Consider the following 72,089-nt stretch of genomic DNA (forward strand, 5'->3'; position numbering starts at 1 on the left):
TATAACTCGAATATAAGAACTTTGTGACTGACTGATTGCAGCGGTGGGAGCCGGCATGACGTGAGTGTAGTTAGCTGCACTTGACCAGGCTGTGAACTGTCATTATACTGTGTAAGGGCCTTAGTTCCAAGTCTCTTCAAAGTGAAATTAAGGAACAGGACTGCGATTGTCTAGTGGCTGTCCCCGACCACTCGTTCATGAAACTGCAATCACAAAGCTATTTTAACTAAAGTATAGTGGTCTAAAATGAATAACGATATGAAAAGTTTGTATTTACCCACAACAGTTTAAGCTCATAGCAATAGCTCAAGGTGACGAGAGGACCCTACCAAAGACTACCTCTTAATCGGTTTCTGGTGGCGTTTCACACACTAGCGATTTCATTTTAGGGATGCGGCGACTGCCTAGGCCTTGGGAGGGGATCCACCCTTCCAATTAAACGATAGTATTTTACAGGTGCTCTTTTCTTGGAGTCATTAGTCTTCTGACAGGTTGACACAACCCACCACCGTACTAACACATGTCCCGCCAGCTTGTCGCTGCCCCTTCTTAATATTTTCCACACATTTCTTTCCTCGCCGATTCTGCGGTGAACCTCCTCACTTCTTATTCATCAATCAAATTTTCGTTTTATAGCACCACATTTCACACGCTAAAATTCTCATTTTTCCACATTCTCCACAATCCATGATCAATTTCCATTCAACGTTGAGCTCCTAACGTAAATCACGTTTCTCCCTCAAATAAATGGCGATGTTTGGTACTAGTAAGCTTCTTTCATTCTTATTCCTCCTTCTGGATTCTCATAAATACTGTATATTACTCGTATTTTCCTATAACTATGAATGCGTCACGATTTTCCTTAAGTCTTTCTTCTATTACCAGTTGTGTCAAATCTGCCTCCCGATGCCTTCACCTTTCCTAAAGCCAAATTAACACATTTTGATTTTTCTTTTTCATTCTTCTGTACATTATTCTTGCCAGTAACTTGGATGCATAAGCAGTTAAGCTGATTGTGCGGTAAGCATATGCCTTTGTTATCTTGACACTTTTCCGAAAGTCTTATGGTACGTCTTCAGACTTACAGACTTATAAATTCTGCAAACCATCTTGAATAGTCGTCTGGTTGCGACGTTCCTGAATATACTGAAAATGAAGAGCAAATGAATCAGAGACAAAAATTCCTAGCTTTGAATTAATAGGAGCAACGAAAAACCGTGCTTGTGGAGTGACAATATGTGTACGATCGACAATCAAGAATGCACATCTATCCTCTGTATCTGATCTCAAGAATATGCACGAAGTTACAGTAAAAATAGCAAAACTAACAGTGTAACATACACAAACCTCCAGCTAACTCCTGGCCTCCACAGGTCATCCCGATATCACAACACACCGCCATATACCTCGGAGATTTTAACATCCACCATTTCCAACGGAAGTATAAGGAAAGTGATGGAAATGGTGGAGCCGTTGTAAATTGAGCAAAAGACAATAGCTTATATTTAGTATTTTATGCAAAGGATAAAGAAACATTCCTATCAGCAGCTTGGAGACTGGAGTATAATCCCAGCATATTCTTTGTAACAACTAATGACAATAAATTACCTCTCCGAAGTTTGCGGTTCATATTACAAGACTCCCAACACAGTCCAATTTTAATTGAAATAGGGACAAATATCGCACTAGTTTCATCCTTTCCAGTACCTAGATGCAACTTCAGAAAAGCAAACTGGGATGTATTCGGTAAAATCCTGGACAAATGTCTTGGTTGGATTCTCCCAAAAGCAAAACACTATGGGAGGCTTGTTGGAGTAGCAGTGAAGGCAGTCCCTATGGGCTACCGGAATCAATATATTCTACTAAGAAACAATATGATAAATTTCTAAAAAGCGAGGACCTGTAAATAGCGGATAACCTAATTCATAACCTCAAACCAGCCAGATGTGTTAGGTGGACAGAGGTTGTTGAGTCCCTCAGTTTTCAAACATCAAGTAAAAATAGCTTAGTTATTACTGAGGAAGATGGATGGAAACAAAATTAAAGTAAGTAACAACACTCATCCATCAGCCAATAGGATTGCTTTTCACTGTACACATCAAGAGCACCAAGGGATAAAACTCATACAAGATGCATCAGACGCAAACCTACATTGCTCAAAAAGAACACTATTGAACAATCTGACTTCTCAAGAGCTTTGTCTGTACCTGAAATTTCTGCTGTTCTTAAAACTCTAAAACCTGGACAGACATTGGCAAGCGACGGAATCCACCCAGAATTTCTTCTGCATAGTGGGAGCTACCCAAAAAATGGCTGGCGGATTTCTTCTCTGATATTATGATATCTGGTTCAGTCGCACAAAAAATGAAGCAATCAAAAATCATAGCAATACTTAAGCCCAGCAGGTCACCAGACCAGGCGAAGAACTAACGCCCAATTGCACTATTGAGCACCATTTATAAGTTCCTTAAAAGAATTCTATACAATTTGAATAGTTTAGTAATCTTTCAGAACCTCCATATTGAGCAAGCTGGCTTTTGACCAAGACATTTATTGTAACTACAGAGATACAGAGAAAGGAACTAGCTGTCCAAAAGTACTGAATAAGGACTTACCACAGGGATCCGTCCTTGCTCCTGTCTTGTTTAATTTGTGATATATATCCCTCCAGCACAGTCCAGAAAGTTTGGCTGTGCCGATGACTAGGCAATAAATATCTAACATAAAACTTTTGAAACAACTGAAGAAATCCTAACTTCTGATCGAGACGTCGTAAGTTATTATTTCCGTAAATGGAGGTTACAACCAAACTCAAGCAAAAGACAAGTTTCATGTTTTGATATGTCCAATAGATTGGCACACAGAGCCCTCAAGACTGTTTTGAAACAGACCAACTTCGTCATAATATGCGTCCAAAATATCTTTGGATCACGTTAGATAGGATACTTTCTTCTAAGGAGCACTTGACACGAACGTTTGCTAAGCTCAAAATCAGAAACATCATTCTCCATAAATTCTGGGGCTGTCGTTGGGGATCGTCGGCAGATACTCTCCGGGTATCACCACTCGGTTTGGTATACTCAGCAGCAGAGTACCGTCCGCCTGTCTGGTTTAATCCACACATAAAAAAGGTAGACGTACAATTTAACAAGGCCACCGCATTGTTAGTTGGTCAAAACGATCTACTCCCACATACTGGCTACCTGTTGTAATCTTACCCTCCCACACATCACTATTATATTTCTGTGTTATTTGCAAAAGTTTCGAAAGCTTCGAGAGGTGTAAGATATGATGATGATGATGATGATGAAGTCCCATGCTCCTTGACAGAGCGTAGGGGAACGATGCGGGAGACCCACTCCGCCGTACTAGGCAAGGTCCTAGTGGAGGTAGTTTGCCATTGCCTTCCTTCGACCGTAATGGGGATGAATGATGATGATGAAGACACAATAACACCCAGTCATCTCGAGGCAAGTGAAAACCCCTGACCCAGACATACAAAAGAAAAACTTTTTACTTGTCATCATTTTCTCTTGTTGTGGTTGTTGGCTGCAGTTCTCGCGTCTAGGGCTACATTCTTGAGACATTTTGATTTTGTAGGTTCCTGTTGATCTGAATAATGTTGTTTTACTCTTGAATTTTATTCTTTGCCACATTTTCAATATCACGCCATCTTTACAATTTCCACTTAATGTTCCAAATTACATTGTTAGTGTCAATCATACAAATACGCCTGTCTCCATCAGAGGTATACCCACTACTTTCTATTTTCTGCGGTATTCACAATATTCCAAAGAGCTTACAAAGCAAAAGAGTTTACAAACTTTCTTGACAAAAGAAGAATTTTTATTAAGTTATATCATTATTTTATAAATGAGTCCAGAAATAAATTTAATAATTTGTGTTAAATTGTCCAATTAATAATATGAATGTTAATTTCAAATGTTTCTAAAAGAACAATAATTTTAACTGTTAGTACATATCGATTGTAACTCGTTAATTTCGTATTATACCTTTTAGCCTGAAATATAATACATCGTATACAAAATCATATTAAATTAATTTAGTTAAACAGCTGATATAATGTTCACCTATGCTAGTTATTTGGTATCGACTATTTCTATTTAAAAATGGTAATGTTAGAGGAGGGTGTTCTATTACACTATCTTGACCCACATTCCACCTCCTGATATCACACAGAAGAGCGCGCTACTGAGTGAATATCAGAAGATTACTGATAACACCGACCTACCAATAATGGCCCTCGTATTCCCTGAGGAGCGAAAAAAGACTGAGATCAAGATACGTCACTGTCATCACAGCTAGGACACTCATGGTGATTGAATTCAATACCATCGACGACTGGAACTCTACTGGCAACAAAACTATTCCCCACAATGCCTGAACTGCCTTGCATCCAGAAGAAATCCGCTGCATTCGACCAGCCTCGGCAATTTGGACTACCTTGAACCGCATCCGAACAGGTTATGGACGATGTTCAGACACTATCTACAAGTGGGGCAAATCTTCATCACCATCGTGTGACTGTGGTGCGGAACGACAGACAGTTGCTCATGTTGTATCGACATGTCCGGCACGTGCCTACAAGGGTCCTTTAGAAGATATAAAATACGTAAAAGACCTTGATATCCATATATAGCTGTTGTTTTGATTAATTTGATGTTGCAGAGCTGTGCTTAAATGTTGATATAGTAGTTCTGTAATATTTGTATACTTATTCCCATATGATAAATAAATCCCGCAGATTTTAATAATCCCAAAGGAAAGTTTTCTATGCCTTCCGCCTTATTTGACCGCAAGTCTTCCAAAGCACTTTTAAACTCTGACTATAATTTTGGATGTCTTTCATATCACCTCCCATTCCTTCCCACATCATCATTTACTCTCTCCCTTTGTAAAAGTCTCTAATACTCTATTTTCACCTATCCGCTCTCTCCTCTTCATTTAGCACTGGAATTCCTCTCGCGCTCTTGATGTCGTAGCCTTTGCTTTTTAATTTCATCGAACTTTGTTTTGACTTTTCCTTCCAATGACCATTTTCTCTGCTACCATTTCGCCTGGGTTTCCCTGTAGGTTCTATTTATTTGGTTTCTGAAGGATTGATATGGCTGTATACCTGTCTTTCCCTGATCATTTTTGTACTTCCTTCCTTCGTTAATCTTTTACGTATTTCTTCCTTTACCAAGGTTTCTTCACAATTACCTTCCTCATACGTATTTTTCTGTTTCCGTCTCCTGTGAGTGCCCTATCTACAAATGACATGACCATGCTAGGTCGTAGCAACTGACGTAGCTGAAGGCTATGCTAAACTGTCGTCTCGGCAAATGAGAGCGTATGTAGTCAGTGAACCATCGCTAGCAAAGTCGGCTGTACAACTGGAGCGAGTGCTAGGGAGTCTTTCTAGACTAGACCTGCAGTGTGGCGGCGCTCGGTCGGCAATCACTGATAGTGGCGACACGCGGGTCCGAGGTATACTAACGGACCGCGGCCGATTTAAAGGCTACCACCTAGCAAGTGTGGTGCCTGGCGGTGACACCACAGTTTATGTACGCCGTTAGACGAAGTTTCAACATCCGAACCCTCCACAATGAGAAGCAACGTTTAGATGGCAGCTACGCCCAACGTCTACCATTATTTGTTGGGTATATTGGTTTTCTTCTTTATGATTCCCTCTAGTACCATGTAAAATAATCCTTGATATTTAAACACATAGTCTATAGTTCTGAACTCTAAGGCTTCCTCTTGTACCCTCGAAATTATTTGCTGGTTTCTATGCACACGTTCCATCATCCTGCTCAAATGGTTCAAATTGCTCTGAGCACTACGCGACTTAACTTTTGTGGTCATCAGTCACCTAGAACCTTGAACTAATTAAACCTAACTAACCTAAGGACATCACACACATCCATGCCCGACGCAGGATTCGAACCTGCGACCGTAGCGGTCGCTCGGTTCCAGACTGTAGCGCCTAGAACCGCACGGCCACTGCGGCCGGCTCATCCTGCTTTCTTAGGTTTTCTCTAATACCAGATTTTATTCATTGGTGTCTAAGAATATATTCTACCATACTGCCAACAATGGCTCCCTCTAGTACCACGGAAGCTACTATTTGGTATCTAAGCATATATTGTATAATGCTACCCACAAAGGATTCCTTAAGTACCAAGGAAGTTACTTGTTAGTTTATAAGAACCTGTTCGTTCATGCTGCCCCCTAAGGCTTTCCCTAAAACCATGGAAGTTATTCGTTGGTACCAATGCACAAGTTCAATTAGCCTGCCAGCTACAGATCCCTCTACTACCCATGGGATATATTCCGTCTATAGCTCCTGTAAGTAGGCTGTTTAGGTTTTCTTATTGGTAACGCCACGTAGCGCTCTGTATGAAAATCACTGGCTGTGCTGTGTGCAGTCTGTGGCTAGTTTGCATTGTTGTCTGCCATTGTAGTGTTGGGCAGCGGTAGCTGGATGTGAACAGCGCGTAGCGTTGCGCAGTTGGAGGTGAGCCGCCAGCAGTGGTGGATGTGGGTAGAGAGATGGCAGAGTTTTGAAATTTGTAATACTGGATAGCATGAACTGCTATATACAGTACATTATGACTTTTGAACACTGTTGAGGTAAATACATTGTTTGTTCTCTGTTAAAATCTTTCATTTGCTAACTATGCCTGTGGTGTCACCGCCAGACACCACACTTGCTAGGTGGTAGCTTTTAAATCGGCCGCGGTCCGCTAGTATACTTCGGACCCGCGTGTCGCCACTGTCCGTGATTGCAGACCGAGCGCCGCTACACGGCAGGTCTAGAGAGACGTACTAGCACTCGTCCCAGTTGCACAGCCGACGTTGCTAGCCATGGTTCACTGAGAATTACGCTCTCATTTGCCGAGACGATAGTTAGCATAGCCTTCAGCTACATTGGCTACGACCTAGCAAGGCGCCATTACCAGTATAGATATTGAGATTCTATTAATGTATCATCAAGAGCGATGTTCTACAAATGTGGATTAAAGTTAAGTATTCCAGAAGCTACGTACTTTTCTTTATAGCATTCATTACGTATCCTGTTTCAGACCTCACGCCAGCCTGCGTGAGTTTAAGCGCGTGCCTTTCGGCTCCCTCTCATTGTGTCTAGGCTGTCTTGTCTAGACACAACAATTCCTATCAGTAGTTAGTGCTTTCCGTAGTTTGAATCTTTTATTTAGCTGGCAATAGTGGCGCTCGCTGCATTCCAGTAGTTCGAGTAACCAAGATTTTTGTGAGGTAAGTGATTTGTGAAACGTATAAGTTAATGTCAGTCAGGGCCATTCTTTTGTAGGGATTTCTGAAAGCCAGTTTGCGTTGCGCTAAAAATATTGTGTATCAGTTTAAGCACAGTCATGTATAATTGTTCTAAGGGGAAGTTTCACTCCCTCTAGTACCGTGGAAGCTTTTCGCTGGTACCGAAGCACATATTCTATCATCCTGCCCTCTAAGCTTTCCTCCAACATCATTGTAGTTGTTGCCTGGTGTCTAAGTGCATGTTCAGTCATCTTATGATCCAAGGTTCACTCCAGTTTCTGGTGTCCAAGCACATGTCCTATCATCCTGCTCCCTAAATTTTCCTCTAGTATCATAAAAGTTACTCGACGTTGTCTAAGTAGATGTTCTGTTATCCTGCCATCTATGGCTTCCTCTAGTACCATGGAAGTTATTCCCTGGTGCCAAAGCACATGTCAACCATCCTGCCACCTACAGCTCCCGCTATAGTGCGATCCAGGAACGGTGAAAGTTTATGCAGGTCGACAAACGGAGGGGCATTCTATAGCTGCCGATTCGAAGCGACAGTTGTCGTATGCGCATGAACATGCTTTGCATTTGATGTAAGCGTGTATCCTGCGAGCTACGTCTCTCACTTTGTTGTGCAGAATTTTTCGCTTAAAGTCATCAGTCATGACGGCTAATAATAAATGAAATAAAATTTCACTAGATAACTTGCTAGGATCCCGTTCAGTGCCCGCATTGGGCACAGCCCTCAGAACACTAACGAACGCTCATTGGCTGTCGGAGAATGCTTGAGGCAGTGCACCGAACGAGCCTAAATTCGACCGCCACCTTTGTCACTCCAACTATAGTATGTATTCCCTGGTGTCAAAACATATTTCTATCATCCTTTCCTCAAGGCTTCTTCCAGTACCACGGAAGTTATTCGCTGGTGTCTAAGCACATGTTCTATCCTCTACTACAATGGAAGTTATTCAATGCCTCTAAGCAGATATTCTGTTATCCTGAAATCTATGGCTCCCTCTAGTATTCCCTTGTATCAAAGCACATGATCTGTCATCCTGCCTTAAAGGCTTTCTCTATTACTGAAACTACCTCTTTGTTTTCATTCAACACTGACCTACAGAATTTTCCCTGACAAAGACAACTCAAACTTAACCCATTCATTTATTACCCACAATATACAAGCCCAACACACTCTGACTGCTATACATTGACAACATGACTTCCAATAATTAACACAAAAGAATAGCCCTGAATTGCAAGAAATCCTAACAATAATACAAATCCAAAAAATATAAAATTAAAGAAATATGAAACTGTTGTGGCGTATCAAGACAGCCACGCCACTCGGAAGTAGCCGAAATGCACGCGTTACACACGCCGGCTGGCGTGATGTCTGAAACAGGATACGTAATGAATGCTATAAAGAAATGTACGTAGCTTCTTTAATACTTAACTTTAATCCATCATTTGTATACAGCATTCTTGATGATACAAGTGAGACTCTCTCCAGAAATGGTTAATGGCGCCTTGCTAGGTCGTAGCCATGGACTTAGCTGAAGGCTATTCTAACTGTCTCTCGGCAAATGAGAGAAAGGCTTCGTCAGTGTAGTCGCTAACAACGTCGTCGTACAACTGGGGCGAGTGCTAGTACGTCTCTCTAGACCTGCCGTGTGGTGGCGCTCGGTCTGCAATTACTGACAGTGGCGACACGCGGGTCCGACATGTACTAATGGACCGCGGCCGATTTAAAGCTACCACCTAGCAAGTGTGGTGTCTGGCGGTGACACCACAGAAACTACATTCAACTGTTAATTGCCTATACTCATTTCAGTCACGGATCCCAACAGTGCAAACCGCATTCTTTTTCATAAGTCACTTACCTCACAGAAAATCTTCACAAAACAAACTACAGCAATTACAGCAAGTAACAACTATAGCCAGCTGAATGAAAAGATTCTAACTACTACAGATTCTACGCACTAGGAGGTATATGGTTAGCTAAAGAATGATTTTGTTGAAGAGCAAACAATGTATTTCGAAACTTTTACCTTAATCATGTGATATCCAGTTCCAAAAAATTATATAGTAGGCAAAAATTCCACTGTCCAAGCATTATCAACCAAACACCCACCATCATACATTTCCTTGCGTATTTTCTTATAAACACATCATTTCATATCACTTTACAATGCATTTCGCACCAACACAGTCTACACTAAGAATATCACATCCATACACTTCCCTATCCACTCGCTAACTGCTAGTCCGTCCAACCACAGAATCTCTTGCCGAGGGTGCAGAGTGTTGTCAGCGATATTAGCACAGTCTATAGCGCTGCCAACATACAAACAGGCCAATTACAGTACCATGGAAGTTATTCGCTGGTACCTCAGCACATGTTCTATCATTGTGTCCTCTAAAGTTTCCTCTAGTGCCTCAAAAGTATTTTGTTGGTGTATAAGCACATGTTCTATCATCCTACCAGTACCCCCTAGTACATGGAAGGTTTTTCCTGGTGTCAAAGCACATGATCTGTCATCCTGCCCTCAAGGCTTTCTCTGGTTTCATGGACGTTACTCGTAGGTATCAAAACACTTGATCTATTGTTCTGACCTCAAGACTTCCTCTAGTACAGTGGTAGTCTAACTGCGGCCCACGGGCTGCTTGTGGTCCGATTCTAGCATTCATGTGGCAGATTGTTCTTAGCCGAATTTTATAATAAGATGCATCTAGCAAAAGACAGGAGAATCCAAAAATGTCAGCTAAAGTTAAGAGCTTCTTAAAAGGATAGTTTTCCTGCTCAGTAACAAACAAAACTTTTAACACAGACAGTAATATTTTAATTGACGTTGGTGAATTCTGCCATGAGTTAAGTAAAGCTGGCCACTGACCTCCAGGGTAGACGGATAAGTAGCGCGGCCACTGTAAGGTTAGAGGATGTGAGATGTGAATCAGTACTGACAGCTCACGGGAGTCCGCAAGAAGTACCGATTAGCCACTATGGTACAAGTCTTGACAAAGAAGTAAGATGGATTCGTGAATGAGCATTGTAGAGAAAGTTACCTCCGAAATTAGTAGTTTTCTAGCAAGGAACTTTTAAAATAATTAAGGCTTTTGTAATACAATGTGGAGAGTGGAGGAAAACTGGCTTTTAAATCATTTATGAAACTTTTAGGGTTGTGTCTCATATTCAATAGTGTATTTAAGTACAACTACACATGCTATTATTAAACAAAGTAGTTCTTATGTACATATAGTAATACGAACAACATTTTATCATGCAACTAAAGTGTCATTCTTGTTAGATCACTAAGTCTGTTGGTGATCTGAAAGAGAGAACAGTAGTCACGAAGTGTTCCGAATGGTGTCGACTTTTAACGATCTGTACTTTGGGGCCAGCGGCCCACTTATGCGCCCTTACTGTAGTTCGTCTTTTGTGGAGCTCATGATATACGAATTTATGTAGGGTACCAATCAATAATAATACATATGCGGCCCGAAGGGCCAACCAACAACGTCAGTAATGGCTCTAGAGGAAAAAAGTTTAACGAACACTACTCTAGTACCATGGAAGTTATTCGCTGGTGTCCAAACAGATGTTCTAGCATTGTGTACAATTCCATCTGATACCATGGATGTTATTTGTTAGTGTCTTAGCTCCTGCGCTCAAGCATATGATCCTGACGCAAGGCTTTCTGTAGTACCATGGGAGTTATTGCCTGGTGTGTAGGACCATGTTCAATTATCCTGTCATCTATGGGTCACTCTAGTACCATGAAACTTGTACTCAGGTTTCTAAACATATATCACGTCAATCTGATCTATATTATTGTTTGTGTTTTCCACGTATTACTTTCGTAGTGCAGCCTGCTGTGGCCGAGGGGTACTAGGTACTTCAGTCCAGAACCGCGCTGCTGCTACGGTCGCAGGTTCGAATCCTGCTTCGGGCATGGATGTGCGTGATGTCCTTAGGTTAGTTAGGTTTAAGTAGTTCTAAGTCTAAGGGACTGATGACCTCAGGTGTTAAGTCCCATAGTGCTTAGAGCCATTTGAACCAACTTTCGTAGCAGAGGATCTCTTGACTTGTTATCAGTTACGTCGATTTTCAGCATCCTTCTACAACAACACATCTCAACTGCTTCGATTCCTTTCCAGTTTCCACAATGCATGTTTCACTTCTGGACATTCTCAGAAATTGTTTTCAAATTAACGTTTATGTTTTATATGCCTCTGCTAATCTGCTCCTAATATCCTCCTTGCTTCGCTTGTCACATGTCATTTTGCTATCACAGTAACAGAGTTCCTTCACTTCATCTGCTACGTGGCTCCCAAATTTGCTGTTAATTTCACCACCAATCGCTTTTCTCTTTCTCCTTACTAATTTCGTCTTTTTTTTTATTCTATGCTGTCTTAGACCGCTAATTACAGTTAAGAGGTACTGTAATCTTCCTTGCATTCACAGAGGATAGCAATGCCATCAAGAAAGCTTATCTATGGTGTACTTCCACCGTGGATTTTGATCCTGAACTTTTCTTTTTTTCCATCTTTGCTTCTTCAGAGTGCAGTAAAAATGGGCAAAAGCGTTCATCCTGGGGAACTAGTTCACTGGTGATCGCTGTTTTTTTGGAACCGTTCAGTTTTACTCGTTCACCGTTCTTTTGTGCTCGGTATACCGTTCTCATAAAAATTTAAAATTAGTAGCATAGGTGACTGAAGGTGGAAGGAGTCAAAGGGGGCACTTGCCTCCGCCCTGGAGTACAGACTTGTTATTCATAACAGAATTCACACACACTTGTAATTTTCGTGATTCTGCAAAACCTCTCGTTTAGCCAATTGTAACGTTATGTGGCTGATAGCAGCGAAATAATATAAGGTGGAGCACGAGAAACTGGCCCCGAGTACAGACTGGGCGCCAATTACGCAGGATTTGTTGACCGCTACGAGCAGAATAGATAAACATGTAATAATTAGGTAGTCAAGAAATAACAAATAAGCTAATGTAAACAACAACTTCGAAACAATAGATGACGATTGGTGGGCGACAATGAGCAGTCTAGTACTCGGGGCCGATTTTTCGTGAGCCACCCTGTACCACTGAAATAATATTGTAGAAGTTATCATATTCTCTCTACAAAATGTGACACGAGACACTCGATTATAGAACGCGGACTTTCTGCGGTTGTAAGTCGGTCTGCCTTCCATAACAATGAACATGCTCTTTTACCTTGGATCAGAGAAAGATGGAAAAAGGGCACTCGTGTGTGTTGTCCCTACTTCCTTTGCATGTGTAGTAAAAAAATCTTTCCTTTTTACAAGTATTTCTTCTGCTGTTTATCGACTTAATGTTGTGTAATTTACGTTATTATAAAATACATTTTAATTCGCGGTCATGGACGGTGAATAGAATACGAAAAGAACCAGAAGTTCAGAGTTCAAAAAAGGTATGAATCAGGTCTAGAATGGTATTGGTTAAAAACAGTCTTACTTGCAAGTTTTTTGTTTCTCAACGACGCGTTTCGCCTTATTTAGGCATCTTCAGTTTATCTTTTCTAGATCAGGTTATCTTTTCTAGATGGACGCGAGTAGAATCAAGATCTGCATAACGCGTTCCCGTTCACAGGAGCGAGTAACAGAGTAAGATGGGGGCTAAGGTAGTAAGCATTATGCTTAGTACCTAAGCCCCCATCTTACTCAGATACTCGTTCTTGTAAACGGGAACGCGTTATGCAGATCTTGGTTCCTCTCGCGTCCATCTAGAAAACATAACCTGAAGATGGCTAAATAATGCGAAACGCGTCGTTGAAAAATAAAAAAATAAAATTACAACCAAGACTGTTTTTAATCAATACTGTTAAGCACTGGTTTGCTGTATGCCACATGTGGATTGGAAGAAGATCTAGAATGGGCGTGCGCAGCGAACGTAACGAACACCTCTGTACTGAACAAACTCTGAGCAGTCGGCAGTGGAACTGCGACGAGTGGTCACGCGAAGAAGGACGAGTCCGGCTGAGCGAGATCGAGACCGAGACAGACGGGAACGGGACCGAGGCTGGAACGAGACCGGCCGACGTGCCGTTACGGGAACGAGACCGACCGTTTCCCGTTCCCGGGAACTATAAGTAGAAATCAGCGAGCGAAGTGAATTATGGAACACCGTTCCTTAGAATTTGTTCATCGCTCGTTCCGTTCATCTTGGTGAACCGTTCCTTTGAACCCGTCAGGTCGCGAACGACCCATCTCTAGAGTACAGGTTGAGTAGTAGGACTGAAAGACAACATACCTGCCTTAGTCCATTTTTATTCGAAGCACTTTGTTGTTGGTTCAAAAAATGGTTCAAATGGCTCAAGCACTATGGGACTTAACATCTGAGGTCATCAGTCCCCTAGACTTAGAACTACTTACACCTAACTAACCTAAGGACAGCACACACATCCATGCCCGAGGAAGGACCCGAACCTGCGTCCGTAGCAGCAGCGCAGTTACGGACTGAGGCGCCTACAACCGCTCTGCCACAGCGTCCGGCTTTGTTGTTGGTATTCGATTCTAGACGTTCAACTAACCTTTTCTACCATACTTCAAAGTGAAGATTTCGCAATTATGTTTTAACTTTGTTGCCCTCGGGTGCGACTGTCCAGAATACTGAAACGACATCCGTGGTTATTATCCGCTCTAAAAGATTCACATTTCTCGCTTCTCGTCCAGAAGTAAGGAACAGTAGTGCACGAACAGGAGCGAGATATACAGTTCGTTGGGTCCCATCTCTATTATGACTCGCGTAGCTGGAACGAGCGTAGGTGATTTATTCAGCTCCGCTTCACTCCTGAAGACTCGCCACTCTTATTTCGCGGAACGGCTGAGCGTGACAACGCCCCTCTGAGTTTCCGCAGCGGCGGCTTAATTCCGCAGGCGGCGGCCCGCCGGCCTCTTTGAGACGACGTCACGCCGCCACGTATGCGGGGCGGGCAGCCAGCGCCAGCCGGCAGCGGCGACTGTTGTTTATCTTGGCGGCGGGCGCCGTTGTGCGGCCACAAAAGAAGCGCCGACCGTCCGCCGCCGCTGCTGGCGCTCTTGTCACCGGCCATCCCGGCCGTCGCTGCCGCTGCAGCTGCCGTCGCAGGCCGCTTCTGGGTACCGCTGGAGCCGCGCGCGTCTGCGCTCGCGCCCTGCTCAGCTGCGGCTGTGCGCGCTATGCGAGGTGCTGGGGCTACGCTTAGTAGCTAGGGGCATTGTAGCACGTGACAAACCGGCCAGTAGTGTTTACTTCGAGTCACAATGGACGCCAACGAACGTAACTTAACACATCGGAACGGAATGTCAAAACATTCCGAAAATGTCATGTTACCGCCTGGAGCTGCTGGTAATATACAGGGTTATTACAAATGATTGAAGCGATTTCACAGCTCTACAATAACTTTATTATTTGAGAAATTTTCGCAATGCTTTGCACACACATGCAAAAACTCAAAAAGTTTTTTTAGGCATTCACAAATGTTCGATATGTGCCCCTTTAGTGATTCGGCAGACATCAACCCGATAATCAAGTTCCTCCCACACTCGGCGCAGCATGTCCCCATCAATGAGTTCGAAAGCATCGTTGATGCGAGCTCGCAGTTCTGGCACGTTTCTTGGTAGAGGAGGTTTAAACACTGAATTTTCACATAACCCCACAGAAAGGGGGAGCGTGGAGGCCATGACATGAATTGCTGATCATGATCTCCACCACGACCGATCCATCGGTTTTCCAATGTCCTGTTTAAGAAATGCCGAACATCATGATGGAAGTGCGGTGGAGCATCATCCTGTTGAAAGATGAAGTCGGCGCTGTCGGTCTCCAGTTGTGGCATGAGCCAATTTTCCGCGGGCTACGCGTGAAACTTGCCCGCACTCGTTCAACCGTTTCTTCGCTCACTGCAGGCCGACCCGTTGATTTCCCCTTACAGAGGCATCCAGAAGCTTTAAAATGCGCATACCATCGCCGAATGGAGTTAGCAGTTGGTGGATCTTTGTTGAACTTCGTCCTGAAGTGTCGTTGCACTGTTATGACTGACTGATGTGAGTGCATTTCAAGCATGACATACGCTTTCTCGGCTCCTGTCGCCATTTTGTCTCACTGCGCTCTCGAGCGCTCTGACGGCAGGAACCTGAAGTGCGGCTTCAGCCGAACAAAACGTTAGGAGTTTTTCTACGTATCTGTAGTGTGTCGTGACCATATGTCAATGAATGGAGCTACAGTGAATTTATGAAATCGCTTCAATCATTTGTAATAGCCCTGTACATTATTTATACAACTACTTTAGTCGTTTGATTACCACCACATTCCTACATAAGGGGTGACAATTATTCAACTACATGAAATAATATCGTTGGGTCGTTCGCGAACTAACGCGCCAAAGGAACGGTTCATCGAGGTGAACGGAACGAGTGATGAACGAATTTTAAGGAACGGCATTTCATGGTTCACTTCGGTCGCAGCTTTCTACTTATAGTTCCCGGGAACGGGAAACGGTCGGTCTCGTTCCCGCAACGGCACGTCGGCCGGTCTCGTTCCAGTCTCGGTCCCGTTCCAGTCTGTCTCGGTCTCGCTCAGCCAGACTCGTCCTTCTCCACGTGGCCGCTCGTCGCAGTTCCACTGCCGACTGCCCATAGATTTTTCATTACAGAGTTGTTCTTTTCGTTCGCTGTGCACGCCCATTCTAGATCTGTTTCATACCTCTTCTGAACACTGTACTTCTGTTTCTTTTCGTATTCTATTCAGCGTCCATGACCGGTAATTAAAATGTATTTTACAATTAAGTAAATTCCATAAAATTACGTGGTATGTAATACATACATCTGTTCAGGTAACTAAACGACATATCATCTTACTTCACTATTTCGATAAACAGCAGAAGAAATACTTGTAAAAAGGAAAGATTTTTTTATTACACATGCAAAGGAAGTAGGGACAACACACACGAGTGCCCTTTTTCCATCTTTCTCTGATCTAAGGTAAAAGAGCATGTTCATTGTTATGGAAGGCAGACCGACTTACAACCGAATAAAGTCCGCGTTCCATAATCCTATCTCTGGTGTCACATTTTGTGAAGAGAATATGATAACTTCTACAATATTATTCCAGTGGTACAGGGTTGTGAACGAAAAATCGGCACGGAGTACTGGACTGCTCATTGTCGCCTACCAATCGTCATCTGTTGTTTCGAAGTTGTTGTTTGCATTAGCTTCTTTGTTATTTCTTCACTGCCTAATTATTACGTCTTTATCTATTCTGTTCGTAGCGCTCAACAAATCCTGCGTAATTGGCGCGCGGTCTGCACTCGGGGCCGGTTTTTCGTGCGCCACCTTATATTATTTCACTGCGATCAGCCACATAACGCTACAGTTGGCTAAACGAGAGGTTTTGCAGAATCACGAAAATTACAAGTGTGTGAGAATTCTGTAATGAAGAAAAATTCTGTACTCCAGGGCGGAGGCAAGTGTCCCATCTTGGCGCCTTCCATCTTCACCTATGCTACTAATTTTCAGTTTTTCATAAGAACTGTATACCAAACACAAATGAACGGTGAACCAGTAAAAATGAACGGTTCCCAAAAAAGTGCAATCACCAGTGAACTAGTTCCCAAGGATGAACGAGTCTGCCCATCTAGTCATAACTTCTGACCGGTTTGTGTTACGACGTTCAAACGGGACGGTTGGCCGCGGCTCATGATGGGAATTATATGACTCGGTGTAGCGACGAAGCCCACTTTCATTTGGATGGGTTCGTCAATAAGCAAAATTGGCACATTTGGGACACTGAGAATCCGCATTTCGCGATCGAGAAGTCTCTTCACCCTCAACGGATGACTGTGTGGTGTGCAACATCCAGTCACGAAATAATCAATGAGATATTCCTTGATGGCAAGGTTTTGAAGACTATTTCATCCCCATTATCCAAAGTGAACCTGATTTCGACAAGATGTGGTTCATGCAAGAAGGAGCTCGACACCATCAAAGTAGGCGAGTGTTCGATGTCCTGGAGCAGCACTCTGGGGGCCGCATTATGTGCTCTGGGGTACCTAGAGGCCACTGGCATGGGCCTCGATTGGCCGCCATGTTCTCTGGATCTGAACACATGCAACTCCTTCTTGTGGGGCTATGTTAAAGACAAGGTGCACAGCAATAACCCTAAAACCATTGCTGAGCTGAAAACAGCCACTCAGGAAGTCATCGACAGCATCGATTCTCCGATACTTCAGCTGGTCATGCAAAATTTCGCTATTCGTCTGTGTCACATCATCAGCAATGATGGCACTGCTACGGTCGCAGGTTCGCATCCTGTCGCGGGCATGGATGTGTGTGATGTCCTTAGGTTAGTTAGGTTTGAGTAGTTCTAAGTTCTAGGGGACTGATGACCACAGATGTTAAGTCCCATAGTGCTCAGAGCCATTTGAACCAGCAATGATGGCAGGCATATCGAACATGTCATAACCTAAATCCGAATATCTGCACTGACGGCTACATGTTGAATACAGTGTGTGCACATCGTAGATTGTAACTAATTTACTTTTTTTAGTATAGTTCAACAATTGTCACCCTGTACCAATTAAAATAATACATAAGTAACATTACAGGCTTAAGCCATCACAGATCTGTTAACTAATGTAAATGTTAACAACAATACACACAAAATGGAATATCATGTACTCACATAAAAGTATTCACAGCGTCGTGTTAGACAAAAGTATAAAATCGCCATCGACAGGTGACAAAACCATGAATAGCACTCTGAAAATAAAAGTGTACCATAATATAGTTACGTGACTTATTACGAGAACCACATATCATAAAGATGTAAATGATTCATATTTGTACAGAGTTACCTGTTGTGATACCGTAGTATAAAGTAGTCAGTCTACAAAATCTATGCTAGGGAGTGTACTCATTCATGTTGAAATTGTAATTGGTGTTAATGCTGTAAACAGATTCTTCCGACATAGAGGAGACTAAAAAGGTGATCACTCTTTACTGGTATAGCCACAGTCGGTTGGAGAAGTTTACATACATCAATAGCGACTAGAATCTTACCGTTACTAAGCTGTGTTTCGTCTGCTATAGTAAGTACATGTTCCATACATAACAGGTGTTCTATATGTTGCATATGATTGCAATTTGCGCGTGTTACAATTATAGTTGCGGTGACAGAAAACAAAATGCATAGAAGTAATGGCTTACTTCTACTCTAGATATAGAGTCCATTTTAAAATTTGTATTATTACATTTCTCTCTTAATGAGGCATTAGTATCTTACAGGGATAAGTTGTACAGAGTAACAAGTATTATCCCTCTAGTTACTTTGTTTATCTTTCCTACTCACCTGCTTGACATGCGTGTAGCCTGTTACGAAGATAACAAAGCCCACAGGCTAAAAAAGAATAAATTGCACCCTATTCAGGTTTAGCTGGAAGTGGGAAAACCCGGGAAAAACCCGCCCCAGCGCTTCAGTCCACGCACAAAACGAGCGTCTAATTTGCTTTATACAAAGACAAATATTGTAATTTCCCATGAAATTAGTTATAACAAGTACCATATTATATGAGAAAATCCTATTATAGAAACCGTTTTACATTTGCAATATAGGTAGAAAATTGTTAGGTTGCTATCATAGAAATGGAAATTGTAGAAACAATAACGTCATTATTTATTTTTCATGACGTTTGTGATGATTTGTTGCGGCGGTCCGCTGCGAGATAAAGGCGGCGTGCTGCTGTGGCGTTGAGGCTGCAGTCGCCCACGCTCCCCGCATTGTTGTCCGTCCGCTAGCCCGCTCGCGCGTCTCGTCAGCAGCAGTACAGTCATGTACATGAAATAAGACACACGCATTAGAATTCACGCTTATACACCCTACATCTGGAAAGAAGTTTTACTAGCACATTTTATGTTCATGTATGTTTGTCAACTTACAGAGTTCGTCCAGTTCTTTTTGTCTACACGTAGCTTAATTATTTAAAAGTGTAGCAATCTTTCTCCATATTGCACAGAGCACAGTTTAAGGAAGTGGGTACATTCCGCACACACGCACTGTGGTGCGTGTCCATGTATGTTTCTTGTACATATTTCACCAGTCCGTGTTGACACACAACGGATGTGGTTGGTTACATCGTCACTGACGTCCATGTCAACGTGCACTGATTTGTATCAATGATCCACATCCACCACATCATATGATGCACTTCTTTTTCCGAAAATTGTCATATACGGTGACCACAATATTTAATACAGTTATATAACACTGTTCGTTTTACACATCGCTACTGCGGCGTTTGAAACAGCTTACAAAATACACTAGCCCGCAGACAAGATTCTTTCACAAAATGAAGCTGTAATCATTTAATAATGACAATAATCAATAGAAGTTCGTTTTTTGGCAACCCAACGTTACACACAATAAACATCCTTCTTCAGGTTTACAATGTTGTTGCCCAGATTATTTACTGATTTAGCCCTTGTTCATTTTTTTTTTTTTCGTCATTTATTCATGGTGTGTAGGACATTAGTCCAAATATAACCAGCTACTAGTCCTTAACTGAATGGTCGTGGTCGCGAAACTTTATTTCAAATTCTTACAAGTTCCCAAGATGGGATTCTATGTAACCTTGTAATAGTATCACGTAATCCAGATTGGTAACAAGTTCCTCCCCTGTGGTGCATGCCATATTTATTCACCCAAGGTGCACTTCTTCTCGCTTACATTCAAGATATATTTAAAAAGAACATAAAATAGAATTGCAAGAAAAATTTCTTTAACTGAAATTGCAAAATTTAAAGAAGTAACTTTGACCTTCACATAATCTTAGGTTTTTTTATTACCTTTCTTAACTATATTTACCAGAAAAAGCTTCTAAGTCCTGATGACTTTCTTCTTTTTATTATCAGTTAACTCTTAACTCCATGAAATTATTTCTTCCATAAACAATGCTTTGAGTTTGTAATCAATGATATATACTAGTATGTACATCTTATGCTATCACTTGCATACATTTTCACATATACACAGTAATGTAAAAACAAAAATGGGATACACAATAACTGTAAAAAACACAAACGAAATACATTATAATTCTATAAACACCAATGAAATTTTCATCTTTAATTACTCTGGCCAAGTAGCCCCCCCCCCCCCCCCCCAGCATGACAAGCTGGTTCTCTATATTTCTTATAAATGGTTTTAAATCCTCGTGAGGATAGACTCCATTTATTTTTTGTTGTCTATTGTTCCCAATAGATAACTTTCATGGTTTGGTATGTCAACAATCTTAAAGGGCCCTGTGTACAATAGTTGCCACTTTTTGTTCACTTTTCTCAAAATTGACGACTTCGGGCGATGCCGTACTAATACTAGAGCACCGACACTGTATATTTGCACAACGCCAAGTTTCTTCCTATGACGGGTTATTTCTAAACTCTGCCTGTCTTTGCAGTGTTGTATGAGCTTCTGTCAACCTATCCTCCCAAGATATTTGGTCATTAATTTTAGGCAAATGCCATGTCCACTCATTTTCTTCTTCTTGGTCAAACATTAGTTCAAAAGTAGTTGCTCCCATGGAGTCATGAGGCAAATTATTATAGATATCTTCAAATACATGTACATAGTCAATCCATTTGGTTTGTTGACTAGGCATATATGTTCTCATAAAGATCCTCGCTACGGGAGCCGTAGAAAAAATTCTTAATTCCATGTTTTTCAGTGAAATCTTTCCATTTTTCTCCTCAAAACTATGTTGCATTACCCGACAACATTGCCTTATGTTTCCCTACCGATGACATGAAATCATCTTCGTGTTACACAGCGGTACTTCGTGTCTGCAAATGACGAAAGGAGCGTGAGACATAATATTCTAGTAATAACTGGCCCTCAGAAATCCAAAGTGTCTGGGGCCAAGGCGCCCGAGGAAAAGTACATTTCTTTTTAGTGAAAGTAGTAAAGCTCCATTAAGGTGGCTTTAATGGTGTTGCACTTTCTAATTTGCAACCTTTCATATCAGAGAACATCAAATGGTTCAAATGGCTCTGAGCACTATGGGACTTGAACATCTGAGGTCATCAGTCCCCTAGACTTACAACTACTTAGACCTAACTAACACAAGGACATCACACACATCCATGCCCGAGGCAGGATTCGTGCCTGCAACTGTAGCAGCAGCGCGGTTCCAGACTGAAGCGCCTAGAACCTCTCGGCCATAACGGCCGGCCATCCGAATTTTACTGTTGCCCGGCTAAGAGAACATCCTGACGTGTTAGTAAAATTGAGTATTCTGCATTTACAACTGCATTTTCAATTGATTCTGAGAATAAGTCACCTTAATTATTTCTTGTGCTGCTCGAAAATTGACAATAACACCATAAAATTCGGATATTAGTACAATTGGCACCCATAACGTGGGGCCAAATTCTTGTTATAGGGTGCCAAGAATATTTAATGAATTATTTAATAAATATAGAAAACTTAAGTAAACTTAAGAATACATAGTGATTAAACTGTACAACTTGTATATGTATGTGTATATGTATGACGTATATTTAATACTGTACATGATTCTTTTCCATGAACTGAACGAGAACTCTATTGTATGAGTGAATGAGAACAGAGACGTTTGATTTGGACAAAGAGAAACTGGGCTTGGAACATAAGTTGACCAGTGGCAGAAATATTTACAAGGTAAGGGCATTTGTCTCAGTGTACTAGCTTGCTGATATAGTGACTAGTAACTGCAGTGGATGACCGCTACCTACGGATTACGGCTGCCGGCCGAAGTGGCCGTGCGGTTAAAGGCGCTGCAGTCTGGAACCGCAAGACCGCTACGGTCGCAGGTTCGAATCCTGCCTCGGGCATGGATGTTTGTGATGTACTTAGGTTAGTTAGGTTTAACTAGTTCTAAGTTCTAGGGGACTAATGACCTCAGAAGTTGAGTCCCATAGTGCTCAGATCCATTTGAGCCATTTTTTTTTTTATTACGGATCTTAGGAACCCTGACAGCAACGCCACCATGTTGAATAATGCTTTTCGTGCAGCCACATGACGTCCTGTTACGACTCAAACTATACGCGATAGGCTGCATGATGCGCAACATCACTCCCGACATCCATGACGAGGTCCATCTTTCCAACCACGACACCATGTAGTGCGGTACAAATGGGCCCAACAACATGCCGAATGGATCGCTCGTCGTCCATAAACATCCCTTTCAATCTATCCAAGAGCAATAAAAGGGGCGGAAATGATGTTTATGTTGATCTCTATTCCAATTTTCTGTACAGGTTCCGGAAATTCTGAACCGAGTTGATGCAAAACTTTTTTTATGCGTATATTTAACGTATGTCAAACTTATTTGTACACATATTTCACCTATCTGCAGCGAGTTTTTCCATACAACCAAGTTAATAAACTCTTAAATCTTTATGAGCTCATAGCTTCCGAGGAATGTGTCTACAATGACATAATTTTGCGTGTAGGTTCAGTGCCATATTTGCATACTGTCTGCAAAACATTGCGAATATAGTTGGTAGTAAAGACTAATTAATTAAAACGTCTTGTTTGGTGTGGCAATTTGTCTCGAATGCCAGGGTTTATGGCATTATAGATCCTGAGTCATGCGTCATAGTATGACAGTTTTATGGTACATAGGTGAATACCGTTAGCGAAAGTGTTGCGAACAGTGTTAGTAGTAAAGAAATAATAAAATTAAACGACATGCATGACGTGGCAGTTTTTCACACATCTCAGTGCTTATGACATCACTGCTCCTAGTCTATATACCGTAGAGTGACATAATTTTGCAGGTACATGCAGTGGTGTACCTGAATACTATCTGCAAAAGTGTAGTAAATACATTTAGTAGTAAATAAGTAACAAATTTAAACGTCACACCTGATGGGGCGGTTTTACTTCATGAACAGTGAAAATATAGTAAGCGAAAAACTTTTTTCCTTTCATCATTTTTGGGGATCGTCAGCGACAAAAAGCTTCATAAAACTTTGATGCTAAGTTTGAAGTTTGTTCCAAGTTACTAAGTGCTGTCTTTCTCAAATACTGGATGACTAAAGTGCTGTGATTCTTGAAGTTTTCCCGGCGGACATAATGTTCCATCATCTTTCGGGCGTGCACTCGGGACAGTGACAATTCTTCTTGCGATATTTCGGCTAGAAACCTCCCAGCCATCTTCAAGTCGAGTCGGAGACTGACTTCATAGCGTTTGCGCGTGCCTATTTATACGGAGAGTCACGTGATACAAAGCTGCTGAGTACTGAAAGCGCATGCGTCAAAGATATCAAAGTCGCCACTACTGCGCTACTCATAGATAAGATGTATATAGCAAAGATAAACATATAAGCGCAGAGTGCAAACAAAATAGTGCTTGTAAATAAATAATTAATCTTTAAAAGTGGTAACATCTGTCGGAAGTGAAGATGCAGAAATTCTTTCCGAACGAAGGTGTGAAATAAGCAGTTTCCAAGCATTGTCAACGCCGGCCCAGGTGGCCAAGCGGTTCTAGGCGCTACTGTCTGGAACCGCGCGACCGCTACGGTCGCAGGTTCGAATCCTGCCTCGGGCATGGATGTGTGTGATGTCCTTAGGTTAGTTAGGTTTAAGTAGTTCTAAGTTCTAGGGGACTGATGACCACAGCAGTTAAGTCCCATAGTGCTCAGAGCCAAGCATTGTCAAGATGAAATCCTTCGTCACGGTTTAGCAGGTTGTCGGCTAGTTGTATTTCTACAGCTTCCTTAACAACTGAGTCCCAGAAAGATGAAGCAGTAGTTAAAATCTTAACATCTTTATAATCCATGGCATGGCCAGTAGAAATGCAATGTTCGGCAACTGCTGATTTGTTGGACTGAAGAAGACGTGTGTACCGCTGGTGTTCGACGCATCGTTCCTGTACAGTGCGCGTGGTTTGCCCTATGTAACGTTTGCCACACTCACAAGGGATTGCATAAACTTCCGCCTTTCGCAAGAGCAGATCATCCTTAACGAATCCCAACAAGGCTGCAGTCTTAGCTGGTGGGCGGAATATCACATCCACTTTATGTTTCTTCAAGATTCTAGCGATTTTAGAAGAAACATTACCCACGTATGGGAGAAAGGCTGTAGATTTCACTTACATTTCCACTTCCTCATCCTTTTCCTGCGATTTTTCTGCAGTTTTTATTTGCAGGGCTTTCTTAATCTGCTGTTGCGAATAGCCATTTCTCCTAAAAACTGCCTCCAGGTGCACAAGCTCATCCTGCAGGCTGTCAACATCAGACACTACATGACCCCTGTGGACCAAAGTTTACAGAACACTCATAATTTGCGACGGATGGTGGCAGCTGGACGCCTGCAAATACAGGTCTGTGTGTGTGGGCTTGCGGTATACGCAATGACCTAGGGATCTATCTTCTTTCCGGCGAACCAGCACATCCAGAAACGGTAAACAGCCGTTCTTCTCTCGCTCCATAGTGAACTTGATGTTTCCGTGAATGGAACTGAGATGTTCCAAAAACTCTATCAGTTTATCCTCTCCGTGGGGCCACACTATGAACGTGTCATTCACGTATCTCCAGAAGACCGTCGGTTTTAATACTGCTGAGTTGAGGGCTTTCTCTTCAAAATCCTCCATAAACAAATTAGCCACCAGGGGGAGAGAGAGAGAGCTCCCCATAGCGACACCGTCAATTTGTTCGTAATATTGTTCATCAAATAAAAAATAAGTGGAGGTTAATGCATGCTTAAACAAAGCTGTTATATCATCCTCAAACTTGCTGCTAATGAGATACAGGGAGTCAGCGAGAGGAACTTTGGTGAACAACGATACGACGTCAAAACTAACTAATAAATCTGTGCTATTGACCTTCAGACCTTTCAACCTACTGATAAAATCCGACGAGTTGCGGATATGATGTTCACATTTCCCCACAAACGGTCTCAACAGAGAGGCTAAATATTTTGCCAATGAGTACGTTGGTGCACCTATATTGCTAACTATTGGTCGAAAAGTCAGCACTTTTAAAATCTGCTCCAAACATGGATTAAGATTTTCAGTTTCTTCTGAGCTGGACGTTCGTAGAACTTTGTGTACCTGGGGAAGGCCATATAATCTGGGGGGCACAGAGCTGTGTCCCTTCAGTTGGTTGGCGACTTCTTTAGGCAGAGAACTGGAGTTCAGAAGCGATGCAGTTTTCCTCTCAACCCGAGATGTGAGGTCCTTGTCAATCTTACGGTATGCAGACTCATCCAGTAAGTTGTGCATCTTCTCAATATAGACGTCTCTCGGAAGCAAAACAGTGGCATTACCCATTAGGAAATGCAGTCCGAAAACAAAGGAAGTAGGTTACAGTACACTTGTTCGCCCACTGCTTGATTACTGCTCACCGGTGTGGGATCCGTACCAGATAGGGTTGATAGAAGAGATAGAGAAGATCCAATGGAGAGCAGCGCGCTTCGTTAATGGATCATTTAGCAATCACGAATGTGTTACGGAGATGATAAACTCCAGTGGAAGACTCTGCAAGAGAGACGCTCAGTAGCTCGATAAAGGCTTTTGTTGAAGTATCGAGAACATACCGTCACCGAGGAGCCAAGGAGTGTATTGCTCCCTCCTACGTATATCTCGCGAAGAGACCATGGGATAACATCAGAGAGATTAGAGCCCACCCAGAGGCATACCGACAATCTTTCTTTTCACGAACAATACGACACTAGAATAGAAGGGAGAACCGGTAGAGGTACTCAAGGTACCCTCCGCCACACACCGCCAGGTGGCTTGCGGAGTATAGATGTAGATGTAGATCCATTTTTATAACACGCACGGATAACCCAAGATTCACAATACATGGCGCAGTAAACTGCCCAATAAGCACATGCAAGCAGATACAAATCCTCGAGCAATCAAGGGGATGAGGCATCTCCCTTCACAATCAATGTATTGCCAGGAATTGTCGCTGACAGACTCACAGAGTCATACACTTTGACAAAGATATTAACAGGTTCTCACCGAGTTCGTGCATTGAATTACCAGTGCTATTGGAGAATGCTACCCTTACAGAAAGGCAACGACAGTGACTCACGCACGATAGAGTGCCACATCATTTTGTACAGATCGTGTGACAGTTTCTCACCACAACGTTTCATGGACAATCAGTTGGTCTAGAAGGCCTGGTGGTATGATCTCCTCGTTCTCCAGACCTCAATCCGTAGTATTTCTGGCTATGGAGACACTTAAGATCTTTGATGTACGCTCAACTCATCAATAATGTGTAGACATTATAGGAGTGTGTGACACAGTTCAAATGGAGCCAAATGTTCTCATAAGAGCGCTGAAGGATGGGTCAGAGTGTGTTGTAGCCACATTTAGCGCTGCCTATTGTGTCTATTTCTATTAACGTGCATTCTAGACAGACTGGCCCATATACCGAGAAATATTGATTTCCAGACATATTGTTATTGTGGTGTCACCGCCAGACACCACACTTGCTAGGTGGTAGCCTTTAAATCGGCCGCGGTCCGTTAGTATACGTCGGACTCGCATGTCGCCACTATCAGTGATTGCAGACCGAGCGCCGCCACACAGCAGGTCTAGAGAGGCTTCCTAGCACTCGCCCCAGTGGTACAACCGACTTTGCTAGCGATGGTTCGCTGACAAAATACGCTCTCATTTGCCGAGACGATAGTTAGCATAGCCTTCAGCTACGTCATTTGCTACGACCTAGCAAGGCGCCATTACGTTACTATTGAGATTATGAATAATGTACCGTCAAGAGCGATGTTCACCACTTATGGATTAAAGTTAGTATTCCAGCAGCTACGTACGTTTTTTGCTAAAGTCTAATTTCCTTGTCCTGTTCCAGATCTCACGCCAGCCTGCGTGAGCTAAAACGCGTGCCTTTCGGCTTCCTCTCAGACCGGTGTTGGCTCTCCTGCCAACCCACAACAGTTATAATAACCTTTTTTCTAGTTTTTAACTATATTACCTCTTCCACCAGTACGTACTACTTTATTTCCAAACACACTATATCGGAGTGTATAGTTTCATGGCGATATGTGCTAATACAAGTTTCTCGGGTTTCCAGCCGCGTCAAGTGGTTTAAAATCCACGAGCGTACAGCCGAGTGCTCCTTGGCCATTGTCAAGTGGAGACTGTCTTCTGGTTGCTGCTGCCGTCCTTATATAGCCGAGCTGGCTGCCGTGACGTCACTGGTATTCGCTCCGGCACCGTATATGGTAATGTTTGCATTGTGCGGCCGCCGAGCCCGCTTCATCATTCCGGTGGCCGGGTCCCCCGCTGTGCTTAGCTGAAGGCCGTCGTCTTTATTGAGCGTGTTGTCACAAATTTTTAATTCGATCGCTTCTTTTATTATGCTATACCAATGTCTCGTCGAATGCAATACGATGACCGTTTACTATTGCGTGCTCTGCTACCGCAAGCTGATTCCTCTGGGTGCCGTAGACGAAAACATCTCTCGTGTTCTACACAGCGCTGTTCAATGGTACGCACAGTCTGTCCGATATAGAACTGTTCACACCCACATGGTATTTTATATACTGGCGTTCTGAGGCCTACGTCGTCTTCCACAGGTGTCAAGAGTTATCGAATTTTTGCTGGAGCCCTGATGACCGAATCGATTTTATGCCTCTTTAGGAGCCGGCTCATCTTTCTTGTTATGGAGCCACAAAACGGCAGTCCTCCTCGGAGTCTTTCTGCTTACGTATTTTCGGAAAGGTAGCTTGCGAAATCTGGCGGTTGTTGTAGCCGTTTCCCTTGAATACTTTCCGTAATTGACTCAGTTCCTTCGACAAGTTTTCATAATCCGAGACGGTTTTGGCTCGTTGCAGTAAGGCCCTCAGAATAGAACGTTTCTGCGACGGATGGTGATAGCTATTACAGTGTAGATATAGGTGGCTGAGACAGCCATTTGCTTCGTGCTTTGTGGCGGACATCATGGAACGGCAAGGCACGTCCTGTCTCTATCTTCATCGTGAACTTTATGTTGTCTTGGATGTTGTTGACGTGGTCCAAGAATTCTCCCAGCTTTTCACGTCCAAGAGACCAGATAACGAACGTGTCGTCGACGTAACGTTAAGAGCAACCAGGCTTTTTAGGAGCCGTGTCCAGGGCGATGTTTTTCGAGTATTCAATAAACAGATTGGCTACAACTGGAGCTAATGGGCTTCCCATCACAACGCCGTCCGTCTGGTTGAAATATTCTCCATCATAAAAGAAATACGATGACGTCAGAGTATGCTTGAATAAAGCCACAACATTATCGTCAAATAACTGGGAGAGCATGTTACCTCCCCCTCATTTACCGACCTTAATGACAGTGAAAAATTAAACCGCGTGCACCTAATGGAAATTTGGGAAAAAGCAATCGTCACCGAAGTTAATTTGTCGGTAAAGAGGGAGGAAAGGGTTACATCTAAATGAAAGGAAAAATGCAAATGAAACTGGTGGAAATTAATTTTGAAAAGGGGTAAAGTTAATAGAGAAAGTAAATGTGCGGCCGTTACGTTAACAATTAACTAGCGGTAATTAGATATTTGAGATTTGGGGAAAATTACAGTCGCCAGTCCTATGGACAATTACTATAGTAACTGAAAAAGAAACGTTATTACACATATAATTAGCCCTAGAAGCGTGGCAACTGAAGGTTGACATGTGTAGTGCGAAAACTGAAAGTTTGTCAGAAGTAATAAATTTCGCTACACTCTGACCTAATTTAGCAAAAGAATTAATAAAACCGGAAAATTGAAAGTTAATTTAGTGACTGAAATTAATAGTGAGATTTGTTTCTGAAGCACTACGAAATTCAGTAAAATAAGGTTAGTCTTGGGCTACCTCAACAATCATTTCAAAAGCTACTTGAATCTACGCAATTTAGAAATAAGAGATTTAACTTTGAACTTGAATTATATGATTCTGAACATTTAACAGTAGTAACATTTAGTACGTACCAAGCCGAGCTGCAGTCACAGGTAAGCTAAAATATGGTAACAAAACTCGCACTCTTAATTTGTGCTTGCGTAATCTAAATACTGTAGCCAGCTATGAATACATCAACTGAACTTTGAAATTAAAGCAGTGAAATGGAACGATATTACTTCAACGCTGGCGTCTGAATTTCAACGACACTGGGGTTCATTTCGGAAAAGGAAGGGACCCTGCTTGGTAATGCAATTAGGACAATGAGCAACAAATGTTCATGCCAAGTTGCTGTAATTATAGTTACGAAAATGGAACAGTTTGAAAAGCTGAGGTCTGCCATACAGTTCTAAAACTTTACGTGCTTCCATTCTTCCTTGTTGGTTGATTGAAGGTTTGAAGCCGTCGGTCGAGCAGGTGACGACAGTCACTCATTGTCAGCCGTCGCTGTTGCAGAAGCTGGATGTTGGCGCGCCTTCTTCTCGACACGGTCACCAGACGAAACGGGTCCTTGATGTGCGCCAGCTAATGCTTCCCGTCCGCGACACCGTGTCAGAAACTATCATAGCAATTCGAGCGCAATGACATGCTGCCAAACCCTGAAAGCGCGGCAACCCGCGGGAGCGTCACACAACACACCTGCCCCACTGCACCACTCCAGCCAAACTCTGCTCTGCCCGCGCTCCACGCGACAGAGTTCACTACCAAAGATCCTAAACACTTTGGTTCTCCACACGACCTATCGATGTATTCGTTCGATAGCATAGTTTTCCCTAGGCCAGACCCAGCGTATAAATACAAATAATATTCACAAAACAAACCAATTATACATCGACATAAATGCATATATATATATATATATATATATATATATATATATATATATATATATATATATATATATATATACAGTAAAACAATTACAATATACAAAGACACAGATATGTTATATCTTCAGGTAACAAAATAAGAAAAAAAAAATTGCAGTGCAATAGATGGAAATAGGAGGATATGCATTTCCGGCGTTACACGAAATACGATGACGTCAGAGTATGCTTGAATAAATCCACAACATTATCGTCAAATAACTGGGAGAGCAGATATATGGAGTCTTTAATGGGAACGCGTGTGGACAATGACACTACATCAAAGCTGACCATAATACGCCCTTCTCCAAGACGCAGGCATTTAATTCGACTGATGGAGTCGGCTGTACCTTGACGTGGTGCACACAGTGACTAAAGTGAGGGACAAGGAGGTTGGCCAGATGTTTCGCGAGTCTGTAAGTCGGCGATGCAGTGGTGCTCACGATGCGGCGTAGAGGAGTATTCTTCTTGTGAATCTTTGGAAGGCCGTACAATGTGGGTGGTCGAGATGCCCGAGGGAGGAGATTTTTGATGACATTCTCATCCAGCGAAGATCTCTTGAGAAATTCTGACGTCTTTCCCATTATCCTTACGGTTGGGTCCTTTGACAGTTTTTTATATGTCTTTCCTCCACCAACAACGAAATCTTCGCGTTATAGTCGGCTCGTTCCATAATGACGGCTGCATTGCCCTTGTCAGCTGGCAGGACTACCAGGTGTGGGCCGTTTCGAGTTCACGAAGACCATTACGTTCAGCTGTTATCATGTTCGAATTCGGCGGCTTGGATTTAAAAAGAATTTTAAACCACTTGACGCGGCTGGAATCCAGAGAAACTTTTCTTAACACTGTATTTATTTAATTGTTTGCTCTGTTTTTGTGACACAGTGCGAAGACGACGTGAGGACCTGGATGTTTATTGTATGAATGTTCTCCCACAGAAGAGGCAAAATATTGAAACGTTCCTTTTGTCCGTTCTCGAAGCCACCACGACATTGTGTGAAGTTCCATGCATGGCTGTGGGCAGAATCCAAACACTCTGCTCCTTTTTAGCAAAATGCAGCACGCAAGACAAATTACGCAATGTAATGCTCCCAAGATTTAAAACTCTTGTTGCCCAACATTAATTGTCCACACTTACTATTCAATGAGTCTAAACTTTTCATTGTTTCAGACCCAACGATTAATGCCTTGTAGCTACCTGAATACATTCATAAATTTCACGAAAACTGACTGCTGGACTGCACTGGAGAAACTATACCGCTAACAGTTAATACACGACTCCAGCTATGCTAGCGCACAAATGAAAAGGTGGGCGTGTGAAATGTGCTGTGCAGAGATAGGTAAAGAATACGTCACACTCTTCTGCCGCTGCTTAGCCTAATATCTGGAATGCTAGGGTAAGCGTCACATCGGGCCATTCTTTCTGCTTCTGATTCTCCCCAGAAAAATTTCTACACTCGGAAAACTATCACTGCTACTGCTTGTAATAGTTACGGTAGTTGCTGTCTGCCACCGACAGCGAACGCTACGTGGGGAAGTATCTCCACTACACCTAAACAAACATCAGAATCAACGCTGAGCGTTCACCCAGTTCGAAGTGCACGCTGTAGACAGCCACTGGCTGACGGTTCACGTAGTGCAGGGGTGGCCAAGAATTCGTGTCGTAAGGCATTACGGCCACGAGTGCCACACATCTGAAGCAAGCTGGCTGAGTATGATGAGGGAAAATTTGGGAAAAACTGCTGACGCGCAGCATTTAAACGGCAATGTAGTCGCACTGAAAAAAGACTTGGTTTTATGTTTCACATTCGTCAAAACATAGAACAAAAACAAAACAAATTTTCAATATTACGTGATAATTTTTTGGGTACTAAAGACATAATATATATTTTTAGTGGTATAAAATATCAGCATACGGACGAAAGAAGACAATTCACAGATTTTCACACTCAGGGTGTCACGTAATCGTGACTTATTTAGTTTCATAATAAAAAAAGTGTTTATGTTGGTCGAAATAGCATAGCAAATTTCGAACCTCATTATGTAGACGAGGGAAGTGCCTGATGGAAGCAATGTAGACGCCCTTGACAATTTTTAAGTTAAAGAGATTTGGCTTTAAAAAGGCAATTACCTTGCAGATTAATCACTTGCATCTGCGCATGCATAGTGTTTTCAACTGAAAGGTCTCGAAAACGGCACGAAAACCCATGGAAGATCGGTAGTGTCCTCAAGACGTTTATGAAACTATCCTGTTAATTCTTACAAGGCCACAATGAATTTTTCAAGCCTCACGTTTTCTTCAACGCTAGCGCTCTTAGGGAATTGGTCTGTGTCTGACAGGATGTATCCCTTCCACAACGATATTTTCTTTCTAAATGCATCCTCATCAAATCAGAAAGACGTTGTTTCCCACCTTGCAGTGTCTTACAGCGAGCAGCGCTCAGTCAAGTCCCTTAAAATATGAGGTCCGCAAACCATTCTGTATGCTCTAATTTTTGCTCGTTCATTCCTTTTTCCTCCATAAATCCAACAACAGCGAGTTTGAAATCGAAAAAGCGTCCCAGGCATGACCCTTGACTCAACCAATGTAGTTCGCAATAATACCTGAAGTCTCCACACTTTTCGTTCAGTTTCATCGAAAACTGTTACAACTGACAGTGGAATAATTTGTGCCACTTCATAAAATTTTCTATTCCTACCACCAATTTCTTCACTTAGTACTGAATAATGAATCCCGTCTGCCGATCGTTGTAATTTTTTGCTGTCTGAGTGTCAATTAAATCTTTAAATTATTTCTGCGTGGTAATGTAATATTGTTCCATAGCAAATTTGCAATACCCGTCGCTTATGCGACAGCATGGTACATATTGCGCGAACACTCATCCCTGTTTTCTGTCATTCATATTCGGCCCGCCCGGTTGGCCGTTCGGTCTAACGCACGGCTTTCCGGGCGGGAAGGAGCGCCGGTCCCCGGCACGATTCCGCCCGGCAGATTTGTGTCGAGGTCCGGTGAGCCGGCCAGTCTGTGGATGGTTTTTAGGCGGTTTTCCATCTGCCTCGGCGAATTCGGGCTGGTTCCCCTTATTCCGCCTCAGCTACACTATGTCGGCGACTGCTGCGCAAACAAGTTCTCCACGTACACGTACATGACCATTACTCTACCACGCAAACATAGGGGTTACACTCGTCTGGTGTGACACGTCCTCTGGGGAGCCCACCGGGGGCCGAATCGCACAATAGCCCTGGGTTCGGAGTGGGGCGGCGGAGGGGTGAAGTGGACTGTGGTAGTCGTCGTGGGGTTGCGAACCACTGCGGCTGTGGCGGGGACGGAGCTTGTCCATCGTTTCTAGGTCCCCGATTAACATAACATAACATTCATATTCATTTTTAAAGTCCTGTCACCACAGAGCGCGAGACTGCCTCTTTTTGTGCAAAGAGGCACTGGACCAGTAATCGTCCTTCATAGCACGAACGAGTAGCGCAGGGCAAACAGCAGTGATACCACGATTCTGTCGAAATGAAGAGAGTTATGCCGAATGAAAAATGCCCCATACCAATGTTCATGAAATTCCACGCTGTACCGCGTACTTCGGAAAAGGACCAAGTGAAGCCAAGGGGCCTTGTCCCGGACCGGCCGCGATGGTCTTGCGGTTCTAGGCGCTGCAGTCCGGAACGGCGTGACTGCTACGGTCGCAGGTTCGAATCCTGCCTCGGGCATGGATGTGTGTGATGTCTTTAGGTCAGTTAGGTTTAAGTAGTTCTAAGTTCTAGGGGACTGATGACCTAAGATGTTAAGCACCATAGTGCTCAGAGCCATTTGAACCATTTTGAACCTTGTCCCGGTAGCGTCCCACACACCCTGTTTAGATTAGATTAGATTTACTTTCATTCCAATTGATCCGTAGTGAGGAGGTCCTCCAGGATGTGGAACATGTCAGAAAAACAACAATACATGACAAATATTTACAACTAAAACAAATAAGCTAATGTACCATTCCACAGGTCCCAAGTGGAATGATCGTCATATTTTAATGAACACTAAGAGTCATTTTACAAATACTAATGCACTGAATTTAAAATAAAAAAGTTTTTTATTTATTTATAAGGTAATAAACATGTAATACAACTACTGAAATACTTATTTACAATGAACACATTACTGCACTGGAATGGTGCAGAAGTTAGATTATACTTACACACAACCACACACACACACAGACACACAAATTTTCAGTGAACACATTACTGCACTGAAATTGTGCAGAAGTTATGTTGTACTTATATACAAATCAGTTGGTTTTACTAAGAAATTCATCAATGGAGTAGAAGGAGTTGGCCACCAATAAATCCTTTAGGCTTCTCTTAAACTGAATTTCATTGGTTGTTAAGCTTTTTATGGCTGCTGGCAAGTTATTGAAAATGTGTGTTCCTGAATAATGCACTAAGTGACTTTAAATCCTTGTGAAGATTATTCTTATTTCTAGTATTGATTCCATGAATTGGGCTGTTGGTTTGAAAAAGTGATATATTTTTAATGACAAATTTCATTAAGGAATAAATATATTGGGAAGCTGTAGTTAGTATCCCTAGTTCCCTAAACAGGCTTCTGCAGGATGTTCTTGAGTTCACACCACATATAATTCTTACTGCACGTTTTTGTGCCCGGAAAACTTTAGCTTGGCTTGATGAATTACCCCAAAAAATAATCCCATATGACATTATGGAATGAAAGTAAGCATAGTATGCCAGCTTTTTCATTTTTATATCCCCTATGTCTGACAAAATTCGCATTGCAAACAGAGATTTGTTAAGACGCTTCAGCAGTTCTGTGGTGTGCTCCTCCCAGTTGAATTTATCAAGCTGTAATCCCAAGAATTTAACACTGTCTACTTCTTCTATCTTCTTGTCATCATATGTTAGACATATACTCTTGGGACACCCCTTACAAGTTCTGAACTGCATGTAGTGTGTTTTTTCAAAGTTTAGTGACAAAGAATTGGCTAGGAACCAGTGATTAATGTCCACAAATATATTATTGGCTGATCTTTCTAAGACTACACTTGATTTGCTATTTATTGCAATGTTTGTATCATCGGCAAACAAAACAAACTTGGCATCTGGTAATGTTACTGATGAAAGGTCATTGATATACACAAGGAAAAGTAAGGGCCCCAAAATGGAACCTTGTGGGACCCCACATGTGAAGTTTGGCATGTGAAGTTTGGCATGTGAAGTTTGGCATGTGAAGTTTGGCATGTGAAGTTTGGCATGGAACCTTGTGGGACCCCACATGTGAAGTTTGGCATGTGAAGTTTGGCATCCTGTGGCCGGCTCTCACGTAGCGCATTGCCACTTCCTACTGCACATCGCCCCACTACCCGCTTTATTTCGTGCAATCGGCTGTAGTTCCTGCTAACTTCCATCGACAGTATTCTCACAAACAAAATAGTACGTTTTGTGGAGTGCCTAAAGGATGCTGCGTTCTCGGAATACTATACAACAATTCAAACAAATAACATTAACTGTTTTTATTACAATAAAGAAAATTTAGAATACTTAGCTTTGAATTTACAACGGTATCGCAAGCGATGGGCGACATGCAAACAACCTAAGTCCTTTGCTTTATACAAGGTTCATGTAAGCAAGTGATGTGGATCACATGTCACTGCTATCGTAGTGCCCTCCCCTAGGCCGGGTCTACTACGGTGCGGCCGAGGCTAGCAGAAGCGGCGCTTATATTCACGTCGTCTAGATGCCGCTCCTATCGTGGTGACGTTTAGTCAGCGTGCTATTGGCTGACGTCGTCTCACCGCCTTCTCTGCTCTTGCGTTCTTCATCTTCGTGGCGTCGCTTATCGTACGCCGGAACACATTTCAGTCGATTGGTGGAAAGACGCGCGCAAAGAGTACATTTGACGTTCCGCAGACCTCGCCAAGCCCATTTCGATCTTTAAACACGATTACCCGAGTAACTACTGGCACCCCGATAGCTGAGTGGTCAGCGCGGCGGCCTGTCACGCCATGAGGCCCGGGTTCCCTTCCCGGCTTAGTCAGAGATTTTCTTCGCTCAGGGACTGAGTGTTGTGTTGTCCTCGTTATCATTTCATCATCATCAGCGGAAAGCAATGGGAAACCACCACTGGAATCGCTTCCCTAGACGCTCATGCGGTGGCCTTCTCTGACGAGGCTTCCCCCATGACAAGACCTCCGGTAAGGCAGAACACGAAGTTATTTTTTTTTCTAATAGCACCACGGGCTGCTGTGTATGACACCTCTTTCTATGGGGAAAGTACAGGCTCATTATACCCCAAAACTTTCCAAGAAGATCTGACGACTGCGTAGAATTTCTCACTGTGCATAGTAACGTATTTACGAACTCTTCCACAGCTTTCCGTACTGGCAGAGGAAATTCATTCATCACTGAGGTTCATTCACTTCCGCCCTTGTCCGGTAGCTGAGCGGTCAGGGCGACAGAATGTCAATCCTAAGGGCCCGGGTTCGATTCCCGGCTGTGTCGGAGATTTTCTCCGCTCGGGGGCTGGGTGTTGTGTTGTCTTAATCATCATCATTTCATCCCCATCGACGCGCAAGTTGCCGAAATAGCGTCAAATCGAAAGACTTGCACGCGGCGAACTGTCTACCCGACGGGAGGCCGTAGTCACATGACTTCCAACCTGACACTCCACAACAGTACAGCGGTCGTCAGCGGATGTTTCTAGCAATGACAATTCCCCAACGCTTGTACTATATTCCGACTTTCTGTACCTCAGTTGGTCTCATAATCACTTTCACCATGCAGTTCAGGGCTAAAAGGTGTGACGTTATGTTGACTTTCCGTTTGACGATGACGCCGCATCCGATCCCTCGATGTCCAGTGTGAGCGAGCTTAATTCTAGCGTACCTGCGTGTAGCATAAGCTTCTGTTGCACATCTTAGGTTGTTTGCAGATGACGCTGTCGTTTATCGTCTAGTAAAGTCATCGGAAGATCGAATCCAAATGCAAAGCCATAAGATATATGTATGGTGAAAGTTGACAGTTGGCTCTAAATGACGAAAACTGTGACGTCATCCAAATGAGTACTAAAAGGAATACTTTGAACTTCGATTACACGATAAATCAATCAAATCTAAAGGCCATAAATTCAACTAAATACCTAGAAATTACAATTACGAAGAACTTAAATTAGAATTGTTGTTGTTGTTGTTGTTGTGGTCTTCAGTCCTGAGACTGGTTTGATGCAGCTCTCCATGCTACTCTATCCTGTGCAAGCTTCTTCATCTCCCAGTACCTACTGCAACCTACATCCTTCTGAATCTGCTTAATGTATTCATCTCTTGGTCTCCCTCTACGATTTTTATCCTCCACGCTGCCCTCCAATACTAAATTGATGATCCCTTGATGCCTCAGAACATGTCCTACCAACCGATCCCTTCTTCTGGTCAAGTTGTGCCACAAACTTCTCTTCTCCCCAATCCTATTCAATACTTCCTCATTAGTTATGTGATCTACCCATCTAATCTTCAGCATTCTTCTGTAGCACCACATTTCGAAAGCTTCTATTCTCTTCTTGTCCAAACTATTTATCGTCCATGTTTCACTTCCATACACGGCTACACTCCATACAAATATTTTCAGAAATGACTTCCTGACACTTAAATCAATTTCTCTTCTTCAGAGCTGTTTTCGCTCGCTGTTCTAGATTGGAATAATAGAGAATTATTGTGAAGGTGATTCGATGAACCATCCGCCGGGAACTTTAGTGTGATTTGCAGAGTATCCATGGAGATGTATATGTAGATATAGAGCATTTAGCCTTGATTTTCTTGTTATGTAAGTAAGGCGAGGCTTTCATCCATTGCAGTTTGGATTATGAGAGACAAAAAGCAAACAGATCAAGTATTATGTTAAGAAGCGACAATATAATAGTTTTTTATGAGAGAGTCGGAAGCCGAAAGAGTGTACCTAGATGGACAGTGCCCCGGAACTACCAGTTGCACACTAGAAAGCAAGTTTTCATTCTCTCTCTCTCTCTCTCTCTCTCTCTCTCTCTCTCTCTCTCTCTCTCTCCTTTTCCCTCTTTCTAAACAGAACACAGGCACTCGCCTTCTTATTTAAACACAACTCTGTTACGTTTTGCTTATCTCTGAGATGAAACAGTACTATGTTATCTCGCCGGCCCACACAGGGGTATTTTGCCCTAAAAGCAGACCAAAAGTGCACTTTTCAAATGCGAGTACTACCCGGAATGCGTAACTTCCTGCTGCAGTCTGACAGAAGGGGCACTGCTGAGGCAACGTGTTATTTGCTTATTGTGCACTGACACGCGAAAGAGCTAGTCTGTAGTTGCATCTCGCTTGCAGTGCATCTGAAGCTTCTCCTCTAGCTTGAAATTACACTGCGTTTCCGAATGTGTTAAAATGTGTCTTTGCTTGAAGTGTGGTGAACACAAATATGGATTCCGAAGATCCGAGTACGCTCCGTCATTTATACTATTATTCTTCATTTTACTTACTAATTTTAGTAGTAATCATTGTTTTTGTTACAGTTCAGGGTGTTTCCCTGCATATTTGTTAATGCAGTGTAATAGAAACATCATTCCTCTACTGGAAACTTGAAAAAATAGCCGCTGAATACCACAAGTTGATTTTGTATGATGGTTTTACATTAATGAGTGGTCAGCTATAAAAAAATGTCATCTCCGAAATGAATTCAGAGACCATATTGTTTTCATACTAAGCCAGCGAAAGTCAAAGTTTGACAAGAAAATGGCTTATGACCTCATGAAGAGCAATTGTGAAAAAAATTTGTGAAAAGGTTGGACTTAGTGAAAAATTATATGCTATCAGAAGCTACCTCCCCTGCTGAAGGAAAGAAAGGTTTTAAAGATAAACTGTCTTATATAAAATCACAATTGAAGAAACGATGGCTTGCATGACACAACGTTGAAAGTACCTTCTTAAAAAGTAACCATAATTGGCTGCAAAGTACCATGAACGTTCCATGTTGCAAAACTCGAGTTGGCAGGTCATCAAGGTTGTTCGTCGATTTATGCGAACGCAGTAAAACACGTGACAGACAGCTACTGAGAAACAATTTTGGGCCTACAGATTTAAAGTGTGCCAGTGAAATGGAGCTCCGAGAATCTGGAAATGTTGAGGGTTCCAAAGTCGCTCACTCCTACACGAGGAGCTAAATACAGACAAGATCTGAATCGTAGAGCTCTTCAAAAGAAAAAGAAAAAAATAGAGATGTAGTTTCCCAATAGTTTCACACTCTACATCTACCCGATCCAGGACCTCCTTTTTCTGAATCAACTTCGACATTATCCAGTTTGATGATCTACTTGCCACACCAGCCTGTCCTGCAATGGTTCGGAGATGTACTGAATCTTTTTGACTATAGTATATTTTATAAATATGGATGAATATTACTATGGAATTGTGGAAATTTATGCTTCGGCTAGCGCAAATTACGATGGATGTAACCTAAGATTATAGTATGTTCGTATATTGGCAATAGTTCAGTAATTGGATGTCTGTTAAGCAAAATTTCTTCAAACTTAACGTGTCCCAATAAAATTTCCTGTTCTACTATTATTTAAATATACGCATGAGACTAGTTACCTTTAATACTTAAATATTCACACAAAACTATTAGTACGTGGAATAATTAGAGGTATCACTTCTTATCCTTAATTAAAAGTAAATGAATTACATATTTCAGACACACGCCACTTTTTTAACTTTATAATAAAAGATATTTTTATCACAAAATGCACACAATACTATTGAACACACAGTATTTTCACTTCACTTCTTAATTTGTTTTACTCTTTTTACCTTTTTTCGCTTGAAGAGAAGATCAGTAGGCAAGCAGCGTGCTGAAAAACGGTTAATTGGTGTTTTTTGTAATCTCAAGGAAATTTCTAACTGCCTTCGCGCCTCGCAACAAATTAAGAATAATTTGATTTAATCTCGTGAGTATCGCGTTGCCACCGTAAGAAAAAATGTAGTAAAGAAATATCTATGTTGTTGTTGTTGTGGTCTTCAGTCCTGAGACTGGTTTGATGCAGCTCTCCATGCTATTCTACCCTGTGCAAGCTTCTTCATCTCCCAGTACCTACTGCAACCTACATCCTTCTGAATCTGCTTAGTGTATTCATCTCTTGGTCTCCCCCTACGATTTTTACCCTCCACGCTGCCCTCCAATACTAAATTGGTGATCCCTTGATGCCTCAGAACATGTCCTACCAACCGATCCCTTCTTCTGGTCAAGTTGTGCCACAAACTTCTCCCGAATCCTATTCAATACTTCCTCATTAGTTATGTGGTCTACCCATCTAATCTTCAGCATTCTTCTGTAGCACCACATTTCGAAAGCTTCTATTCTCTTCGTGTCCAAACTATTTACCGTCCATGTTTCACTTCCATACATGGCTACACTCCATACAAATACTTTCAGAAATGACTTCCTGACACTTAAATCTATACTCGATGTTAACAAATTTCTCTCCTTCAGAAACGCTTTCCTTGCCATTGCCAGTCTACATTTTATATCCTCTCTACTTCGACCATCATCAGTTATTTTGCTCCCCAAATAGCAAAACTCCTTTACTACTTTAAGTGTCTCATTTCCTAATCTAATACCCTCAACATCACCCGAATTAATTCGACTACATTCCATTATCCTCGTTTTCCTTTTGTTGATGTTCATCTTATATCCTCCCTTCAAGACACCATCCATTCCGTTCAACTGCTCTTCCAAGTCCTTTGCTGTCTCTGATAGAATTACAATGTCATCGGCGAACCACAAAGTTTTTATTTCTTCTCCATGGATTTTAATACCTACTCCGAATTTTTCTTTTGTTTCCTTTACTGCTTGCTCAATATACCGATTGAATAACATCGGGGATAGGCTACACCCTGTCTTACTTCCTTCCCAACCACTGCTTCCCTTTCATGTTCCTCGACTCTTATTGCCTTCTGGTTTCTGTACAAATTGTAAACAGCCTTTCGCCCCCTGTATTCTACCCCTGCCACCTTTAGAATTTGAAAGAGAGTATTCCAGTCAACATTGTCAAAAGCTTTCTCTAAGTCTACAAATGCTAGAAACGTAGGTTTGCCTTTCCTTAATCTTTCTTCTAAGATAAGGCGTAAGGTCAGTATTGCCTCACGTGTTCCAGCATTTCTACAGAATCCAAACTGATCATCCCCGAGGTCAGCTTCTACTAGTTTTTCCATTCGTCTGTAAAGAATTCGTGTTAGTATTTTGCAGCTGTGGCTTATTAAACTGATTGTTCGGTAATTTTCACATCTGTCAACACCTGCTTTCTTTGGGATTGGAATTATTATATTCTTCTTGAAGTCTGAGGGCATTTCGCCTGTTTCATACATCTTGCTCACCAGATGGTAAAGTTTTGTCAGGACTGGCTCTCCCAAGGCCGTCAGTAGTTCCAATGGAATGTTTTCTACTCCGGGGCCTTGTTTCGACTCAGGTCTTTCAGTGCTCTGTCAAACTCTTCACGCAGTATCGTATCTCCCATATCTATAACATTTATAAATTGGAAATTTGGGACTGCTGTTACGGAATGAAAGCAGAAATGTTAAATTAAACAATTATTATTTAACGAAGTAAATAATTTCTACATAAATCTAACATTTTGTGAATAATTCTGATAGATTTGAACATAACAAAGAATTATGCCGTATTTCGGCGAAATGCTTGGAAATCATAATAATCTTAGCTCAACTCTGGAGCGAAAGAATAAATCATTCATAATAAGGTCATATTAGTACTCGCAAATGGCGATAATAATAGAATGATTAAATAAATTCCCAACAAGAATACAAGTTTAGTTCATTCGAACAAAATGGAAGAGAATAGGAGTCTGATAGAATAAGATGCTGTTGGAAAGGCGCGTGATTAAAGAAGAGAAAGAAAAGAGGAGCGCGCATTCTTATGTAGAACAAAATACAGATGATAATGACACGCAGCGTTCATTTTCTGGGCGTTCATATTCGCTGACTTGCAGCGCAGCTCATTGACTCAGTGGTTAAATTATATCGTTAAATCTTAATATTCCGATATGAAAAGAAAATAGTATGTTATTACGTCGCGGGCAGGGCACAATACTCTAGAGAGTACCCTGAAAGTCTCAGGTACGACTGAAACGCCACGGTAAAATTGTTAACGTCAATTCTATCATCCTTTTAATGTAAGCGATCAGTGCAGTTTTCCATTCACCAGATATTATTTCACATTCTCAGGTCTTTTCCTTCTACCAGGGCATTAACGGCGATTTCTCCTCCACTTTCCAACATTTCTGCTCTGATCGAGTCTTTCCCAGTTTCTTTATTGTTCTTTAGCTTCGCGACTATCCTCCTACGTTCATCAGGAGCAGGAGGAGCTGGCTCGTTATTTCTTTGCTCATTAACTATTGTCGACCATTCTTCTCTGGGTTATTCGCAGTCAGTGAGCCAACGATATTCATGTCTGAAATCTTTATCATAAAGAAAAGGCTGTACATGAATTTCACTGAAGATTCGATATATCCGCACAATTAAGGGAAACACTCTACTTAATTTCCTTCAGCGAACAGCTATCCTTTCGGTTCAAAGCGATTTCTTATTTTGGGGAACACAACTTTTATATCTGCTCTCGTGTAGGTCTCGATAGATTTTCTTCTAACAAAACTGTTCGCTTTGTAATGGCTTTCAAGCGATCACTGCCTGTTGCCTACCAGGTAGCTTGCAGGTGTAAATATCTACCTTACCCCTGGAACAGGGACTGTTGCTGTGTGATAAGTTAGCATCCTGCAGTATGTTGCAAACGTCTCAGGATAATAGCCTGTTGCTATACTTTGTCGTGTCTGTTGTCATATATATATATATATATATATATATATATATATATATATATATGTGTGTGTGTGTGTGTGTGTGTGTGTGTGTGTGTGTGTGTGTGTGTGTGTGTGTGTGTGCATAAGGGTGTATGTTCGTCGCATTGCGGATTTGCACGAAATAAATGCTACAGTGTTTCATAGCTGTAACGCATATTCTTCAAACTGTTTTATTTCTTTTACTACCCTTAAAACTTTTCAGTGGAACTATCAGTGAATAACATACACAGACAGCTTGGATAGATCCTGCAAGAACAAAATGATTTGGATGCCCTTTTGAAGTACAGCCAAAACTAGTGTTCGTTTCACACATACTGTCTGAATTCTGAAACTTATATTTCAGCTATACTGTGGTTCCACTTTCTCCAAGTTCAAATTATTCTTTGAGGGTATGTTTTTCAGTTTTAGCTTTGGATGTTTTTTTCTCACGTTGAAGTCTGTTTCTTCGTAGGATGTTCATCTAAATGCTGAGTACTTGTATTTAAAGAATTCAGTGCTGAGTTGTCTTCACCTACATTTGCTGTAGAAGTATCTGGCACAGCAGGTGTTTGGTAATATGTTTTGTAATTTTGTGGATGCGTTTACTACCTAGAAAGATATTAATTTAACAATCATTCCAAAAAGTATTAAAATTCTTCAGTACACTTGAATACACTTTAAATGTATTGTAATTTCCCATTTATGACTTGAATACAATTTTTTTACAAATTGAAAAAGCTACCGAATTATACCTGTATATTTCACTGCCATATCAGTAAATAAGTACTTTCCTTTCTTAAGTGCTTGTTATGTTACCCACTGCTACCGTATATCCTGTCATTGTATATTCCACAAGCTAAATAATGCATTAATTTTACTGAAAAAGTGCTGACGATATGGTGTGAGGGGTAGTTAAGTGATATAATTTTAAATTTTTGAGATATTTATGTTCAGTTCCAGTCTTACAGACATAACATTTGTACAACTGAAAGTAAAGAGCTAACGCGAAAATAAAATCTAAAGCTACTAATTTTTGTATAGGTAAGGACATAATATACGACCAACATACGACCAACATTTGATGAAGCACACTGTGTTAATTTTCCACAAAAAAATTAAAAGTTAATGTTAATATAATATGGGACAAATAACTCATAGTGCTGGCTCTTCTGTGGCCTTGTCGGTGTCAATATGTTATATGTTATGGATGAAACATTTAATGCCACAAAAATAACAGTGCAGTGTCATATTTATAAATAAATGAAGAGCATTGAGATAACAGATTTGGTGTGAAAGATTTAATTACACTACAGAAAAAGTCAGGCTTTCCCAAGATTCTGCAATAGGCTCTTATCAGTTTTACTTGTATCATCCTTTTCTGGCGATACAAATTTTTTTCCTTCTGTCAACAGATTTAACTAATTTCTTCACGAAGTTCCCTGACAGCTTGTCCAACAAACTAGTGCAAATGCCCTCATTCAGAATCTAGTTTAATAATCCACTGCTCATTAAACAATGAAAACTTTTCTCTACTGGAAAGAATTCATGAGTGCTTCTTCTTGAACATTCAGGTTTGGATTAGGTAGGAATTAAAAGTGTGTGCCATTTTCAGATAATGATATTATTTGAACTGAATGTGTCTCATTGGTGCAGGGATTATGCACTTGAGTGTTTGGAAGAGATCTGGTATAACTCCAGTGCATCTGTACCTGGTCAGCATGACTTTTCACGTTCTCTACTGGAACTTCTGTTATAATAACTTTCAGTTATGGATTTTGTACAAAAGATGTCAGTCAGTAATCAGAATTTGTCTAGCTTTCACACACTGCCCTACATGATGCCTTTGTGCCACCAGAGAACATTTCCACAACTTTAAGATTATAATTTTTTCAGGAGGTTTTTTTCTGATTAAAGGCATGAACATTTAACTTATCATGTTGCAGATAATAATCAGATACTATAGCGTATAAACTGGACTGGAAACAGTGTAAGCCACTGCTGCGTTAATAGTGAATTGTTCATTACTTTAGAGCGCACTCCTCACCTCACGTGATGAAAATCATGATCCCACTGAAATGAATCTGCTTAGTGCAATAATGCTTTCTTCATAACACGCTGAATGTCACGTGGACACAGACTGGTGTTTCACCACCACGCTGGTGGGCACACAGCATCAGGCTCTGCTGTGGCCGCTGGCGGTCATCCGCTAGATATGAAATAAAGGGAGTAAATGGGTTAAAATAATTACTTTATTCTTTTGTTCCTAAAATATAAAAAGATGTCTCCAAACATTTAGGAACTTATTTGGAGGTCTATATATGATTTATAAAAACATAAAATAGCAATCTAGCATTTTGTTCCAATGTTACGACCTTTTATCTAGTTTGAGTAAATGTTCAGCGGTCCATTCACAGCAAAAATATAAAATGTACCTCATAATAATGTGAAGTATTGTACAACTTCATAATTTATACATTATAACTTTTGAACCGATATTCAAGAAGACAAAATCCATTCCATTTCATAATTATGCTTTTTTATTTAACTTTTCGTATAATTGCAGTGTTAAGTAAAATTGAAACCACATGAACGAATTGCTACATCCTTCATGTATTTAAGAAACTAAACTGATGAAAAGTAAATTGTTTAGTGTGCTCAGAAAACGGAAGTGATACGTATCATACACTCTTATATGTTATTCTAATAAGGAAACGAGTGGAAAACAAACTGAAATTAACAGAGGTTCCGCTGCATCCCTGGCAGTCTTGACTGGTGCCCGTCAACAGACTGGAGTAGGTGGGGAAAGAGTGAGGCGTAAATGGAGGATACTAGCAACCTCCGTTTGTTTAGAAGCGTCGGCTGTCGGAATAAGCTTTTTAAGGGCCGAAAGCAAAAAATGTAGTGAATGTGGGAGGGTCATAGATCTTCTTGGGCTCACCACGCGGGATGCGTTTCATTTTTAATTTCCTGTACGTTCCTTTCTTCAAGGAAGACACTCCAGTCCCTACTCCAGACAGTGTGACTCCAGCACAATGTACCCACTTCGGAGAAGAGGAGCAACCTATTGGTATCATGGGTGGCCTTGCCACGGGTGGCTTCACCTTTACATCCTAAGGTGGTGCGCCCAACGCACTGGCATTTAAAATAGCGCATTGCATTGGTCTGATAGGGCCATACACTTAGGCGATGGAAACCTCCCTTGATATGCTGTGGACGTTTCGTGCTATTGAAGGCAAGGGTGAAGGAGTCACGTTTTACCAGATCCTCATCCACGCTTTTCATTGTATTTTGCACATCGACGATCCCTTCTCGAGCTCACTCTTCTTTCAGTTCTTCCTTGGAAATATCTACCAGATCTCTACATGATACAACACCTTTCTGTGGTTCAAAGTGTTGTAGGGCTCCGTTTCTATGGCACACTCCCTTAGGTATTTAGCTTTCCGGAGTTTAGCCACTTGTCGGGAACTAGCATTTTCAACCAAAAGTGTTCCATTACTCATTCGCTTAACGGATTTCAGTGTACCTGCGATGCTCTCTAAACATTTTTGTACGAGTGTATAAAAGGGCGAAACTTTATCAAAGCTGCCTCCTTTCCGTTTCACAGCCAAAAACACCTTCCGACCAGCAGCATGCGTTCTGTTACTATTCAATACAAATTCTGAGTAGCCCTTGAGTCTGGAGGACTGGCTACACGAGCCCTGTTATTTGATTGGGTTTTCGTACCTACCAGCGGCCCGCGATTTTCGCTGCGAGGAGGAGATAATCTCAAGGTTTCCATTTCGGTCCCACAGCAGCTAGTGAAATAAGTCCCCAAATGCCTCGGTAAGCCTTATACAACAGAGGTGGCGGCAGGGTCCCCAGACGTTGCCCGCTAACGACTGCTCCACCTCAACAGCCTTGCAACTCGTCGGCGCGCAGCACACCTCGAGATTGAACGGTTTTCTTATAGATGTTTTTATCATCCTGGCGATCCGAGTGATGAGGACAAGATCCTCCTTTCCCGTGTCAACGTTCCACCACGTTCCACGGTGGTCGCTGAAGCGTGCCCAGAGCTTACGGTGACAGGGGACTGGCGGCACTTACCGGTGCCCAGCCCAGGGTCGCCAAGCCTGTACCCAACAAACTAATGCTGTGCCCTGTACACAGACATAAGTGTCCGTAATTTCCTGTGACCAGAGAGTTACTTGTTTTAAATTGTAACTTCACATTATAATAGAAACCAGTTATATGAAAAGTACAAACAGCAAATTACTCTGCTCTGTGAAGCCATCTTCGTAAGCTTTCATATGTTAATATAATTTTTCAAAGTTTGGATCTACAACATATTTTATATTATATGTTCAGATAATGACGTAAATAGAGTAATATTGGACGCCCGCCTAAAATCTTTGTTGCGGCGACAGCCTGACTTGTAGGAAAGCCAATATTTACGTTCGCCCCTTATTTAACTGCACTTCGTCACAAAAACCAAAACTTGCGAAAACGTATATTAGATAATGGGTAAAAGTCTCCAAGAGTTTCGGTGCATATTACTTACATTAAATAAACGACGAAAAATGCAAGTAGGGTCCTTTACGTAACTTTACAAAATTTGGATCTGTATGTAAACAAGGTAATTTGATTCATAAGAAAGACAAAGTAGTATTTTGGCTATTATTTTGATAAACTTATGATCAACCGAACACAAGTCATTGCATATTCAGCTGTGTGGGTGGGTTGGATCGTAATATACCTGTTGTTTGCGGTGGTGCTGGCTTGCTCAGTGCAACGCAGTTGTTCTTTTGAGTGTGAAATGAATGATACGTATAATCGAAATTAACGTAATCTTTCTGTAGAACGTTCGTCTCTGAAACCTTTGACGTTTCTTTAAAATTTACCGTAGAAAGCAGAAAGTTACTAAAAACATGAAATGGATCGTAAAGCGAATTTTATAGACCGTATATTTCACCTGTAAATGCTCTGCTACTGGCTCTCTGAGACTACAGTATTTAAATCAAAGCTGCTAACACTATCATAAGACGATGTGTATAAAGTGGTAATGCGCTATACTCCGAGGTAATACTGTTTCTGGCTATAACTGCCAAACGCTGACACTTGTAATTTCTCAATTCCTTTACGCGCTGTCACGTAATCCGCCCCTTTCTTTCGACTTCCGGAGAGTTGGCAGAGGGTGGTTCCATTTGCTTCACTCAGGTCGCGGTGTTGCCTTTCAGTGATTGCCTTGGTGGTACGGACATTTTTGTTTCGCCAGTAGGTGAACAGAGGGTTGGTAAACATGTTAAGAGGTAACCTTCCTATGTGACCTCAAAGAACTATCCGCATACACCTGATAGACTGGAATACTTTATCTGTCTGAATCATATGCTCTCTTTGTCTCATATACTCTCTTTGTTTCTGACATTAAGGGCGCAGAATCCATATTTCTCACCCACTTTTTTTTCCAGTCAGATCGTTTCCGAGTAGTGATAAACACTCAGTGGATGACTGACATGTAATATTTTGCCTTCATATTGCATAATAAGCATTCATTGATGTAGATGTGCCGCGTCAGTTGGTAGGCTAGTTACCACTCATTAACTCGCACTGGAGAACTGACAGCTCCAGTTCATCCCCTGCACGGAGACTTGACTTTTAAATTCCTTTTTTTATTATTATTATTTTTTTACTTAGCACTATTTCAGTAGCATCGTTTAATACCGTGCTTGAAGTTGTAAGTAGGCTGTTTATATTTTCTTATTGGCAACGTTACGTAGCGCTCTGTAGGAAAATCACTGGCTGTGCTGTGTGCAGTCTGTGGCTAGTTAGCATTGTTGTCTGCCATTGTAGTGTTGGGCAGCTGGATGTGAACAGCGCGTAGCGTTGCGCAGTTGGAGGTGAGCCGCCAGCATTGGTGGATGTGGGGAGAAAAATGGCAGAGTTTTGAAATTTCTAATATTGGATGTCATGAACTGCCATGTATATTATGACTTTTGATGATACTAAGGTAAATACATTGTTTGTTCTCTATCAAAATCCTTCATTTGCTAACTATGCCTATCAGTAGTTAGTGCCTTCAGTAGTTCGAATCTTTTATTTAGCTGGCAGTAGTGGCGCTCGCTGTATTGTAGTAGCTTGAGTAACGAAGATTTTTATGAGGTAAGTGATTTGTGAAAGGTATAGGTTAATGTTAGTCAGGGCCATTCTTTTGTAGGGATTTTTGAAAGTCAGATTGCGTTGCGCTAAAAATATTATGTGTCCGTTTAAGCACAGTCGTGTATAATTGTTCTAAGGGGACGTTTCAAAGTCCGTGCAGTACCGATTTTCTCGAATGTCTCCTGGGGTCCTGCTTTGACTGTCTGTCTACTCAGACAAATGAACTGTTCTGCCACTGATGCCAGAGTGTCGGCTATGATTCCTGCTAAAGCCAGTCAACGTACTCATGAACCCCTGTCTTTAGCGAGCAGGTCCGTAGGGTGGTACGTCACTGGAATCGCTTTCTTACTTGGAGAGGAGACTTTGAAAGTAAAATTATCTTCGAGCGAACACCAACGGAGTATCATAGAACCATTACTTTTCACGGTATATGTAAACACCTTGGTGCATAACGTCGGAGTTAGCAAGAGGCTTTTCACGGATAGCGCTGCTGTGCGGTCCACTCAGATGGCAATGCCTCCTGTTTTTTCTCCTTCATTTTGGCAGTAACGTAGTATCACGAATTTAGTGCACTGCCGCAAATCGTCTTCTACAACCTATTCCAGAAACGCCTTCCTACAACGGATGCCAGCTCTGTTAAAGTTTGGAAACTGAACAACAGTGACGTTCGTATGAGATAGATTTCTGTGTGTGATTCCTCACTGCAGGAGATGAAACACCTAATCGTATTCATGAAAGGCTACAGAAGGTGTGTGGAGATGTTACGTTGGACTTTAGCTCCGTTTAAACGATGGTTTCGTTGCTGTACAGAAGTTGAAAGACAAACACATGCCACGCAGAGCGGCCGGCTGGCAACTACAGTGCGACAGGGTAAACCTTGGTTATCACTGTTAGCATTCAACCGCGATTCTTAAACATATATTTTAACAACGCGTTTCAAGAGACAATGCTCCCATCATCAGGTTGTAAAATCTATGTCATCAAATTAAACGGACTAAAAAGACAAAATACCATCACAAATAGTTGGGAAGTCCATGTAGTAAAACAGAATTAAAAGTATATTGGACTGTGCGTCCTCGTCTTACATTGAAGTTGTTGACACAAGTCGATGGCCGTCCCATAGCTACCAAATATGCTGTCGCACTGCGCCGGCTCGGGAGCTGATGTGGACTGACGTGCCTAGGTGTTGTGGCGTGGTTACAGGCGTGTGCTTGACGGTAACGCTATGCTATTGGGCGCCTGATTTCCTTATTACATTGGTCTGCCATCGTTAGCCTCTCGCAACTCTGTCAGTGACATGCTACAAGTTTAAAGTCGCATACCTACCCTAAAATAATTCTAAAAACCCGCTAAAAAATCTCATTTCCTTAAAATTATCTTGTGCATTTAGAATATTGCTTTGTTTCTTCTCGTGGATAGCTATCTCGAATTCCTCTATTAAATCATGTTTCCTCCCTTTCTTTTCTACATGCAAATTTCTTCGTTGTCTTCTATGCTATTAAGGGGATGGCCTGTTTCATATATATGGTTCGCAACAGCTGATTTGTCATAATTTCCTAACCTGAACGTATCTTTATGTTGTTTATACCGGACCGCGAATGATCTTCCTGTCTGCCCTGTATATTTTGCATCACAAGTTCTGCACTGAATCTTATAAACTCCCGATCTTTCAAACTTATTTCTCTTCTCGCCAATATCGTGCTTAAGGCTGTACCTCACTAGGCTATTAGTCTGAAAAGCTATTTTAACATCGTATGGCTTAAAAATATTTGCTATCTTTTGTGAGACTGTTCCGTAGTATGGCATCGTGATAATTTTCACTTTCTCTCCATCAGGTTTATTCTTTTTGCGCTTATTACTTTTCCGTAACAGTTTTTTAACCATATCTATTCTGTAACCGTTGTTCATCGCTATTCTCTTAACGGTATTAATTTCAGTCTCCCTATGAGCGAAAAAGATAGTGCAGAACTTGTGATGCAAAATATAAAGGGCAGACAGGAAGATCATTCGCAGTCCGGTATAAAGAACATAAAGATGCGTTCAGGTTAGGAAATTATGACAAATCAGCTGTTGCGAACCATATATATGAAACTGGCCATCCCTTAATAGCATAGAAGACAACGTAGAAATTTGCATGTAGAAAAGAAAGGGAGGAAACATGATTTAATAGAGGAATTCGAGATAGCTATCCACGAAAAGAAACAAAGCAATATTCTACATGCACAAGATAATTTTAAGGAAATGAGATTTTTTAGCGGGTTTTTAGAATTATTTTAGGGTAGGTATGCGACTTTAAACTTGTAGCATGTCACTGACAGAGTTGCGAGAGGCTAACGATGGCAGACCAATGTAATAAGGAAATCAGGCGCCCAATAGCATAGCGTTACCGTCAAGCACACGGCTGTAACCACGCCACAACACCTAGGCACGTCAGTCCACATCAGCTCCCGAGCCGGCACAGTGCGACAGCATATTTGGTAGCTATGGGACGGCCATCGACTTGTGTCAACAACTTCATTGTAAGACGAGGACGCACAGTCCAATATACTTTTAATTCTGTTTTACTATATGGACTTCCCAACTATTTGTGATGGTATTTTGTCTTTTTAGTCCGTTTAATTTCATGACATAGATTTTACAACCTGATGATCGGAGCATTGTCTCTTGAAAAGCGTTGTTAAAATATATGTTTAAAAATCGCGGTTGAATGCTAACAGTGATAACCAGTGTAACGACAACTGCTACCTCGACTCCATAATGGATTATATTAAAAAGGGTAAACCTTAGACTCCATCCAACACGTGAAAATACTCACGCTAAACAAAGCACCCCTTCATCAAAAATTGCCGTGGTCTTTTACGTGACAATGCAAGATCGGCAACAGTCGCTTCTGCACTGCACTGGCGAAAAGGCAGTGGCAGGGAAGTCTTGCCCTATCCACCGTACAGCCCCGACCTTGCACCATCAGACATCCGTATGTTCGCCCACTCAAAGGAGACCATCGGGGGCATTACTATGAAGATGCAGAGACCTTGAAAAATCCTGTACTGTAGCGGCTGAGGAAGCAGGACCATAATTTTTACCACAAAGCTAACATGTTCTTGTATGAAGGTGGAAAAGGACTGTGGACAAAGGTAGTGACTCTACTGAAAAATGATAAACTAATCTTGAATATTGTAGTTCTCTCCTATGTATATGGCATTTAATTTTCTAGTGAAATAAGATTTTAAACTATAGGAAGCACTGCTTTCTGACTGAACTTTGTTCATACAGAGAAGTCGCAGCACTATAAAACTGCGGCGAAGTGCAGGAAGTCCGGCAGGGGATCGACGCTTCGAGCAGGAATTTATAATTGACCCTTGACATAGACAAATGTAACATATCGTGCATAAATAGGCAAAAAAAATCAATTATTGTTTGATTATACGATTGCAGAACAATCTCTGGAAGCAGTCACATCCATTAAACATTTAGGATGTTTTAAATGTACTGCATCGACGAAGAAGGTAACTTGAGAAACACTCGTCCAACCAATACCTGATTATTGGTCGCCAGACTGGGATCCTACCGACAGGACGACAGAAGAAATGCAGAAGATCTAAAGAAGAGCAACACGTTTCGTTACTGGTTTATTTAGTACGTGCTAAAGCGTCACTGAGGCGCTCATCGAACTCCAACAACAGACGCTGCGAGACAGACACTGTACGTCACGCTGTGGATTACTGTTAAAATTAGGAAAACATTCGTTTCTAGAGGAATCAGTCGTTATATTGCTTCCTCTTACGTACATCTTGCGAAAAAACCAGGTAACCCCTAACGGTTTACTCCTCTTGATTTCTAATTTTTTTTTCCTTGGTAGCAGTTTACACTTGCTTCTTGGTTAAGAATCTTTACGAGATACAGTGTAGCTATCGAATAATTTTCCCTGACTGATATAATTTTAGTAAGTTAAAAAACCATATTCTACTCACTAAACTGTCTCTAGTCAAAGGTGAAATGTAACATTTTTTCACAACTTTTGATACCAGTTTTGTACTGTACTTTGGAAAGGACGGAATGCCGAAATGCGTATAAAGGCGATTTTCGAAATAATAAAAAGTGTTGTCAAGACACCTGAAACTTATTAAAGTCCATCCAAATGACCGCTTCCTCTCACAGCTTTTTCATGCGAATTGCATTTTTGTCGTAGCTGTCTATGAAAGAAGTTGATTGATTAAGATTTTTGATGAGGTCCTCTACTATCATATCACACTTATTCCCGATTGTTAAAATTCCCCTGTAATGGTGCACCTCTGGCTATCGGAGGACAATGCTGAATTTTTTGTATTTTTATGCCACAGCCAAGAATATTTCTATGGTATCAGTGTTCGATACCACACTTATTAGGGGTTGCAGTTATCGACCGCGGTCCGTATTAGCATCGTTGGACCCGCAAGTCACGACAAGAAAAATCCTGTACAACCAGTTAAGTACAGTATATATTATTTTTAACCAACGAATTCCAGTTATTTTAGTCGTTGCAGATCCATAACATGCAGCCAGCACCTTATCGACGCTATTGAGAAACCTGCTGTGATTTATATGTTTCTATTTAGCATTGGCCACAGTCAGCATTGATGACTTGTTCGTCGTCATCATAACAATTTCACCAGAGACCCGTAGTCATGTTTGCCTAGCATAGGTGTCAGGTATTTCTCTGGTTTCGGTTTCAAAATGGGCCACCTATCATTTACAACATAACGACAAAAGACCTGCATAATTTCAAAATGAAAGAGCCCCGTAACTGCTTTGGTAGTCTTATCAGCAGGAATGGCTGTTCAATCTGTTTCATTAAATGGTGCCGCTCTCTTCTTGATTTGACCGTTCTTGGTGTTCAACGACATGACAAAAAATTGCAGACTATTAACGCTAGAGTTATTGGAACATTTTACTGTGCCAAATTTGGACGTAGTAATACAACTGCTCTTTCTCTCTTGCCTTACCCATCACAGTTCGGCGCAACTATGTGAAAGCCTCCGAAGGAGTTGATGTTTTCTTCCACAAAATACATTTTCCATATAAGAGCCAAGAAACCTAATTGATTCCAAGTGAAAGACTTATTTATTGGTCGAATTAAGCGAGCGTCTCATCGTAATATTTTGTATTTCTTAGTGAACTTCTTGTTAACTCCAAGTTAGTAAGATCGAGTACAAGTATTGTTTAAGAAAGATGACGTGGGAAGATATCTTCTCAAATGTATTTCTTGCGTCATTAATGCCTTGCACCATTGCAGCTATGCAGTCTGTGCCGTTCAGTAGGTTTTCTTGTAAGCTTGTTGGCTTTGCTGATCATTTATTAAATTCTTGCTGTCCTGGGAACTAGGCTCGAATGTTTTGTGTGCTTGCCTCCATTTAGTCAGCCTCTAGATTCTAAATTACAACTGATCTATGTTATCTAATTTATACTCTAATGTTTCTTCTCCTGTGTTCCTCTAAAGTCGTGAAAGAAATGTCAACTGTGGTCGTCCTGGATGGTTTTGGTGCCGTGCTGGTAAGAATGGAACTTTTATATAATTATTAGATACAAGAGAGTTACTGCAACTGTGAGTGTGTCTGCTGTCGGTAGGAATTCGATAATGCCTGTGAGGTCGTACAGCAGGTTACTACGCGTTTTAATTCTTGTTGGTGTAAGCATGCTTGACATGACGTGCGCGTGGCGGGATGCGGGCTGCGGGCAGTGTAAAAACAACCCAGGCGTGTTTGCGTGCAAACGCCTGTTCTCTACGGACTGCGTCCGTCGCATTTACTGCGGCTACCGTGACTTCTGCACAGCGTGGTGTGGTGGACACAGCGTATGAAGTTCCTCAACTTCTTGTCTGGACCAGTACACGGTTCTTCTAGGTACATTGCACACAAAATAGGAGCACAGCGCCGCATAATCTGTGATCTAAATGCATTCTTACGATGGCCAGCAGCCAACCTCAAGGTGTCTTCGAGCAAAACTTCTGCATTAATGGTTCGACTTTAATTATTTCCCACTAGTTCCATATGTAGTTCTGTGTCCGCTACAGTTTTATCAACATTTATTATTTTGTCTAGCAAGAAACTGATACAGGATTTATTACTTTAGTTACAAGAAACTGTATTGAATTGTTTGATGCTGCAGGCGACTTGACTTCGAGGTTGGCTCTCTTCCTATTGCAAGAGATGTATTTGTGATATCCTTTCGCAAAATAGATACTACAAGGACACAACACTTTATCAGTGGATACAGAGTATAAATTATCAGTATTTTTGTGTAATCTATCGACAAACGGCCCCGGACATGTTCCAGTGCACTTTTTGATATTAGTTATGGGTGCATACATATTTTCTGTTGGAGGGAGTTGGTAGTACCCCAGACGATTAATTATTTTTTGATGTGATATTGGTACAGAGCTACTTTTAACAAGATGTGTTGTTATTGTCTTTACCAAGTCAACGTCAACAGGACACCTTTTGCTTTTTCAGATTCGGCACAAAGTCATTAATTTTATATTCAATGCCTTCTGGCCCTATGGTACTTACGCTTTCAATTGATGACATGCATCCGAGTTTCCAAACTGGATGACGTTCTGTTAATTAATATTGCGCTCTAAATGTTTCTAGGCTGATAGCATCTGATATTGTTACAGGTGATGTAGCAGCTCAAACCGTTGCTATCGACAGTGAAACTCCTGCTGTGCAGCGGTTGTTGTTAGAGTACCACCGACGCTGGATGTAGTACAGTGTGTTGTATGGAAGCTTGATAACAGTTTTCTACTGACGTTGGGCAAGGCTTCCACTGCGGCAATGAATGTCAAATTTCAATGAGCAAGTAAGTATCACAGGGCTCTGTGAGATTCTTACACCAGCGAGTTCATCTGTAGCAGTTTGTAGCAGTTTCTGATTCAAATTCCTTCTCCTCCTGTCGCCACACTATGCTCAAATGTACCACAATCTATTGGTGGAATTTCAGCCTTATACGAATCAGCCAAATGGACAGTGAGCATATCTAATTTAATGACATAACCATAGTCTTATTAAACGCGTTTTCAGCACACCACATTCAAGCCGAAGTAGAGTAGGAAATGCTGCTTATGATGTTGTTCAAATGGTTCAAATTGCTCTGAGCACTATGGGACTCAACATCGTAGGTCATAAGTCCCCTAGAACTTAGAACTACTTATACCTAACTAACCTAAGGACATCACACACACCCATGCCCGAGGCAGGATTCGAACCTGCGACCGTAGCAGTCCCGCGGTTCCGGACTGCAGCGCCAGAACCGCTAGACCACCGCGACCGGCTATGATGTTGTTAATTCGTTTCACCAATGATAATTATATGTCGAAAGAGGATCCCAAATTTGTTTACTGTTTTCAGTGAATCAGTAGTATAAACAAAACAGTTTAACTTCCTTGTTTAAAAAGGTTGTAAACCGAATTTAATTTATGGATTACACAAATTGATTCCTCCGATTTAAAAATTTTTAAAAACAATAACACAAAGTGAAGAAAGTAAAGAATACATTTCAAAACCAGAACCTAAGTTTGACAACTTACTTTTATTTTATATCTCCTCAAGGCAATGTGTTATTCACTGAAGTACCTCCATTAACACAGAAACTATGATTCGAACTTTAGAATGCAATTATATTGTTGTTACAATGAATTCTGTTATTCAGCAGTAGAAGAACCTGTGTATCAGTTTATACTGGCATTTCTGTACATTTTGTAATGATTGACTGCCAAAGGAAACAAGACAGAGGAGAACATGTTTTCGAATTTGTCAATGGAATTTCTGTGCGCCAGTGTATGGGATGAACGTATGAATGAACGAATGAATGAATGAATAATGGTGAGTACTCGTGCACAAGTAAGCATTCAAAATAAACTTAGAAGTGTTACTTTGTGAGTGAATAACCACGGGAAAGTTTAAACTGAAACAGAATAAAACAAAAAGGGCAAGCCATTCCTCAGCTCTGAATTTTTATTTAAGCAGTCTAAAAGAAATGTTGAAAAGGAGTCCGTGACTTCACTATGTCATAAAGGATGGTATCACTGAAAATATGCTGCTAAAAATTAAGTCCAGTTACAGATAACCGTGAAGCGAAATTGTAACAGACTGCTCCGCAAAACATTGATATAGTACAGCAAAAATTGTGACAAGTCACCATATTTATTTACATCTTACAGCAAAATTGTAAAACAAATTCCCTGTACATCTAAATGTTACAGCAAGATTGTATCAAATTGCCCCATACATTACCACTGTTACTCAAAAATGTAACAAATCTCCCCTGTTATCGCAAAAACTGTAACAAAGTGGATTCCATGGCATGTGGGAGTTTGGGTCGGTCCTGAAGGTGTGCTCACATAGCCGAAGAGGTTAAGATGGTTGCTCGTAATAAGCGGGAAATCTGCGTTCAAGTCCTTGTGTGTCACAAATTTTCTTCTGTCCCAAACAGCTGTCGTTAATCTGGATTCGCAAAAAGCGAATAGGTTTTGTAACAAATTATCCTCCTCCCCCTTCCACGCATTGCTGTGTTGTAGCAAAATTGTCCAATACATCGCTGACTAAGCAAGCTGAGACATATTATGGCAAGTTGTGACTTGTTCCAATAAACAAATGTGGCTTATCGATGCGAACAAGTCAACACTTGTTCCTACGAGCAAAATGCTTAACCATGACGCTATTTGCGCAAGTCAGTACCCTGATCATGATATCACAAGCCATGCCCCGCTTTACTATGAGGTTATCAAGATGCCAAATGCAGGTCATTGAGACTGACCTCATGACATCAGAATGCAAGATGGTAAAATCAATGATGTTATGGTGGCGATCATTTTAATGCCAGGCAAAACACTGTGCTGTAATTGGCTGTTTGGTTTTTATGGCTGTCTTACTCCCAATATGACGTCATGGATTTCACCATCTTCTATTGTGACATCTTGTGGTCAGTCACAATGACCTGGGCGATCCGAAATTTTCAAAAAAATGTTCAAATCTGTGTGAAATCTTATGGGACTTAACTGCTAATGTCATCAGTCCCTAAGCTTACACACTACTTAACCTAAAGTATCCTAAGGACAAACATACATACACCCATGCCCGAGGGAGGAGTCGAACCACCGCCGGGACCAGCCGCACAGTCCATAACTGCAGCACCCAAGACTGCTCGGCTAATCCCGCGCCCGAAATTTTCGTTTCTATTTCTATATACTTGGAATCGTGAGCTGTTAATCTGATAGTGTGTAGCTATCATGTTTATCTGTCTTTGCCATCTTAGATTTGTATGGGCGATATTTTTCAGAAAGTCCGATGGTATGTCTCAACTGTAATAACACTAACCTTTATAATCGTTTAGTTGTATGACATGGTTAGATGAACATGTATTTCACGCTGGCGGTTTTGTCAACAGACGTGACTACAGTTATTGGGAGACAGAATTAATTGTAAATACGTATGACCATCCGAATAAAGTAGTATGGTGTGGCATTATAGCGCTTTCCGTTTATACGCCTATCATTTCCCACGTAATGATGGTCAGCGAAAGTTATCTGCAACTGCTCCTATATCCTGAGTGCACAGAAATTTCTCATTGGGTAACACGAAACACTTCTACCTTCGTAGGTTGGTGCACTCCAACAAAAGACATTCTCGAGTGGTTGCAAAATCGTTTCCCAGCTTGACAGACTGGCAGACGTGCCCACTGTGACGTTTCGTTTTAAGATAGACGAAGAATGAACGGTACCGAGAGGGGACAAAATTCTTTGGATGAATTGTAAGTAGCTCTCACCTATGCGCTGACGACTGATCTGAGACCATGTGACATCGTCAGTTACAGACACAATGGATCAGTTAACATACTTGTTGGTTATGCAGTTACATATTTGGTAAATCATCACTTGTAAACAAACATTAAGGTCCTGAGTGTGTAATGACGAAGTTTCAAAGTAACCAACAAACAAGCAACAAAGTTACAGCAATCTGTCCTTGTTGTACCCCCTCTTTCTCCATCTCATGCTCCCCTTATCTGTGTCCATCTCGTCCTTCCTCCTCTCTGTGATTCCATCTCCTACTACCCCCCCCCCTTCTCTCTCCATCTCACACTCCCCCTCTCTCCATGTCCTCCTTCCCCTCTCTGTCCATTACCTCCACACCCTCCCATTGTCAATCTCCTTCTGCCACTGTGTTCGTATCCTCCTCCCGCTCTCCTACACTCCTTTGTCCATCTCCATCCCCCTCCCAATAAGAGGCTGGTTGATCTTTCCTCACAGCACTTCTTTGCAGATATGAAATTTGATTTTAATCTAGTCATGATGGGCTTAGAAGGAGTTTTTTGTCTATGATTTCGCCCGAGTGCATACATCTCACATAAAGTTAATATATTTAACATAAGTTTGTACACATATTACACCTGTATGTTTAGCGTATTTCGCCGTGAGATCATAATTTCTGAACTATGTGTCTTACAATGATATAATTTTGCATTCAGTGGTACGTGTGAATATAGTCTAAAAAATATGTGACGAGTGATTTCTTAGTAAAAAACTAATAAGTTAAAACGTCATGTTTGATGCTACAGTCTTTCAGGCATTTCAATGTTTAAGGCGCCATATCTCCTGAAGTATGTGTTATAGAATGATATAAACTGCAGGTACATTCAGTGGTATATATGAATACTGTCTGAAAAATCTGCTGCAAATAGTGTTAATATTAAAGAAGTAATAAGTTAAAACGCCATGCCTTATGTGGCAGTTTTGCTACATAAACATCGAAAATTTAACAAGTTACAAACCTTTTTTCCTTTTGTTATTTTGTAATGAGTATCACCGATAAAATATTTCTTAAAGGTTTGAAATTATGTGTCAAGTTCCTTGCAAGTCCCTACCTAATTGCTCTCATTCTCAGAAGGAGGATGAATATGTCAGGCTATTTGCATGCTGTGCGTTACGCTTATTTTTCACCCCTACACGCGCCCCTGGGAAATATAGATGAATCTTATCACGACAGCAAATGGTATGTGTGTAACAAAAATGTCTGAAATCGGTACAGTGGTTTAGGAGGATATGTGGAGCATACAGACATACATACAAGTACACAAATTGTTATATTGTGTTATGAATCGAAGACGATGCTGTATTTCATTTTATTGTTTATTATTATAGACCTATTTCGGTGTGACTGCAGTCTGCTGGTTATCTGTGAAAATTACATAGTTTGGTACACTAATTCAAATTTTTAAGTAGATAATATAACATATGATAGAATTTTGGATTGCTGCGTATATTAGATGATCTTCACATCTATATGACATCGGCGTCACAGTATTGTATAAGATTCCCCCTTTAGTGTTGTTGGAGCTGTAGTAGATGTTAAACTTCTACTGGAGCAGTTATTTCTAGTTGTTAAATCAAACGTTTCGTGACAGCTGGGTCAGGCTGTTTGTCTCTATGGTATCCTGTAGGTCATATCTTTGTTCGTACCAGCTACATTACATTACTTGAACGATTCACGTTTATGTGGTTCTATGCTCATACATAGTTACTTCTACTGTTTTATATGAGACTGGTTATTCCAGATAGTGATGTGCTGTGAGAGGTTTGCAGCAATTTCTCGATGTTATTTTCTTTAAGGTGTGTTCTTCAGTGGTTACTTTTAATTTCGCGGAAACATGAGCTGTAATACGTTCGTGGATTTAGTTTTTCTCTAATCTCATGTTTGGAAGCTTAATGTCGATAAAATTTTCCATGCAATGTTTGTGTTTCAAATCAATCTATTAAATTAGAATTTCTTGAGGATAATTTTGTGTGTGTGAATAAATTTCGATTTCTTCAACTTACTGGTCCTTTTGTAAGATGGCAAGAACTATGTTCCTTACACGAAGTCATTAAAGATCACCTAACTCACGCTGAGCGAACAGTAGGGCTGAACAAAAATGACTGGCAAGGCACAGTGCGTCTTGTGGAGGGTATAGTATGGACGTATTGGAATAATTAGTGTCGGGTGATGAAAACTTTGTGGAAGCACGTCGATTTACTGGAGGCTAGTTTATCCCAGGGAAGTATTCGAGTTGACCGTGGCTGGCTGTGGAGTGGCGAAGGGAAGCGACAATAGGCAGCTTAGGGCAGCTCAAACTCTTGAGAAAGCGGTAATGGGGCGCGGCTTCCAGCTGCCTTAAGATGAGTGACAGTGACGGGGGGTGGTTGACCCCATGCTGGTGTACTGGGAAACAGGCGGAAAACTTGTACGTCCGTTGATAAATGTCTGTCGTCCTGTTTTCAGTGAAACATGCGAAAAATCCACGCAAAGCTATGGTGGAGCGGTCAACAGAGGCCAAAATATGCATGTTCGTGACTATAGCAACTTCATGCTGAATTCACGGTCCACAGAGTCTGAAGTAAATCAGGTGAAGAGCGACAGAATGAAATACGCCGGCCTCCGATGGGAACGTAGGACCAAGAAATTTGAAGTACTCTCCTGGGAGTCAGAATTCCGGGAAAATTGGTGTTTTGTGCAGACGCTAACCTTGATGGGTGGCCTGGGAGGAGCTAAATAGCAGAAGTTGAGAGGAAGGGAAATTTTGTGGGAATTTGTTCACTTCCCAGAGCAGGCATTGGTCAGCGCTGGGAGGCGACACATAATTAACGCGACTTGCGCTGCAATTGGCGTAAGTGATTTTGCTGGAGGGGAAACAGTGGCAAAGATCAGACTGGGAGAAGTCTCTATAGTGGTCTTCCATTCCCAGCTTGCCTAGAGTGCGGACGTGGCGTTTTTACTCAGCTTGCCTGAGAGAGAGAGTGAGCATCTCTGCAGTTTAAGACTTAGCAAACGGAACGATTGAGCTTGAAGATAGAAAGTTTTTGTTCAGCTATGTACTGAGCAAGATAGCTAGAAGTGAATAGACGAGCGCAGCCTTGCAGGACCACGAGGTCGGCCGACGTCCGCATAACGACGCCACACCGTCACGCTGAATTCAGTGATATTGCGCCCGCTCCGGCCACTGATTACTTTGTTGGATCACGTCGGCAAAGTTCCCATGAGGGTTTCATGGACCGTGTATTGTAGAATTCTTCTCGCACTTCGCATTACGCCTGGGTCAGTCGATAGGAATTACTTTTGATTTATCGCGCTTTACTCCATGCAAATGCAATTTATTACCACTGCCTGTCATGTAATGTGATGATTGAAGGTCGTGAGTTAAAATAAATCTGTGCTAATCGACTGCATCTGTTTTTAATCAAATAGTTGAAATCCCAAGTCACTTTCTTAATTAATTTTATGTTCAACATTTGCATCTGGTGTTCAATAGCTGAATATAACATCAATGTTCACCCCTTTTAATTAATAGGGATCAATTCTGAATCAATTAATGTCAACACTGCCACCGCAGTTCAATCAGGAGACACAGGGCCTTATTACTTTCTTTGCGTTATCTGACATTGTGGCAGTTTTGCACTCTCTGTTGATCTGTTAGTCAATTACCTGGGGTGAACACACACCAAAACCAGATAAGTGACGGGTGGGGTGTTACACTTTTTTTGCAGTTTGTAAATCCTCAGCAGCCCGTTCTGTATGGCCCACTGTATGTCGTTCTGTTTTTAAGTACTAGAAAAAAGTTGATGCATTACTGTTGCACTGTGTAATGAGTTCTCGGTATCGAATACTGAAATTCCGTTTAGTCTGACCTATATACAGTTTACCCTTACATTGGATTTTGTCTGGATTCGAATATATGGCTAGCTTTGTTTGTCTGAAGTGTAATAATGTTTCAAGACTGTGTCGTCTGGTATGCAAATCTTACATTAGTGTGTTTTAGTAATGCGCTCCTAGATTCGTAACGGGCATATATATAAACTCTTGTATTGTTGGTAATTCTATTGTCAGTGTTACTTCCTTATGTATTCTCGATTGTATGCACTTAGTGCGTTTATCGTACTGATATGTTACAATTTTAGGATCAAAATCCTTTTGTTCTGCAACGTATTTTAGGATTTGTATCTCTTTTTGTACGCTGTCGTATTTGAAAGGCAGCAACGCAGTTCAATGACAGTGAAGTCGGACAAAAGCCATACCAAAACAAAATGATTACATACTAAAAGTTAATGACTTTTTCAAAGGAAATAACATCACACAAATCATTATAGATGCCATAAACAAACATATAGCACAAAGAAAGAAAATTATCAAACAATGTATACTATTGTATCCGACTATGAAGAAAAGAGCACGTTTGGGAATGAATCCTAGAACGTCTATATTACATCCGAAAATTCATAAAGTATCTGTCCCTCTCCATTCACTCATCGATATTATAAATAGAACCACATATTTCCTTATCAAAAAACTGCAGAACGTTCTAAGGAAACCTTACAAAACAAAAATTATAGTTTACTAACATAAAAATAAAGGACTTAAAAATCCCAAAAACGGCAAATTTGTCTAATTTGATATCATAAATCTCTATAGAAACACTCCAATTGATGAGACAATTGTCGTAACAGAAAAAATTTACTACATTACAGAAAAATCAGCATAATGGGCGTCAATGAAATAGTTCAATTATTAAACTTAACACTGAAACAAAACTGCTTTCAGTTCGTTGGTAAATTTTACACTCAAGCAGATGGTGTAACTATGGGGTGCAGCATTACAGGCTTAATAGCAGATATTTTACTAGACAATTTGGAAGAGAAATTCTTTTGCAACACAAACAAATTAATCCCCAAAATCATCTATTACTATAGATGCGTTGATGACACATTGATTTTAATAGACGCAAATAATGAAGACATCCAACTAATACATGATGCTCTCAAGAATCTTCATCCCAAAATAAAATTCACAATAGAATTAGAAAATAACAAACACAATAAATTACCTGTACTATGCAGCCAAATTCGAGATTTATCGGAAACCGACCATAATCAACAACATTATTAAAGCACATTCCTGACAACCAAAATCGCAGAGATACGCATATTTTCGTCCTACGATTACTTGATTAATGTACCTGCTTTCCGAACCAGCACTGTACAAAAGGGATACAAATCCTAAAATACGTTGCAGAACGAAACGATTTTGATCCTAAAATTGTCACAAACCTATACGAAAAACGCGCTAAGCCTACACTATGGACAATACATAAGGAAATAACGCTGACAAGAGAGTTACCAACAATACAAAAAATTATATATATATATATATATATATATATATATATATACCCGCTACATATGTAGGAACGATATCTCACATAATTCACGCATTACTAAAACATACTATCATAATTTGCATACCAGATACGATACGATACATTCATCGACCATTACTATATTTCGAAGGAACAAAGGGAACCATGCATTCAAATACAGGCACATATAAAATTCAATGTTAAGTGTTTGATAAATCTTATTTGGATGAAAGTGGACGGAATTTCAGTATTTGATACCGCGAACAAATCAGAAAGAGAGACAGTAACCCATCACTATTGCCCAGTAATTAATAACAGAGCGATGTACATACAGAATGGGCTGTCGAGGTCTTGTACATTACATGCAAAGGACAACTAAGTATTGTTGAAGACTTCGAAATATATTCACGTGTATAAAACTACACTCAAGGAATTCTAAATTAATACATCGATTTAAAGCACAAAAATTACATATAAAATTTTATTGAAATTATTCTTCCATATACAAGATGAGTAGAAAAACAAAATGTTACCTCGAAATTAAAAATAATCGCTAGAAAGTATACATTTAAGAAAATAACATCGGAAAATTGTTACCAACCTCGAGCATCACAACACTATCTGGCATAACCAATCCCATATAGAACAGTAGGATTACATTATATATCAGGAAAAAACCACATTAAACATAAATCATAAAGCACTATAATATAGCTGATAAGAAGAATACCATAGACGCAAACAGCCCGTAACCATAATCTGCCAGTACAGCTGTCACGAAATGTCACTATGAAATAAACTTTCATAATTCGACAACTACACAAATAACTGCTCCAGCAAAAGATTAATGTCTCCTTCTGCTCCAAAATATCGAAGGAACGAACTTATGTACGTAGCAAACCAAAATTATGTAATAAATTATATTTTATGCTTAAAAATTTGAAATACTGTACTACTGTATGTGTTTTTACAGATAACCAGAAGATCGCAATCACGTAGAAATAAGCACAGAGTAATAAACAATATTAACGAACACAGCAGCGTCTTGGTTTCATAATATAACAAACGTATGTGACATATACGAGGAGCGGGCCCAGATGAGTACACATTTTTATAGCAGGTATGGATGGATGCTGACCTTTCGAAGTCTTGCGTTGTTTCGGTCTTTATAGCAATTTTTCGCTTATTGCTAAAATGGCTTGCCTAATATAATTTTCTTCAACATTCTTCTCATTTTGCACAGACCACCCCAGCACTGCAATATCGATTTACCCGTAAAGCCATACGCTTGCAGCGCTAAATTGTGCAGCTGACAGAGCCCGCTTAATCCCACATAGTAATGAAAAATATGAAACTATGCAGCAGTAACGAGCAGCCAAAATCAGAAGTTATGAGATCAGACTGACTGAACACACCCAAATCATAATAAAGAAAGGGAATAAGAGAGAAGGGGAAGATGGGTACAAGAGTATAAAGCACGAAGGTAATATCGACAGTAGCCCTGGAAACGATGACTAAACTACATAGCTATCAAAACAAAATTAAAATAGAATTTGTGTAATAAACTTTTAAACAATCATCTGGGAACACGTTTACATGGTATACGTATTCGTAAGTCATCAGGACTGGACCTTTAAAAAAATGCAAACGCCTTCTTTCAGTTCAAAAACAAAAATTGATAACAAGACATAAAAAGATCTTTCAGCGTTCAGCGTTAGAATAAAATAACTACACTCCTCTAATTTTTCTTTGGTGTTACTCTCTTCTGTTCGTTTTGGATATCTGAAGAAAACATTAATTCGCATCAATTTCTTTTCTTTTGGAATTTATCGTCCATTCTCATATTTCGGAACCTTCTCCGCTCCTCTACCGAAGATGAACTAGTCCTGCCTCTAATTCTGCTCTGCAAACCTAATCAGCCTGATTTTTTGATTGGAAAGTCACTCTCTTGTAAATGCTGTTGCCTGTAACCTCTCTATACGTCTTGGATCCAGTGTACTTCAGTTCTGTTGCTCACAGCAAGCGATGTGTCGGAAGAACATACTCGAAGATATTTTCGTCCTGACCGTGTCCGAAGGACTTCCGGAATGATTCCTGCATAGAAATCGGCAGCCAGTTATCTGCTTCATCCCTATCCAGTTCGAGCTTAGTTATACCTTTCGCTCATCACTTTCAATACACAGTTGAAAGTTATTGACGTGAGGCTTGATATCTCTCGTGAGCCTAAAATTTGATTTGGTGTTGGTAAAGGGTCTTCTTGATTAATTGCAATAGTTTTCCTAGAGGCGAAAAACAGCTACATACTTCCTTCCTTCCTTGGTCTTTTAATTTAATATGTTCTTAAGGCTCTAGTACTATTCATCTCGTGATCGAAGATTCTGGAACACTGCTTAGTACTTGAATCAGTCCTTCTTCTATGCAGGTTTTATGAGCAATGTATAGGACCGAAACCGAATAAGTTCCTTTAAAACTTGTAACATTTAACTCCATACGTAGATATCCATACACATACACATCGGAATCCACCCACTAAGTTAAAGTGTGCGTCGGAGGGTAGTTTAGGAACATTGTCAATGCCCTCTTCCACATTCCATTTGCAGACAGTGCATAGGAAAAATGATTGTCGCTAACTCTCTACATGAGCCGTATTTTCACAATTTCCTCGTCAAGATGGTGTCGAAAGACCGACGTGGAAAGACTTAATACGTCGTCCAGTTATTTTTGGAGCGTTCTTTCGGAGATGATGGGTTGTCTTTCCCTTTTTTACGGTTCCGTGGCTCATTCTATGAAAACGCAACCCTTATTGATCGCTTTGTCGTGCGTCCGTCCGTCTGTCTTTCTGTCCAACTGTTATGAACCCTTTTTCACAGGAATGGGTAGACGTATCAAGTTCAAATAATTATTTGATCACTTGGTAGTGCAAAAATTTTAGAATTCTAAATCTGTTTAATCGAAAGATACGACCATTGACGTCACATTTTTTGACATTCGAAAACTCACTCAAAAAAACCTATAAGGTACTTCCCGTTGACCTAGAATTATGAAGTAGTACAGGTAAAGGCAACAACCTGAAAATTGTTAATTTGTAATTATGTAATACGAAAAAACATTTTGTTGTCATTTTTTATCCGTCTGGCTGTCTGTCCATCTGTAAGACCCCTTTTTCTCGTGAACAAGCTGAAGTATCAAATTCAAATTTTTGTCACGTACTGAGGTGTATGGTTCCTCGGCGGTGTAAAAAATTTAAGCTTCTAAGTCAATGCAATCAAAAGATTCGGTCATTTATGTCACGTATTTTGATACTAGCCAACTCACTCATCAAAAGCTATAGGGTACTTCCCGTTGACCCAGAACGATGAAATTTGGCTAGAAGCAAGATTTCACAGGACATATAAAGTGAAAAAGATCTGAAAAGTATTTAATTGTAATTAGATCACATAAAAACATATTTTTGTCTTTAGAACATACATAGCATTTACTACCAGTCAAAAGCATAACAAACGAACATACCTTCATGAAAACATTAAATATTAGTTGTATTCGTGTTTTATTAAGTGAATAAAAAATATTTTATTAAATCTTTTATATCTACGTATACAAACTGCAGTGCCCCGCGCGCTTCATTTTATATGTCAGGGCTAGTCTGAGGAACTACTGTACAGATTTTAATTCCTGGAACAGATATGTTGTCAGCATCTATGTCGAAAACACGCAAAAATCGGTGAGACTGTCGATTTCCAGAACGAATAAATTATATATTTGCGCACTGAAAGTTCCGGGCAAAGTTAAATACAAGTATAAAGTTCCGTGCAAACTTAATTATACATAAATATCCTACTCGTACTTGGTCATTTTTTAATTTTTATTTCTTGTTTAATCAGTATTCTGACTGGAAAGATGCGGCCGGCAACAAATTCCTGTTCTGTGACAACCTCTTTATCTCAGAGTAGCACTTGCAACTTACGTCCTCAAATATTTGTCGGATGTGTTCCAATCTCTGCCTTCCTCTACAGTTTTTAGCCTCTATAGTTTCATCTAGTACAATGGAGGTTATTCTCTGATGTCTTAACAGATCTTCTAACATCCTGTCTCTTTTTCTTGTCGGTGTTTTCCATATGTTTCTTTCCTCGTCGATTCTGCCCAGAACCCCTCATTCCTTACCACAGTTTTCTGTAGCACCACATCTCAAATACTTTGATTCTTTCCCGTTCCTGTTTTGCCACAAGTTATGTTTCACTACCATACAATGTTGTGCTCAAAACGTACATTCTCAGAATTTTCTTCCTCGAATTAAACCCATGTTTGATACTATCACATTTCTCTTGGCCAGGAATGTCCTTCTGCCACTCCACTTTATGTCCTCCTTGTTCTGCCCGTCATGGGTTATTTTGCTTCCTACATAGTAGGACTCCTTAACTTCTCTTACTTCGTGTTCACCAATACTGATGTTAAGTTTCTCGCTGTTATCATATCTAGTACTTCTCATATCTTTCTTCTTTCTTCGATTTGCTCTTAATACATATTCTGTATTCACTTGACTACTCATTCTAGTCAACAGATACTTCCATTCTTCTTTAGTTTCTCTGAGGATAGCAATGTAATCAGCGAATCTTACCATTGATACCCTTTCATCTTGAATTTTAATTCCACTCCTGAACCATTTTTTTTTCTTTCATTGCTTCTTCTATGTACAAATTGAACTGTAGGAGCAAAAGACTACATCTCTGACTTACACCCTTCGTTCTTGGTCTTCCTGTCTTATTATTCCCTCTTGGTTCTTGCACATATTGTATGTTACCCGTCTTTCCCTATAGCTACCCCTATTTTTTCCCAAAATTTCGACGGAGCTCTACGATGCTGATGTGGGTGGTTTTCCCAGGATGGCAGATGTTTACGAGCATCTGTTGGAAACAATTACCGTAAAGTCTGGAAGGAAGCAGAATTTTCCACTGGAGTTTTAAGCGCAAGCGGGAAATGGCGAACGAAATTGCCTGCATACAGCTAATGAGTCTGACTGGACGAAAGGCCTGAATGCTAAAAGACTTCTTGGAGCGGTTAGGAGCTCGCGAAATCGAAAAGCCGATCGGCAGCACTCCTGAGCGCTAAAGTCTGGGGGTCTCTGGACTAGAGGTGCTGATTCGATAGAAATGCTGACTTCGGTGTGCAGAGACTTGGAGATTAACAGTGGTCCAAGAAGTACTTCTTCCAGTATGGAAAGCTGGGAGAAGTGACAAGTGAGTTTTGCTTGCGTGCGTGTGGAGTAGTGAACGGCTTTGCGGTTTTTGTTGGTGAGTGTTGTGGGTAGCGAAAGTACTCACCCTCAGCAAGCATAGTCCGAAAATTAATTTGAGGGGCAAAGTACCCAACTGGACTTGGCGATTTTTAACCCTTTGAGTACCGACAGCATGAAAACAAGCATAAGTTTAAATTCTTTCACAAAATAAACGTTCATTATCGTAGTAAGCGACGAATAAAAGAAAAAATTGGTAATAACTACACCCTCAGCTGTTTCAGTAGTCTCACTTTGGAATATAATTTTAATTTTTTTACACAGTTACCCTTTATTATCATAGCAAACAACGAATGCAAGAGAATTTCGCAAAAAGTAAATAATAAGTGTTTTAAGGAGATGGTTTCACTTTGGAACAAGTGCGACATACAGTTTTCAAGCACCCTTCATTCCGTCTGATTCATCTCAAAGCACGCAGTTTTAATTTGCTAGGAAGTTTTAAAATGTTGTGGTTTAATCTTTGCGCTTTGGATTGTGCGGTGTGCGAGGCGACTGGAGTTCAGCGCCGGCCGTTGTGACCGAGCGGTTCTAGGCGCTTCAGTCCGGAAACGCGTTGCTGCTACGATCGCGGGTTCGATCCTGCCTCGGGCATGGATGTGTGTGATGTCCTTACGTTAGTTAGGTTTAAGTAGTTCTAAGTCTAGGGGACTAATGACCTCAGATGTTAAGTCCCATAGTGCTCAGAGCCATTTGAACCATTTTGGAGTTCAGCAGTTGTTAGTGCGAGCTGCTTGCCACACTCGCGAATTCAACAACAAATGACCAAACAACCTATTCTATGCTTTAATAGAATACAACACAATCGTACGACTGTGACTATGATAATTATTCAAGCTGCTTAGTGCTAATGTAGCTGAATTTTCATTGTCAGCTAAATAAAATTCAGTTACATTCTCACAATAGAAAAGAACCCAGCCAACTTTACAGAGTAAAAGAAAATAATATGGCTCTCGTAATGGCACCTGTATTTCACTGGAAACATCGTTACAGTGAGACTGTATTGCAGTGAACTAGAGTCGTCTGGAGATGTTATAATGAAACACCATGGGCGGAAATGATGACGTGAAAGAAAGTTATCTTCAAAATACTAATTTATTTGCCCTAGATCAATATTGATCAAGTTGACGATGGATTAATTTACAATTTCTTTCACCCAAAACGTAAATACCAAAATGCAAACGATGCATCCCCAGCGTGATAATCTTCAAATCTGTGCAGAAGGCACATGAATGCTCTCTGTAAGACTGTAAACAGAGATGCAAGTCATTTTCCAAAGTCTGGACAACTCATAAAAGGCATATACACTGGATAGTGTCGATTCTTGATCGCAGTATGGCAGAGAGCTATCAATAAAAAACAATTACAAGTTGTGAGACAAACTCTCAAACCGTGAGCTATGCAGTGCAGAGACAATGCAAACGCTACATGCGACACTTACTCCAATTAGTTAAAGAAGTACCAAGTTGAAGCCAGGCACCGAACAGCTACCCTCCAACGACGATAGGCGAACAGTCAACATGTACTCGTCTCAAAGCGGCTACTCTCACAACCGTCAAAATTGCCGTAGGAATAGGGAAAATGGTGACGTTTGACACAGTGACAACTGAAACTTTTCCTGTATCTTCCTGCATGCTGGGAAATTCTGCGGAATGTACTCCTCTAGCGCTTGTTGTGTTCTCTGAAATGTTGGCGTTATGATTGATGGAAAAATGTCTCAACGTGAAAATGCAGCTCGCTTCCCATGCTGTTTACGTGTACATAGTTTTGGCTTTTACGCTTCATCCGCTTCGATGAAAACCTGTGATCCTTTGCACAATTATCGCGCGAACTCACGTAGCTAGCATTCTTCGAAAGGCACTTTTGAAGTACTCTGGCTTAGGAAATATCCAAAGTGGCTTACTCGCATGACCTCCGCCCCTGGGAGTTCTGGGTGTGAAACCTTCCAGATTTCTGCTGTTGTCTCCCCTTCTCGTCACATTCCAACAAATGGGAAAAACACGAGATAAGGCGCCAGAATTCACAAGCCCTTCTCTTCCACTCGTAAAGTTTACAAGAACACAGCACAAAATGATTATGTATGTTGTCACTTAGCAACATGTGACAAATCCCTGTCCTCGCAATACATATTGCCAACAATAACGGCCCTATAGAACTCCCTTGGAGTATCTTCCCAAAATTATCTATAGGTTCTTCCTGCATGGAAAGCTTGAACCCAGTCACAAATCTTTTCCAGTACCCAGCAAGCTCGTATCCTGTTCACTCTATGATATACCTAACGGATGTCAAGAAACACGGCATCAACTTGAGAACCGTGTTTACAGCACTCTACATCTCACGAATGAAACGAGTTCTGTAAGAGTCCTGTGTTTTCGTTCTCCATAAATGTCATAATGCGTGAGGACAGAACATGTTTTATAATTCTGCAACAGACTGAAGTAAGCAATATGATTATGTGCACGGGTCCAGTGATCCATCTCGAAAACGGGAATGACATGTGCTTTCTTCTAACAGCT

This window comes from Schistocerca cancellata, chromosome 1, assembly GCF_023864275.1.
Source record: "Schistocerca cancellata isolate TAMUIC-IGC-003103 chromosome 1, iqSchCanc2.1, whole genome shotgun sequence".
Taxonomy (NCBI): domain Eukaryota; kingdom Metazoa; phylum Arthropoda; class Insecta; order Orthoptera; family Acrididae; genus Schistocerca; species Schistocerca cancellata.